Genomic DNA, 72,089 nt, shown 5'->3' with positions numbered 1-72,089 from the left:
ATTATGTATCCTCTGAGGGACTGGGGCTATTTATACGATGCTCTGCTCAGTTGGTTCTCAATTAAGAAACTGCAATCCTTTGCAAAAACAAGAGAACATGAGTTAAAATGTGTTGACTAATATTAGCATATTTATACATATTTAATATAAATATATAAACATTATAATAAAAAATGATGTTCTGTTGAATGGGGCATTTCTGAATGTATTTTATGTATTTTCCTGTTTAGTTATTCTGATTGTGTTTGAAGTAAATGGAATATTGTGAAAAAAATACATGAGAATTTTGACCCAAGCCCATAGCATAGCTTGTGTTCCACAAGATATACTGTATGTCAACGTAAACACTGCTCCATGGTGCCATCAGCAGTTTGATTAGGGTCATCTCTCTTGATAGAGTAGTAGGAGGGAGTACTATCAGCTGTACATTTTTCATATCTCTTTAACTTCTGTGCTTTTGTGCTAGCAATCTATTCATTATTATCTCTGTATGAAATATCAATTGTGATAATGTTTATAATGATGAGGAGGAGGACGAAGACAAAAACAATAGGATTCCTTTGGTGCTTGTAATCCTAGTTATTAAAGAAATATGAAATAAGACTATAATTTAAAGCAGATGATTTTAAGAGCTTCCAGGTGAAACCTTAAGCCTACTATACATACAGACCTAAAGTAACCACTACTATTTTGTCATATACATGGCATATTATTCTATTAACATTATTGTCCATGTTTCTAGCATAATAGAGCTATAGGAATGAGAAATGCAGCCACTGATCTTGATCATGTTCAGTCATCTTCTATTAGAGAAACTAATTGTTGAATGTTTTACCACAGCGACCTATGACAGACTCACTCTTCTGTTAAAGAAAACTTTTTTCTACAGAGGGTACAGTAACTTATATTTCCATGTAATTACTCAAGTTTGGAAGCTTTTACATTCTATGCCTTAAATAGAATAGATGACATTAGATGAAGGTATTTTAATCACCCTGTGCATGTGTGACTTTTTTTCTTCTCTTAGAAATATGCAACGGATGCATGTTTAAATGCAGAACAATATATAATTCATTTCTATTTTATTTTAACAGTTTCAAAATCTTTAGACTGTAAACATAGAGAACATTTTGTTCTTCCTGTCCCTTTTGTCCCTTTTATTAGATCATTTATTTTAGTGGATATTTAATTGAAAATGTGCTGGTTAGAGCAAAGGTTTGCACTCCCATTATTTGACAAATTCTATTTAAATTTTGTGATTGAGTTATTCCACTCAAACTTTTATATTAATATGTTTTTACAATATTTGCCTATTGTTTATTATTTGTTATAATGAAGTAACATCTGGGATGTCTTAAGGGTATAAATTAAATTCCTTTGTCTTTATTTTATAATGATTGAATGCAAACATCTGTACAAGACATTAAAAGCTAGCTTCACATCTGTTTAGTTTGTGGAGAATCTCTAGACTGGGTAATGACAACCTGTCGTTCTACAAATGTATCCTGATGCTTTACATTTACTCTACTATCATAAAGCTAACATTGTGAAACATTTTGGGTATACAGACGTGTTGAATTTTACATTTAAATCATTATAATGATTTTTCCCTTTGCGTATGAGAAGACTGCAGACTGTAAGTAAAATAGTTAATAGAAACAGTTAATAGAAGCAAATAGTAAAGAAATGAATGCAAAGGAGGTCACATTATTGTATTTGTTTAAAATGTGCAAATCGTCTGAACAATGATTTGTTGTTAAGACCATTAACAGCTTACTATTTTTTTTTTTGTGGGCCTAGAAGAGTAGTATGATCACTAGAAATATATCTTATCCTCTCAAGACATGCAGTACTGTTTTCTTTCTGTCTTGTTTTGTATATAACAGATAATGGAGTAGTGATTTATGATCCTGCTATCCAGTGTCACCCTGAAGAGCATGGGTTCCCTTTTGAGTCTGGTTCTTTTCAAGGTTTCATCTTTATATTGTTGCAGGGAGCGTTTGCTGTTTTCACTGTTGCCTGTGGCTTGCTCATTAGTGATCTAAATATAAAAACACATCCGAATTTCTCCAAAGCTGCTTTCTGATTGTGTCTATTGTTTAAAACACGATACAAAAGTTTTATAGAATTTACTGTCTGTAAAGAACCTAAAGTGGAAAACTAAATAAAGACTTACCCAGAAATTCGATGTAATAAAAAAGAAGGACTTTGTAATGACAACATGCAGCACTTTAAAGTTCATGGTGTAGTTACTTACATAGAATTTGTGGTGCATAAATAAATTCGGTGGCTACACATTGCTGGACATAATCACACACCGCAGTGACACCTTGACTTTCAGAAATATGATCCACCTCCATAATTATACACCATCAGATTCAGACGCCATAGATACACTACAGGTAACATAGCTCTCTGACCATTCATTAAAATCCCACAGTCTCTCTCGGCAGGAATCATGTTCTTGCTGTGAGCTTATCCATCATCCTCAGTCATATCCCATTATGCCAAAGGGGTTGTTGTGCTTGTGCATTGGCACAAGTGCAAAGCTACAAGTCATTACGATTTTCCCTCCTCTGGGTTCCAGCTCGCTGTTGCCTTGGCATGTTTCATTATCATGTAAAACAGTTTAGGGGCCAAGTGGCAGCAAATTCTGCAGTGCATGATAGCTGCAAAAAAAACCTGTTGAAACAAAAATCCACTTATCAGATTGGCATCAGCCTTTATCAGGCTTTATGGCATTTATAAAAGGTCCTCATGGCAACTGATGTAAATCTACAGTATTTAAAGATTTATCAAGGCTTACTCCAACAGTCATCAGTTGATGTAAGAACTGCTTTCATCTACGGTAATGTCAGTTTAAAAATGACATAGCAGTCACTTGTTACATAAATCAGTGTTCTGATACTTTCCAGGCTCTAAAAATCCAATGACAGTTGACTTTTAACTTCACTGTGTCAGACTTAGCAAAGATTTGATAGCTGTAGCGTTTCCTGTACTGATACGATTGGCATGAAAACTTGCTGTGTAACTTGATGTTATCATTGTTGTCATTTCTACTGTATTTCATTAAATGTTAATCACAATTAGTAATATTATTATACTTTTTAATTGTCACATCTAAATCTAGCAGTGATCCAGAAGCCACATCTGACTCGATTCTGGATACTGATTGCAACCTGTTACCTTGGCTGTTCACTTCACATCTTTTGCAAGGTTTTGACACTTTCTTATGCAACTCTGAGTATTCTTTCCAGGGAATTGTTTTTCCAGGTTGCGATTTCTGCTGCTGTTTCCAGTTTACAAGTTTGTCTGCTATACAGGTTCTTACTGTTTGAAAGATTGATCTCTTCCCTGCTTACTGTTTATGATTTTGCCAATGCCAACATTGGTTTTATAAAAATGGAATTCACATGTAATTAAAGCATTAGAGTGACATGGTTGCAAAGTCTTTGGATGATCCTATATAAAATCATCATCATTGTCATTTTGCTGTTGCTGCTGAAAGTTATACGCAGGCCACCATGGAACCATTATAGCAGAATTACCATCCTTACCATCTAAATTGTCTAAATTTTAAATACAATTAATTTCATATTTCTAATTTACTGAGGGTGTCAATGAATACACAGTGTGCTGTGAACCAGTAAAATCACCATAATGAGTTGTGTACAGTTTTACAGTAATAGTGTATAATTGTACTATTAAAAATATTTTTTCTATCATAATATCATAATACCATATATTCTCAGGCCCTTGTTTGAATGTTAGACATATCACATTCCATCCCAAATCACTTGGTTAAAATCATAGGGAATTCATATTTCTGTGTATTTCTGCAAACTGAGTAATTATGCAGTTCACTGATATATGAAATTGGAGTAGTATGTAATTACCTCTTGCATATTACTTATTCTTATTCTTCTTTTGGCTGTTCCCATTAGGGGTCGCCACAGCAGATGATCCACCTCCATACTACTCTGCCTCTTTCAAATCAACTTGTAGTTGGATGTCTTCCCTCGCCACATCCATAAAACTCTTCCTTGGCCTTTGTCTTTCCTCCTTCCTGGCGGCTCCATCCTCAGCATTCTTCTATCAATATACCCAATGTGCCTCCTCTGCACATGTCCAAACCATCTCAATTGAGCCTCTCTCACTTTGTCCCCAAAATGTCCTACATGCATAGTCCATCTTATAAACTAGTTTCTAATCCTGTCCATCCTCATTAATCCCAATGAAAATCTTAACATCTTCAGCTCTGCTACCTCCAGCTCCACCTCCTGTCTATTTGTCAATGCCACTGTCTCTAAACATATATACAACATAGCAGGTTTCACCACAGTCCTATAAACTTTCCCTTTCACCCTTGCAGATTTCCTTCTATCACAAAACACTCCTGCCACTCTTCTCCACCCACTCCACCCTGCACTGCACTGTTGACCCCAGGTACCTAAACTACTGCACCTTCTCCACCTCTTCTCCCTGCATTCGCACCACTGCCCTCCCCTTTTATTCACACACATTTACTCTGTCTTACTCCTACTGACTTTTATTCCCCTCCTCTCCAGTGTGTACCTTCACCTCTACAGGCTCTTCTCAACCTGCTCCCTACTCTCACCACAAATCAAAATATCATCCGCATACATCATAGTCCGTGGAGTCTTCTGTCTGACCTCGTCCGTCAACCAGTCCATCACCACTGCAAACAGGAAAGGGCTCAGACCCGATCCTTGATGCAGTCCAACCTCCACCTTGAACCAGTCTCACGTACTTTTCTGCCACACCTGACGTCCTCATACAATACCACAACCCCTTTCTCGGTCGTATGCTTTCTCTAAATTTACAAACACACAATGCAACTCGTTCTGTCCTTCACTATACTTCTCCATCAACATTCTCAGAGCAAATAATGCATCTGTGGTGCTCTTCCTCGGTATGAAACCATACTGTTGCTCACAGATGGTCACCTCTTCTCTCAGCCTGGCTTCCACTACTCTTTCTTATAAATTTATGGTGTGACTGATCAACTTTATACCTCAGTAGTTACTGCAGGTCTGCACATCCCCCTTATTCTAAAAAGTCAGTACCAGCACATTCCTCCATTCCTCACACAAGTCACAACAAGTAACTTCCTAGATGTCTTCCTTATCACTTCTGCAGTAGTTGCCCAATCCTCCAGCACCTCTTCACCACCACCGAGCCCTTGTCTGACCTCTTCCATGAATCTCATACTACAGCCTTCCTCCTTAAGTTTCCACCATTTTATTCTTCTTTCAGTCCTCACTCTCCTCCTTTTATTCTTGACCTCCAAAACCATCCTACAGACCACCATTCAATGCTATCTAGCTACACTGTTCCCTGCCAACACCTTACAGTCTCCAATCTCTTTCAGGTTACATCTCCTACATAGAACATAGTCCATCTGTGTGCACCTTCCTCCACTCTTATACGTCACCCTATGCTCGCTTCTCTTTCTTCTTAAAAGAAGTATTCACCACTGCCATTTCATCCTTTTAGCAAAATCTACCACAATCTGCCCTTCCAACATCTGCCACATTCCTCTCCTTAAAGTCATACCTACCCATCACCTCCTCATTACCTCTGTCCCTTCACCAAAATGGCCATTAAAGTCTGCTCCAGTCACCAATCTCTCTTTCCTAGGTACACCTTCTACCACTTCATCTAACTCACTCCAGAATTTTTTCTTCTCTTCCATTTCACAACTACTTTTGGAGCATAAGCACTGATGACATTTATCATCACCCCTTCAACTTCCAGCTTCACGTTTCTCATCCTATCAGAAACTCTCTTCACCTCCACTACACTCTTACTGTACTTTTTCTTCAGGATCACCCCTACACCATTTCTCTTTCTATCCACACCATAAAAGAACAGTTTAAACCCACCTCAAGTGTTCCTGGCCTTTCTCCCTATCCACTTGGTCTCCTGAACACACAACATGTCTAAGTTTCTCCACTCTATAATATCAGCTAACTCTTTTCCTTTACCAGTCATAGTACCAACATTTAAAGTACCAACCCTAACCTCCACTTTCCTACACTTCTCCTTTCCCTGTTGTCTCTGTAGGTGTCATCTCCCTCTCCTCCTCCTCCTCCTCCTTTGGCCAACAGTAGCGCAATTTCCACTGTTACCCTGTTGGCTAACAATACCTGTGGCGGTCGTTGCTTACCCGGGCTTCGACCAATCCAGTATAAAATTCTTATTCGCGATCTGCATATTTGATTTAGCACATGTTTTTACGCTAAATGCCCTTCCTAACACAACCCTCCCCATTTATGTGCAACCCTAATGGTTGGGTTACTTCTTGCATATTTCTAAAAACCTCAAATGAACAGTTGCCTGAGTGTATAGGTGTGGATGTCATGCAAGAAAAGGTTAACCATTATTATATTAATACTTTTATTCGCATTGTAGTGTATACACTGCATTTAATTAAAGTTGACAGACCTTTACTGATTATGGGCAGATTTTCAGAGACATCATCAAAGATTTAACACATCCTTGTTATAGGCAAGACCAACAGCAGCCTCTTAAGTTAAACTTTTGAAAACCCTGACACTTTTTTTCAAAGCAATCATCTGTCAGCAGGAATATAGAACTCAAAACCTAATAACACCCGAATTTTACCCAAGAGTGATATAGAGGCTTAAAGGATAAAAAAAAAATCTATTTTTTAAACTGAAATTAAGATGTGAAAGGTTTTTTTGCACAGAATATCCTTTTTTTATGTCTCTCACATTAATTCCACTGGCTCAGATCTGCCTTACTGAGCTCTGTTCTCTCTACTGAACTCTGGGGCATCGTAATGATAGTTTTGTTCCTGTATGGGCAACAAGCCAGGACTGAGCAAACACACACACACACACACACACACACACACACACACACACACACACACACACACAGTATATACACAGTTACCTGCTGGACACTTTGGCAGTGTCAAAAGTCTAGTGCAAGACAGTTAGTGGTTCAGTGCTTAAATAGGACACACTTTCAAAGGCTGAATCCTTATGCATGCTAGTATACTGTATGTGAATCATTGCTTTGGTTTAAACCCTATTTCACACATGAGTGAGTAGGACAAAATGTATGAGGGAAGATTGAGCATTTTCAAACCAAATAAAATTTTTTGATGTTCTTGAAGTTTGGAAGCAATTTTCAGCATCTAGAATTGATGAATATAATTATATAATTATATACTTCTAGTCAAGTCAAGACCTTTGGATTCTATAGGGTCGAAAGCTAACCTAAAATAGTTTCAAATACACCTTATAATATAATTTTTTTTTTTTCTGGCTTGATATATATCACAAATGTCCAATTGTTAGTAGTGTGCAATAATTGATTGTCATGGGTTGGTGTGATGCAGCTTGATGCAACAATTACAATTTGTACTACTTAAAAATGACATTAATTACTTTTTCAATTACAAGTTACTTTTAACCTTTTGGAACATCCACAAAATAAATTTGTTCTTGTTATCTTGTTATACCAGCGATGTACAGTTGTTCTCCCAACAGCCACTTGTTTTTTTTACTCTTAAAGTTATTATCATGCTACTAACATTGTCATGGTACCACAACAGGTCCTCTCTCCCGAGGATGTTCCCTATATCTAAAAATTCAAAGTTGCATTTTAGTTGCTGGCTGTTTACATTTTTCTTTACGCAACATGGAGACTTTTCAAAATGCTAAACCTCATCAAAACAATGATTTAAAGAACATGTTTTAATCCATGTATGTAGAGTGTCTAATTTACAAATGTATTCCTAAGTTCTATATAAAAACTATTTGCTTGTGGAAACAATTTAATTGTAATGAATAAATCATACTTAATACTTACATTTACACTTACACCATTTGACGGAAGCCCTTATCCAAAGTGACTTACAATTATTTAATTTATGCAACTGCACAGTTGAGGGTAAAAGCATTGCTAAAGGGCCCATTAATAGCAGATTTGATGGGGTGATTTGAACTCAAACTTAAGATCAGAAGTACAATGTCTTAGTCAGTGAGCTCCCATTCCACTCATCAATATTTAATACTTTATATTTATGACATTTAAATATAAAATTAGTTTGTAAAGGATAAATAGGCATTTTGGATGAATAAGCTTTCTGTATAATAACATGCTTGAGGATACTTGTCATCTTAATGGAGATTTTCCCAGGAAATTACATATTAGACAATGTTTTAATAGTTCAACTTCCTTTTTATTACAGTTATTTTAAATCTATATAAAATGCTTATAGGGTGCACTTGGGACTTTTCCCAGCCATATTTGGTTCTTCCCCAAAGTGTATCCAAAAACTTGGAGTCACACAAATGTTTTTGTTAGAATAAAATATTCCCTTCACTTGAACTAGGAGACCTAAAGAAAGAAAAAAAGGAGACTAATCTGTTCTAGCATGACAATACCCCTGTGTGCAAAGCTAACTCTATATGAGGATAAGGCGTGGAAGATCTTGACTAGTCTGAGGTCAAAATCCTTTTGAAAACCTTTGGGATGAATTGGAATGCTGACTGCACCTCAGGCCTCCTCACTCCACATCTGAAGCGGACTTTACTAACACCCTTGGGGCTGAATGAGCACAAATCTTCACAAGCACCCTCTAAAATAAAGTGAAGAAGAGTGGAGCTTTTACAAGAGCAAATTGGGATTAAATGTGGAATGGGATTTTCAGAAAGCCCATACAAATCTTATGGTCAGGTGTCCACAAACCTTTGTCTTTGGATGGTAGGACATAGACAGAAACTGTTGTATGCTGATATCAAGTGGTATATACTATATAATATTAAATGTGGACAAAAACTATGAAAGTTTTTTTTAAACCATGATTTTTAGACCATGATTTATGAAGTTCTTGGTCATAAACAATAAAGAGAATTAAATTCTAAATAATAGGCATTGAATACCTGAGTAAACTGACAGGTCAAGTTTTACAAAAGTATCAGAACACAAAGCCATTCTGATGGCTTTCCAGTTATCATCTAAACTATGTGATGCTTGGGAAACGCCGGCATACTTAACCCTGCTTTGTTTAATCGAAGTCATCAAGACAACGCTTTCTCTCTCAGTTACGATCATCTTAACTATGTAATGCTTGGGAAACTCAGCTGTTCTTTATTTCTTCACAGTCAGCAGGACTGAAATCTATTTGGGCGTAATACCATTAAAACTTTGGTAAACAAATAAAAGAACTTTAATACTAATTGGGAGCCAATAGTGTGACTTAAGGATAGCAGTAATTATAGTCATTTTCTTTTAGTAAACATGTTTTCGGATGAGCTGAATGTTTTATGTATGTATCTAAATGCATTTTATTAAGTGAATGCAGCAAAGAAGATGTTGCAATCTAATATCTTGGATCAATACATTGGTTTTCAATATCAGTTTGGTGTATGGAATTGTATACTGCAGTCATTTTATTTGAGATAAATTTATAATATTTTTTTCTGTCTGTCTTTAAATAATTATATAGATGCAGTTCATACTGGTCAGTGGGCTTAACAGAAGGAAATGAATGACTATCAGGAATGCTTCTGGATCAAACTATTGTATGAAGGAGAACAAGAAAGCTTAAGTTTGGCAATTTATTTCATCATAACACTCAAGCAGTCGCATCATAATACAAAAACTCCACTTCTGCAGACTCAGTGCACTATTGATGCTATCGCTAAACTGGCATGCTCCCTGCACTTCTGTCCACTATTGACTGAACATTTGACTTTTCACATACATGTAAATTTACAAAACAGTTATAAATATAAAACCAAAATAATCCAAATTGTAATGTTGTGACATTAATGTTCAGTATTTCAGGCACATTATCTACTGTGTCTTATTGGTTTTGTGTCATATAATTGCCCTCACAAACAATAACATTCACACTGAAATTATCTAATTGAATCGAATTTAATGTAATATAAATGAGTCCAAAGCTTTAATGGGTGCAGAATAGGTGCTGTTCTTTTGTATAGCTTTCCTTTTGCTGTCCTCTTCTGGTCATTACGTTGTATTGCAGCTTTACAGGGATGCGCTGGATTTTTTTTTTTTTGTGACAAAATATTTATCTACAGCATCTGTGGCCCATATGCATTTGTAACAAACCCATTTGTCTAACTTATGATCAGTAAGCCTAATGGTGTTGGCTCAGTCAATAAACATTTATAATACACCAACCAGGCATTACATTATGACATTATAACATTACGACGGGTGAAGTGAATAACACTGATTATCTCTTTATCATAGCACCTGTTAGTGAGTGGATATATTACGCAGCAAGTGAACATTTTACTCTCAAAGTTGATGTGTTAGAAGCAAGGAAAATGGACAAGCGTAAGGATTTGAGCGAGTTTGACCAGGGTCAAATTGTGACCACTGGGTCAGAGCATCTCCAAAACTGTAGTTCTTGTGGGCTGTTCCCAGGCTGCAGTGGTCAGTATCTATCAAAAGTGATCCAAGGAAGGAACAGTGGTGGACCAGAGACAGGGTCATGGGTGGCCAAGGCTCATTGATGTACATGGGGAGTGAAGGCTGGCCTGTGTGGTCTGATCCAACATACGAGCTCCTGTAGCTCAAATTGCTGAAGAATTTAATGCTGTTAATGCATAATGGATCAGGACTGTTTTAGCAGCATAAAATTTTAGGCAGGTGATTATAATCTTATGAAAGTTTGGTGGTCAAAAAGTCATGCCTGGTCGGTGTATATGAATTGCAATGTCATAATTTTGTTACTAGTCTTTGTTTTTTTGTTACGTTTCCTTTTATTGTATCAATAAGGTAATAATATTATAATAATTGTAATGATTGTGTTAATAAGGTATAATAATTATGCAAAAAGACAGCTGCTTAAATATGGCATTTTCTATTACTATAACTGAGTTGTCACCTTTTTCCCTCTCATGAAAACACATACACACGGACTCTCACTCACCACTGGGAGAAACAAATGAACAAAGGACACCACAAAAAGGTGACATTCATCAGCTTTTCATTTGGCACTGGAGTCCCACATTTTGTACACACACACACACACAAGGTTTGCGAACAAGGGCAGAATTAATTTTGTGGGAGGAATTTTCAAAGGGAAAGCTATTACACTGCATTTGGTCATCTCCAGGTGTTTCTTTCTCACTTACTTACACACCTGCTTCCACATGCGGGCTGCCTCACAGTCTGGGTCATTACACATCATGCGGTTTATCTGTGTGTTCATGCGTTTGCTTTTACTTATCAACCCTGAGAAGGTTGTTTTCCATAATGGCCCTCTGGGTGAGCGGGAAGGTTGGTGTAATCATCTGTAAACTAATCATGTGCAGGTTTGATGAACTGAGCCAGTGGTTATGTCCTGATTCTGGACACACAACAATACATTGGCAATATTTTTCCAAAATGATTTTGAGTACTAATTTTGAAACAACCCTGAATTATTGGACCACATGCTCGTTTTGCTGGCTGAACTTGCAAACCAAATTGAAGCAGCCACTATCATTATCATGATTGCTGGGCAAGGTGAATACTAGGTGTTTACCATATTATAATTAATATAATCACAGTATAGGATGTCAATACACACCAACAGGAAAGTCTTTCTCAACTTTTACAAACCATTTTAAGAATTTGATGTTGAAGTTTTGTTGATAAAGTGATGAGTCTGTTCTATAGTGAACTATGTTTCCCTGGTGGTCTAGTGGCTGGGGTCCAGTGCTCTCCATGCTGTGGCCCAAGTCTAATTAAGGGAAATATTAGGTTTGGGCAGTGGTGGATCAGTGGTTAAGACTCTGGGTTATTGATCATAGATTCAAGCAGTCATTGTTGTGCTTTTGTGCAAGAACTTTATGCTTTTTTTTGCTTCAGGGGTGCTGTATCATGGCTGACCCTGTGCTCCTACTCCAACTCCCTAAGAAGCTCTGTTATGTGAAGAAATGATTTTCACTGTACTGTGTATGACAAATAGAGCCTTCTGATTTTTTAAATAAATAAATTAATAATGTCAGTACTACAGGCATGTGGTATAGGGCAGTGTTTGGAGTATTGAGAGAATCCAAAGCAGTTGTTCAAAATCCCAAGGTGTGGCATAAAGATTGACAACCTGTGAAAATATATATTTTTTTCTTCTTAGCAGCATTGCCAGGTCCATCACATAGATATTTGGCCCAAGCTTCCTACATTGCTAGGATATGTAAAGAAAAAACAAGTTCTCCGTGGGATCAATAAAGTATTCTAAAATAAATACAAATAATTGTAAGATTAAAAATAGTCCAATGTCTCAAATCGTCAAAATATACCACTATTAATCAAAACTGTGATAATAAAGCTATAGTCAACAAGCACCTTTTGTTAAAAAATAGGAAGGATATGGTAACTTTCAATTTATCCTGCAGATTATTAATTAAAATCATAGGGAACAAATCATTTGGGTTCATGACACTCTCTCTCTCTCTCTCTCTCTCTCTCTCTCTCTCTCTCTCTCTCTCAAAACTCTTTATCTCTGTCTCCTTCAGGCTGCCTTTACTTATTTGACCCTGTAGGCTCTCTTTGTTCTCTCTGTCTCTATAATACTGTCCTCTCTGTCTCTGGCAAATATGTCTAGATTTTATTCATGCAGCACAGGGGCACAAGTTTCTCTTTGAAGAACTTTGCTTTGAGGCAGAGATACTTTGTCATTCTGTGCAAAACTTATAATGATGGTACAGAGTAGTTGTGAGCATTTCTGCAATTAAAAAAGCGGGTTCAGTGATTCTGGAGTAAATTGCTTTTTTGTTGAATATTGTACACTAAAAAAAATGTACTCATCTTTAGACAGGCCAGGTTTAAAATGAAGGGTCCCGCTGACAATTTCTCTTTTGTTCATGAAGGACATTTCACAGATCACGCTTATGGCCACTTCACAGTTATAATTAAATACACAAACACAAACCAATCATTACTGTTGTGGACTGTTTTGTAAATGTTACTATTACATTATTTTTAATATTATTATCTACATTTGTGTCAATTTGTATTCTCCATTTTTATGGGTTTGTAATTTCTATGTAGTATGTGACATAGTCTTTAACATAATTAACATTTATCTGTTATGAATTAATGATGATCCAGTATTCCATCTAGTATGCCTTTTTGACAAACCATAAATGTCCATACAGGGCATGGGTCTCTTAAAACTAACAGGAGAAAAGCATATCAATCCAATTCATTAGCTTTAGGAATTTCTTGCAGACAGGTGACTTTATTACGATTAGCCTTAAAGTCAGTGCTGTCAGAATTTACCAGCATTGGTTTGTGGTAGGGCAAAAATATTCTTAAAAATTGAAGGTTGGTCCCACCATGCCACTCAAACAAAATGAGCATTTCACAGCTTACAAGTATAAATTATCATATTGTGCTTTGGTCAAAGAAAAAATATTGTGATGACAATAGAAGTATAAAAAGTTCAAAGGTTGTGTACAGTACTGGAGTATTTCTTAGCATTAAGTAAGATTTATGACAAAATTGAAGGCTTGTTTAAATACAGGCTTTCCTCAAATAGGCATGTGTGCCAACGGTTTGAATGCTGACTTTCTCTTTGAACAGCTGTAGAGCAGACAGGAAAGGTAAATTGTTGCTGAAGAGAGTTCTCTGCATTTAAAATCTTTTCACAAATATTTATCATATTATTTACACTAATAAGATGGCTGATGAGAATGTGCTGTTCATGGGGAAGGTGGTTACTGTCATAACAATGGCACATTAGTTTTCCTGGCATGGAGGAGATTAAAGATATATCATAAGCAGTGTTGTTCATTCTTAGTAATAGGTGTCCCTACAATTTGACCAACTAGAGATCATATTTTTTTAAAAGGAGATTTCAAACTAAAAGTTTAGCTGCATGAACCCAGATTTCAGCCAGGGGACATACCCATACACTTCAGTTTATTCCCTTATAGCCGAAATCCCAAATAGTATACTGGTAGAATGTGTGAGCATCAAACAATAAAAATAATCATACACAATGCGCACAAATGAACACAGCATAATCTCCAGATACAAAGTGTGTATGTTTGTCTATTGGATGCTGCAGAAAAAAAAAAAAAACCTTCATGTGAGGATAAGAGTCCACAAAATAGTGTCTGGCAAAATGCATGATATCATTTTAGCAAACATTACATATACAAATTCTGGACAAATACAGCCATTGTTGTGTTTGTTTATACCAAGAGTGTCTCCTATTCTAATTTCTGATTTTCTCAGCTCATCTTGTGCTGGATCAGCAAAAAACAAGAACATGCACCAGTGATCATCTTGCTCTTGCTCTGGCATTGAGTGATGTCAGTCATTACTATGTTCTGTAAGAGAAATGTACAACTTTTGTGTCATTCTGAGAACTGTTGAGTCGCTGAAACTGAGCATTTGCATTTTGAGGCTTTTATTCAAGTGAATAAAGTATTTAACCAGACATTTCTGAAAAACAGACGAGTGAACTGCTGATACTATGCATATGTAAGGACTAAAGGAAGGAGGGAAATGTAAAATTTCTTCCTATTTATTATTCAATATGTTGCGTTCTATACTCACATACAAACATTCTTCTTTAACATTATGACTTCAATTCATCAAATTGAAATATATTCTACAGAAAACAGGGTGCTCATAACTTTTGCATATACATATGTGAGAGGAGAAATGACCTGTACGTAAGACCTTTTAGACATACTGTATATTTTCCCATCGATTGAGAAATTAATTTTTGATGGGTCACTTGACTCAAATGGTCAATTCCGCTTTATTTCAGAAGGGGGCGCAAAAATACAAAAGAAACAACAGTACACCTTGGTTGAAAAATCAGGTATTAATTCTTCCCACTATCTCCATCTCTTGTAAATCTAGCGACTACGTTATGTATTTACATCTATTCACGAAGTTATAAATGTATTTATATTTTCATTTTTAATGTACACTTCCTGAATAAAAGAGGCATACTATGTAAGTCATAGTCTAATGCACATATATTCATGCGCATAGTCAAATGATGTATAACGATTCAAAATGTTATGTGTTAGAATGATATTTATAAAAAAGATAGAATGTGAAATATACGTGGATGTGAAATAAATCACGTTTTCCGTAAAGACACTGCAGACAAAGAGGCGGCTACATCGGTCGGGTCTTTAGCCCCTCCCACTACACCTCTAACTCTTCTCCCATTGGCTAAAGCCTGCAAGTTCCCGCTCTCTATTGGTTGGCTACTTTGTCACCGACCCCAAGTCCATTTTTCCCCGCAGGGAATGCTGTACCATACAGTTCATAACAGGACATTTGATGCGTTAATAGCAGAAATAATCTGGGAATTGATGAACCACTACTGGATCGTATGAAGGTGAGTGGAATTGAGCTTTTACACGTTTTTCTGAGTGTGTGAGTTGCGATGTGCGGACACAAAGAGGTTATAAGGAGAGGCGAATGTGCCATTCCTGAGTATAGTTCATAATGATGTTACCTACAGATTTAAAATCCACAGCACAGTCTGTGTGTAACGTTTATCGTGGTGTACATGCATGTGGAAATAACACTGGCTTTCTATGGAAAGCTTGCAAAGTTATCATTCAACGTAGATTCTTATTGATCATTGACTAGTATAGGATTTATTATTATTTCCTTTGCCATAATGTTTAACAGGGTGGCACGCGCTTTTGAACGCACCCTGTGTTCACTACTCTCATGTTATATTGCTTTGATTTGAGATATTATTTTAGTGTCTTGAGTATATTTTGTCGTTACTAGGTGTGTACAAGAGATATACACTGACTCTATGAACAGCACACAATGTAAAGGGGCATAATAACTTCTAATAAAGCATAATTGTCATTCCCATGACCATCTTCAATACACTAAGGAGTAGGTAAACCCTCACTTCCTGGGTTTCTTTAATGTGGTGTGATTAGGTGTGCTGATGGCACCCTGTCATGTTCTCTCAAGTGCAAAAAAAATGTAGTCAGGCTTGTTCTTGAACTTTCAGACGCATTTTGTTATGACATCCATGTCATACACAGCCATCGTCAACTTTCCTTCTTTTTATTTGGACAGTTTTTCCAACTGAAAAAGCTCTGTGATTAAGGGGATGAGCTTATAGCTACACTTGTTACGACCCTCCGCCTGGTGCTATGATAGAAGGTTGTAAGGTTAACGTTTGACTATTAAAGGTTACTTTGTTTTAAGGTGACATTTTGTGCATTGCAGTTGCAGAGAATGAAACATTTAGTGAAAGTTTCATTTATTCTTCACTCTTCATTCATCTTCAGTGACTGCTTTATCTTGATCATGGTCGTTTTGGATCCTGAGCCGATCCTGGGAACACTGGGTGCAGTCCATCACAGAGCATTAAAGCACTCACACATTCAGACTCTGGATGAGATGGCAGTCCGTTACAGAGCACTAAAGCTCCCACATATTCAGAGACTCATTCACTCTAAGGGGGAATACAGAATAGAGAATCCATTAACATGCATGTTTCTGTGAGTTCTTGAGGAATCTGAAGGAAACTCATATAGATACAGGGAGAGCATGCACAAGTGCAAACAGACATTTCAAGTCATTTTTCACTGACATTGTATTTCTTATTTTGAGACCACTTTGCATTGCAAATGTCAGTATTAGGAAGGATGCTTGCTTTAAATAAGGATGATATGCACACACTTCATGGCTGTTTAATTCGATTTTAGACTGTAGAAGGTTTTGTTAATATTCGATGTACATTCCAAAGATTCCTGTAACCCATGCACTTTTCTTTTACAAACATACCCACACGCACACCCTGTGTACTAGATCTCAGTGATCCTGAGCATATAATATGTCTGGTATGGTTTGGGTTCTTTTTCAACAGATTCAAAGCTAATCACATTGTTTAGGAATAAGCAAAACATGCCATATACCGATATCTTTTTTTTATTAAGTGTAATCTGGGTTATGTGTGTCATCTATGGAAAGGGATTTGGGTTGTGAGAGATGTGTATTTAATCCTGTATAACATGAGGTTAAAAACACCAGACATCCAGAAGTAGGTTAAATGAATATATTTAAATCTGGTTTTCATATGCTCGGTTCTTGTGCTGAAGCATGTGAAAAACAATATATGTATCAGGAAAATGTTTCATGTTCTCACTGCTTGCTTTACAAGAATTTCTCCTTAACATGTGTAAGTGTAGAAGAAGTGAAAAGGAGCTTGTGGTTTGGTGTAATGCTTGTCTTTACAGAGGTCATTTATAGCACTTTGGTTTCAGTTGATCATTTTCCAGCTTTGGGGGAGTTGATTAGTTGATGTTATACTTCAATAGACAGTTTACAGCATCACTGAATAGCTGTCACATGACTGAGCACCAAAAAGGAAAACCGGAACCCCTCTGTGAAGAGCACGTTGTTAAGAGGTTCATTTAATAATAATTATGCTCTGCAGCAGGTGGGTGACAATACCAGTGTACATAGAGTATGGCATTAATTAAAATCATATTTGCTGTGATTGTATGGCCTTAAATCACAGCACCACTGAACAAGCAAATAATCCCTGCTGGCTGTGGAAATAATTTCAAAGATCTTACAACAGGTACTGTATAAATCAAAACTGGACATTCTGAAATGAATGCCTGGTTAGATAAGTGGATGAATGGGTTATTGTAAAGATAAAGCTTGTATTACTATATACATATAAACATATAACAATATTAAGCTCACATCTAGGGGTGGAAACATTTCTTGAATAAAAATCGAAGTGATGGTTGACTATTTATTCCAATAGCAGCACATCCCAAACTGTTTAACAGTTTTACTTGAAATATTGTGGAAAGTCCACACAAATGCAGCAGATACTTCCTGTTATCACATTTATTACAGCAACTATAAACAGTAGTTCGGAGTTGTTCCCTTTCCAGCTTCCTTTTTTTTCTCTTTTTCTGGTTAACATAAAATAAAAGTCAGCTTGTCTTGTCTAAGGGCACAGCTTTACATCTGACTATAACACAGTGCTGACACTGGAGACTCTTTTGTTCACACAAATGCTGAATAAAGCAGAATATTTGGTTTCTGCTCACTGATCCTTCAAGCATATCAAAAATTATACAGTTTTTTTAGAGCATATTAATATATACTCATCAAGCATATAGTTTAAAGTTTATTAGTAGGACCTCCCTTTGCACTTAAAATAGTGCTTTTCTTGTTACAGCTTTACCTCTGATTGGTACAAAGACACTACGGAAATGTTTTTGGGAGGTAAGGGGAAACCGGAGAGCCCCTGTGCATGGAGAGAACATGTAAAGGAAATCAGGATCAAACCTGGGACCTTAGAACTGTGACAATTCAATGCTACCCACATGATGGTGATTTTTTATGTTGTGTAAATTTTTGTTATTTTTTTATGTACTAAGCAAGAAGAGCATTTGTATTGGTCTGTTTGTTACGAAATGGCACAGCGGTGGAGCTCAGTTTTGATTGATTACCTGGCTGTGCAGATCTTTTCAGCACCTCAACGGTTTTGCCTTCAGGGACAGAATGCTTTTTTTATGTAAAGTATTATTTATTTCTCAGGCTTTTGCTTACATATTTACTGCATCTAAAAAAGAACTTTTGGCAGTCTTTATACAGTGATTGAATATGATGTTTTAAAAAAGAAGTGGGAACGTTTTAAATTATGTGTATGTGTGTTTATTTGAGCAGAGAAAGAGAAAGTAAGAGAGAAAAAAGAGAGAGAAACTGTAGCGGTAATGTGGAAGTAATGAGCTGTTGTGGTCAGTGGTTTGCTCATGAAATAGAAAGCACTTTTTGGTCTGAGTGCTGCAGAAAATCTCTGCTACGTCTTTTTATCCATATACATATACGTCCTGCCTGTAAAGCATTATTCTCTGCATTTTTCCAATGATTGTGTCCCACAAATTGCCACTATGGCGATCAGAGTTGTGAGGCAGTCATGTACTCTTAGTAAACATAATATTCATAAGCAAAGGAAAATGCAATAAAAGAAAGAAACAGCTGTGATTTACTTACTTCTTTTAGTAACTATGGCTTTATTGCAATAGACTGACTAATCCTCCGAGCTAGATTTTGTTTGCTTATAGATATGATCAGGGATGCCACATAATCACACCCCTTACTGTTTTCACACACAGGGTTTATTCTGAGGGTGCTTTCACACTTACCAATATATTCACCCCGGGCTAAGTCAGAGTGGAATTGATATTTCTGGCTTGTTTAGACCTTGAAATTGTCCTCATAAAATTGGAAAAAAGCTAAACAAACCTTTTGCCAGGTGTATGCATAAAACAGCAAAAATGCCTATGTACCAACAATATGGAGCAGGCACTAAATAAATATTGATATAATTATACTGAATGTGTTTTTAAAAGTTATGTGTATTGCATAAAGTATTTATTTATTTTTTGATAGGTCGGTTTAGCAGCTCACATTGACATCTCGCTTTAAAAAAACAGTGCTAGGGGGTGGAGCTGGACCTGATCTAACTTATCCTATAAACCTAACCCTAACCACTAACGCTACCAAAAGTGATGTTGTACAACATCGAACAATGTATTCAGTACCCTTATGCTGCATGAAACAAACTGAGAGTTTGATTTTTGGCCTTTCAAAGAAGAACCTTTGGGCAACTCTGGTCTACAGGGTAGAGTCAGACCTAAATCCATTTAGTTTCTTCATCCAGGTGCTATAGCTTCGGAACCTATCCTTGGAATACTGGGAATATACCTGCACCGGACACCAGTTCGTCACAGGGGACCCATGACTATTTACACAACAAGAAATTAACAGCCTTGATTGATGGCTTTAAGACAAAAGCATTTTTTATTTTATTTTACCAAACTGTATTATATTAAAATTAAAGTTACCATGTTTTCCCTCATTTATGATTTGTTAATATTAAATAAATAGAAAACATTTCTCTCTAATGAAGTTCCATTTTTTTACATTTTCTTATTCACACCTACAGTATATAGAATATAAGCTATACGGCCATATACTTTTAATTTCAGTGATCTCTAATGAGACACATGAAGCTGGTGCTTATTTTTGTAAAGATTTTTTAAATGTACATTTAAATTTACCGTAATTTCTGGACTATAAGATTTTTATTTTGAACATAAATAAGCCGCACCTGTCTATAAGCCGCAACTAATAAAACTAATGAACTTTACATAGACTTTAAAGAAAGACAGTGTCTGTTACACGGTTTAAATATGTTGTGGCTCCTTTAAGAGCAGAGTGGCATTTTGGGAACAGCCTGCCGCCACATTTTTCTGCTATTACTGCATGTGTGCAAGACCGAGGAATATGTCCTTATTATTTTCTGATGCTCAGTTCTAAGTTTCTTTGGCTAACCCGTAACGCTGTTGCCAAAAAAAAATAAAAAAGCACGAGTTTTGGAAACCTGTCTGTGCTTATATGATTTCTGTTGCAACTGGAGTTAGCGAGCTCTCCCTTCACCCAGACTCAACGTGTTACAACGGCTTGTATCTAAACAGTAGCCGACCAAGAAAGTCATTGTTCACTGTCTTCCTCCTTCCTTTCACAATGAACGATTGAATGATTGAAACCTGTAAAACCACGGTTACCTCAAAGTCAAAGTGTGTTTGCTGATCTCTACCATATTGTGAGAAAAAACACAATAGTGTGTGCGATTCAAAAGGGGATAAACACTTCACTTGTGAAAGCACCCCATAATGAAAACTTGTGGATTCACAAAAATCCAATGTAAATATTTGTATGAGTGCTCTGAACACACACAATGCAGCATGAACAACATTAAAGTTATGTATTTTGAGAGAGCAGTCTGACAGATTAATTAAACAAAACATGAAAAATATTTTTCGGAAACCCTTCTGACTTATTACTGAAGAGTTATGTCTTACTGTCTGTGGAATTTACCAGAACACCCAAAACGCCATTGGAAAAATGGTCTGTTTGAAAATAAAACAAACTCACACACATGGTGTGTGTGTGTGTGTGTGTGTGTGTGTGTGTGTGTGTGTGTGTGTGTGTGTGTGTGTGGGTGTGAATAGACTCTGGACATGATATCATCATACAGTGGAAACTCGGGAGAACGGTGTACTGTCCCAGCATATCTGAGTCAACATGACTCATTATTAGTGAGGAAAACCGCAAGGCGTACTGGAAAGAATCCAGATGTTATCATTACATCGAGTGTTTGTTTAGGCTGACCGGTGTAGCAGTGATGATGCAAGGCAGAGTCAGGAGTCTAACCTCATAAATGGTGCACATTCAGTTTCGAGGGAGTGAGTAAGTGCGAAGTACAGTGCAAACGGTTTATCTGAGGTTCAGATCCAGACCGATTTCAAATATTTTGATTTCTCATTGTAGTCCTGTGGATTTTTTTTTTTACTCTGATGCATCTCGGTCCTGATGTCATGAAAGGGCTGTGGGTGAGATCTATGTGTGTGTGTGAGCAGAGACCAGGCAGAGGCCATCATCGCTTATTCCACTCCTCTGTGTTTTCCTTATCCGCAGTAAGGTCACATGGTCACTTTTGAAGCTATTACAAATGCACAGCTGTAGAACTGTAAAAAGACAAGTACCATTTGGTGCCTGAACTCTCAAAGTCTTGTAAATAAGCATTCCAAAATGGTAAATGAGCAGCTTTCGAGTCAAGGAGGTTTTGGGGTCAATACATGGTCAAGCTTTAGGGTCAACATTATGTTTACAGTAGACAACTGATATTTTCCATCAACAACTGAGATGCATTTAATGTTGGTGTCCATCCACATCACATTTAAGGCATGTTTTTCGTGTGTGTGTGTGTGTGTGTGTGTGTGTGTGTGTGTGTGTGTGTGGTTGGGCTAGAGCAGACTCCCATAATTTAGATATGTTAATCGTTTTTCAAAACTACCCAAACCACAAAACAGAAATAGTGAACATCTGTGTGTGTGTAAGTGTGGGTGAGTGAAAAATATGAAGGTTTTGACCTTGTAAGATCATTTGGCTAGATAAGGAAATTTGCTAAATTTGAAAAACTGCAGCTTTAATAAAAATAAATAAATAAAAACAAACAAACAAACAAAAAAAAAAAACCAAGCCAGGGGTGTAGCTGTAGGCAGTGTATTTGTTGGTGATCAGCCCAGGTCTGAGATTGACCACTACAGAACTGAAAGAGTTGGAGTCGTATGTGTAGGATCATGGACTCATTTTAATCATTCATGACATAAAATGCTCATGTTGCCAAAATTTGACCGTACCTACCCAATTGTATGTTATCTTTTTGGATAATAGACAGTTAGAGAGACAGACAGATAGGTAATATAGATTGATAGACAGAAAAGATTTTTCTATTCTATTTAAATATGTTCAGTGGTTTTATTTAACTCATAGATTTTTTTGTTTTGAAATATTTTACCCACCAGTAATTTTAATATTGTTTATTATAAGAATCCATAAAATAGTACTAATATTTTGTGTGTGTTGCAGCGTAGCAGGATGGATGTTGAGAGTCTGAGTAAAGCAGAGCTGCTAATGCTACTGAGTATACTAGAGGGAGAGCTGGAGGCGCAGGACCTCGTCATTCAAACTCTCAGGGTAAGAACTGGCAACGCACACATGCACACACCCAGGAGATAAACAACACTATTCAGACCTCACCTGTGACAAACAAGCAGACACCCAGTTACTGACAGCAGCCGCAAGTCAGCTACTGATTATTAGAGCTTTCCAGTTTGATTCATTTTCTCTACAAGCCACAGACTCTAAGGTTTATATTTAATGCTCCCATTATTTCCCCATTTCTGTAAAAAAAATTTAAACACAACGATTTTCCAAATATCTGTATAATAGTTGTAAAGCTGAATTGATATATAGTTGATACAGTAATATTTACAAAATCTACATCTTGGATAATAATTGCGTTTTGGAAGTTTTGGAAAGTAGTTTTCAGTGTCAATGCTTTAAGGAGAATAGAAGGGTTTGCAGTTTTCTGTAGAACATGACTAGGAGTTAAAAAAAAAAAAGAGAGGCTGGTAAAAGAGCAAAGATTTATAGCTGTTATACAACAAGGGATAAAAGGCACTCATGGATGTTCCACAACTTTAAACATAACAATAAATGAATAAACAGTTTGATGTGTCATTGTTTAATATGTATTAATATGTAGCTTTGATACATTGTCTAGTATACCGTATTTTTCGGACTATAAGCCGCTACTTTTATCCCACGTTTTGAACCCCGCAGCTTAAACAACGAAGCGGCTTATTTATGAATTTTTCCTGGGTTTTTCCCAGTTTTACAAACTACAAGCCAAAAAACTGCACCCCATAACATTAGACCAATGAAATTTCCGAACGGAAACAAAAATACGCAACCTGTGTTCAGAGCTGCACGCCATCGGGAGAAAAAACGTTTTTTTAAACGCACGACGATGCCAAAAGAAAAACTACCAAGAGAAATAGTTGTGAAAGGAAGGAGGAAGACAGTGAACAATGACTTTCTTGGTAGGCTACTGTTTAGATACAAGCCGTTGTAACACGTTGAGTCTGGGTGAAGGGAGAGCTCACTAAAACTAAGGTTTCCAAAACTCGTGCTTTTTTATTTTTCTTGGCAACAGCGTTATGGGTTAGTAAAATAAACTTAGAAATAAGCATCAGAAAATAATAAGGACATATTCCTCGGTCTTGCACACATGCAGTAATACTGGAAAAATGCAGTGGCATGCTATTCCCAAAATACCGCTATGCTCCTAAAGGAAGTGCAACATATTTCACCCGTTACACCGTGTGTAACGTGTCTTTCGTTAAAGCCTGTGTAAAGTACATTAGTGTAGACACCTGAGGCTTATAGACAGGTGCAGCTTATTTATGTTAAAAATAAAAAATATTTGTAAATATATGGGTGTGCTTTATAGTCCGGAAATTACAGTAATATGTATTAATATGAAGCTTTGGTACATTGTCTAGTATAAATTAAATTATTTATATTATTCATGATTATTAACCATTTAGGGATGATTATTTTCCTTTAATTATCCCTATATGTTTGCCTCCTTTTTTTTCACATCCTTCTTGTACGGCAGATCTACGCTGTTTCAGCATTCAAACTTAAACTGAACTATCCAATTTTTAGTTGCATAGCGCAGTACACATTGCTGTGATCACCGAAGTATGCCTGGAAATAGAAGGAAACGTTTCATGTAGGTGTGTGTCACACAGGAAATCAGCAGAGTAGAGAACAATGGCGAGCAGTGCTATTCCTGTAAGTGACACACACTCGCTCAGTGTAGGAAATCTGCATCGGCATTGCTCAGAATGTGTTCAGAGCGCTGTAGCAGGCAGCCAGCAGCTTTTCAGCCAAGTGTGTTAGCTCATAGCTCTAACACATCCAGTGACACATTGTGTCAAATCAAAGGCTGATCTCTGAACGCTGGAGCCGTTGAACCGTAATTTGCACCAAATCGTTTTTTTACACTAGGTAGTTGCTTGCCCTTTTTATGTTATCATATGAGTAATTTATATGCTTATTGTAGTTATTTTTTCTTTTTGCAACTACTTGTGTATGAGCAGTTGAACAAGGTTTCATATATTATGCAAAATCTCAATGTTTCCATTTTATTTGATGTTTCGTCATGTACAGACTTAAAATCTGAGCTTTTTAATAGACTCAGACCAGGCTGATTGGTAGATTGTTAACTTGGTAGATTGTGCTGTAATACACAGAACAGAATTGTGTGCATGTAAAAGTGTGTTTAACACTTTTGTAAGTGGTACACTGGGAGGATGAAAGCCGTGATAATGACAGAGCAGGATACACAGAGATCAGAGCGGACCTCATTAGGGCTTTAACCCCAAAACACAACCCCCCTGCCTGTTTTACGGTCACTTGCTTATCAAAGCTTTGCGCATGCTGGGATTCCGGCAACCCCCACAGACATGCTCAGGAAAAGAAGACCCCAGTATTGCTTTTGTGAACAATGCAGGTCTCGGTCTAGTTTTTAGGATTTTGACTCAGGATGACTGGCAGGACAATATGACAGGAGCTGCATGCTGGACTGGATCATGTACAAGTGTGAAAGAAGGAGGTGGTTGGTTAGAACTGGTGGTTGGAAAAGAGTGTTGTAGACAATGAATTGCCTAAATAAAAACAACACATGCAGATGTGCAACCAAGTGAAACAGGTCCAACACATAACCAAGTGTAAACTATTGCAGCAGCTCTCATAATTTTTGTGTGAGGCATGTGCCATAATATAGGATATTATTCAGTTAAAAATAGGAATCAGTATTGCCCCAAAATGCTTTTATACATGAGGACTTGGAGAACATGCCTCCTGAACTAATAGGCAATGACTAATTTTTAGAGGCCACATCTTCACAGGAATCGGACGGAGACATCAGGCCGTCTTTCTCTTAGACCGACAGACCTGAAGGGTGACACTCTTATTATTGGAACTAACATGCATTAAAACCACATATTAATTATAGGAAAGGCACAGAGGCCAAGACCTCTTTCACCCCTATGACAGGCATCAAGGCCATATCACTATCTCTAGAACTAACAGGTAAAGAGACCATATTTCTGTCACTGGGACTGAAGCCATACAGTACCTTTATCTTTAGATCTAAAAGCCAAGGAGGCCATACTGCAGTTATTAAAACAAAGAGGCATTAAGGCCATACTGTACCTCTATCACTGGGATTAACAGACATAAAGGCCAGTCTATAACAGGTACTGAAAGGCATAGGCACCTGATAGAAATATTTTATATGATACACAGAATTTCATTTTCCATTTTAATTAGCGCATTAACCTTGTAATTGTGTGTTTACATTTTTTTTTTTTATTTCAATGAGGACTTATTGGCCACTTTATGAAATGAAGAATCCGTTCAATTAATGTGCAGAGTTACTAAAGTAACTAAAGTGCAGAGTTACTAAAGCAGCAGATGCATTACAGGTGGCCATAGTAACAAATTGTTTGTTGTAACTAATGGGCTGTAGCCCATAATTGTAATCATATTTGTGTGGTCTTCAGAGGTCTGCTGAATTCTGATGGGATTAGATGAAATTGGCATTTCCTTTCTTTAACATTTTTTTTTTTTTACATTACTTAAAGAACCCCCATAGATATATAATTCTTTAAATTTGTGGAAGTATTTTTGACTGATGTATAGTTTTCTGGAAGGCTTATGTTAAAGCTGCTAGTTTGATCAAAACCAGGAAAAAAACGTATGATGTCCAAAACTTGCTGTTTTATCATTAGGAATATGTATATGGTAATTTAACTCCTATTTCACTTTTGGGTTTAATCAGGTTTAAATTTATAAAAGAACCTTACTTGTGGTTGAGGTACATATAAAATGGTAACATAAAAAAAATTGTAGATGTGTGTATTTACAAGGTAGCTAGAAACTGAAGCAATTTTGCAGTGAAAATACATATGGATGTATTACGGCATAAATTATATATGATCCAACAGGCTAAAGGGGGAAAACCTGTTGCTGTTACATTGGTCATTAATTATTGTTAATTTCTTTTTGTGTTCTTGTATTAGAGGAAGAAAAAGTTTAACAGTATTAATAATACTGTGTTGCATTGTACTACCACTGTGCTTGCTTTTTTTAAAGGCCCATTTAGAGAGGAAATACTATCCCAGGAAGAGTTCACATTTCGTTTCAGGAAGCCTCACAGCATCTTATTGAACACATGATTCTGCCCAGAAATATAAGTTGAGGGAAACTGAACAAGCATGCAGCTCTTCTGTAATCTGAGTATGTGAGATGGCTAGTAATGACAAAATGATTAACTATGCTTGTTCCAACACTTGAATTTTCACACATTCACACACACTTCACTCACAGGGTGTGATAATTGCTCGGGTAACTGTGGTTAGTAGAGTTTTTTTTTTCATTACTTAGCCTGGCAGTGGCACTATTGAAACACTGGGCCTGTGTGTAGAGTTTATTATCAATCAGAGTAGAGGGAGTTGCCTTCAGACCCCCTGTCACAATGCACCACTGCTGTTTCCTTGACACACACACATAGATATGCTTACACAGACACACACACACACACACACACACACAAGCCTGCTCTCAAGCCTTTATTGGTGCAGGCTGTGTTATTCACTGGGGTTTTCTATCTGCCTGGAGGCTGTACTTTTCTTTTAAGCCCTGCTTTTACCACCCTGCCGGAGGAAACAGTGCATTTGTGTGCATGTGAGAGTTAGATTACTGTGTATTATTGTCTGAATCAGGACGAAAAGGCCACTACTCACAGTAGAGACATTCAGAAACCCCCGAATGCTCTGGAGACTTTCAGTCCCTGATTGGAACTTTGGATGTGTGTGTATTTGTGTGTTTGTGTGTGATACTGTCTGTGTCCACTGGTCTCACGCTGGATCTATACTCTTCTCTGTTTCCTGTTAGGCATGGTTTCCTGCCCTCCTAGTGTACCATGCTGGGAATTCTTCTGCTTGTTTTTAGCAACGGATGCAGATAATGTGTGTATGACCCGACCTTTGTGCCACAGATTCCTTCTCTAAAGGAATTCCTCCAAATTAGGGAAACATAGATAAATCAAATATATTCTGAAGATCTTATAAATCTACACAGGCTGATATCCATGTCTGTATCAACTAGTCAATAAAAGTGCAAAAGAAATAGGGACAAAATCTCACAGTGTGGTGCGACCTAAAGTTTTGGGCTTTTATACTACACCAAAATTGACAACTAATCATTTCTTTAATTAAAGAACGATACAAAATAAGTCTTACTTACATTCGTTCCCTTTATCATTTGTTATAGTGATATGCCAGCTCAAACGCTTTAGCTTTCAGCTTTGACAGTCAAAAATAACAGATACTGGCAAATCTTTCGAACTCTTTAACATTAAAATGCTTGCATTTTAAAATCGATGTTTTTTTCCCCATCTGACATATAAGGAAACTAGACACAATGTGCTTATTAATACTAAACCTATGCAGCCAGAACAGTTCCTGTAAATTACTAAACACCTTATGACCAAATCAGAATCGAGTAATCGAAAGTGTATACATATAATATATGTAATATAGGACGTGTGGACCTCTGAAAACAAAACAGTTTTTTTATTCTGTTATTATGTTCCCATAGTGTTGCCCTAAAAGGTCTGGAATCCTGATTGTTACATGAATCGAGCCAACAGTCTTTGTGCCTGCTGTGGTTAGAAACCTGAAATGGTACAAACCATATCCAAATAGATTGTTTACACCAGCATGACTCATTCCTTGTTTTTTTTTTTTTTTTCATGAAGTAAATAGTAGATCTGTTCATTAATATACTGCATTTAAAGGTATCCTTATAAGGAAAGCTGAGAGTCCAGTTGGGTGGAAGTACTGGTTTGTGCTTTGACTGGCATGAAAGTACAGTATTGTAGTGCTTTGGGACACTATTTGTGGCCGTAGACAGGAAGAAGGAGAGACAGAGAGAGAAAATGTGTGAGAGAAAGCGATCAAATTGAGATAAATACAGGAAGAGGGAAACATTTACTTAGCTCCATGTTTGGTCATGGTTATAATGTATCGTTCTGTGTGGCTTTTGGCATGACACACCCTGTAGGCAAAATGGGACATTTCTCAGCACTGAAAAGACCTGGAATGCAATTGTGTTTCTCTGGAAGTGTATGTTGAGTGTTGATTTCTTTTCATCCAGTTCCTCTTCTAATGGAACAACATGCCCAGCTCTCACATGTTATTATTGTTAATTGATGGGAATGTTGACAGTATTGTAGGTGTGTGTATGTGTTTGTGTGTGTGGTTCAGATTTGCTTTTAACAGTCAAATCCAGAAGTATTGCCACTCTTTGTAGACATGTTGTAATGCCACACATGTTATAGACATGTTTGCTCGGTTCTGTTCTTTTCCAAATAAATGCACACATTTTTAAGGCATTTATTGTCTAAAAGACAGTAGGTGGAGCTGGAGGTAGCAGAGCTGAAGATGATGAGATTTTCGTTGAGAGTGACGAGGATGGACAGGATTAGAAATGAGTTTATCAGAGGGACAGAGCATGTAAGACGTTTTGGAGACAAATCGAGAGAGGCCCGGTTGAGATGGTTTGGAATGTACAGAGGAGGGACATGGGGTATATCGGTAGGAGAATGCTGAGGATGGAGCCACCAGGAAGGAGGAAAAGAAGAAGACCAAGGAGGAGGTTTATGGATGTGGTGAAGGAAGAAATGAAGGTAGTTGGTTTAAAAGGGCAGATGTAGAGAACAGGGGGGTATGGAGACAGATGATCCGCTGTGGTGACCCCTAAAAGGAGCAGCCGAAAAAAGAAGAAGCTTTTTAAAGCATATTTATTTTGATCTTGATTGTTGTAATGGCATCAATTTGATACCCATTTTTTCAACCACTGGAATAATTGTGGTTCAAATAACTGAGATAACATAGCAGATATTGGCTCTAGTATCAAATGGGACAAATTGAACTGGATCTAGAAAATTAATCTTTTTTGAGACATGGTACTTTCACAATTTTCTCAAGGTTTCATTATTTGTATTGGTATTAGAAAGAAAAGTGGTGTCTAATATTTTTACTTCCTTATGTATATATCCACTTTGTGGTCAATGGTTTGTGTACACCTGACCATCACACCCAGCTTTGTGGTAACCAACAAACTATTTCATAAGCATTGTATGCACCCTCAAAGAAAAAAGGAAATAGAGAAAGTTCAAGTTTTAACTTTCCAGCATATTCTAAAGATTCTCAAAGGGGCTTAATGTCTTGATTCTGTGACAGCCAACCCATGTGTGAAAATGATGTCTCATGCTCCCTGAACCATTTTTTTCAAATTTGAGCCTGATGAATCCAGCCATTGTCATCTTGGAACATGCCCGTGCCATCAGGGAAGAAAAAAATCTGTTGATGGAAAAAACAGTCATTCAGTATATTTAGTTAGTCAGCTAACCTCATCTTTGGGCACATAATATTGTTGAATCTAGACATAACAAACTGAAGGATCCCCAGATCATGACACTGCCCCCACAGGCTTGTACTGTACATGGGTGATAGGTGTGTCACTTCATCCACTTCTCTTCTTACCCTGATGCACCCTGTACTCTGCAACAGGGTAAATCTGGACTCATCAGACCACATGACCTTTATTGTTGTTGCTCTAGAGTCTAATCCTAGCAAAATTTTCCCATCAGACTCACTAATAAGTGGTTTAGTCCCAACCTCTTAAGTTCTTTTCACATTATGCTTGTGGAAATGCTCAAACTCTTACTTTTACACATATCTGTGAATTCTACTGTTGTTTTATTAAGATTGAATTTCCGCAAACATGTAAGTGCGCTCAAATTTAAGATCAATCATGAATTTGTTTTTCAGATTTTCTTTTCAAGATGATGGTTTACCACTATCTTTTCAGCTTTTAATAATGGACTGGACAGTTCTTGTCCCAATTTTAGTAGTTTCAGCAATTTCCTTAGTTGTTTTCTTTGCTTGATGCAAAGCAATAATTTGACTTTTCTAAAACAGAGTAAATTTTTCTCATGACCACAGGATATGCTTTATAAATTCTTCATGCCATGCTTTTATAAACTCTAATAAATATTTTACATCATATTAGATATTAAACTTATGGCAAAGAAAGATGAGCTCAGTTGTGAAAGTACACTTATCTTGTTGAAGATGGTCTCAGACTGGACTATATCTAAAAGCACTATGCAGGCAGGTGGTGTTGAACTCAACCTCAACAACATAGCGCCGTCCAAATGTATATGCCTGAGGAAACTTTATTTGCAGTGTGGTAATCCTAATAGTATGTGGTATATTAAGGCTCTGAGGTGTGTTTTGCTGCATGAGATCATGCTGGAACGACTGAAGGCTATATTAAGCAGAGCTACGAGGTCTCTGGCCCTCATTTCCCTTTCATACACACACACACTACACACAAGACAGGCCAAGAGTTTATTTGAGTAATTCACTCAGGAAATTGTAGGTCTGGGTTAATCTGCTCTATATTTATTCACATAAAATGACTGTTCTTTGACAAAAAACTGATTTCGTATGCTGCTGTATTTGCATTATTAATAGCTATGTTGAGAAACTCCACGCCTAGAATTCCTTGCTTAGTTTGAAAACCTGATAGGTTTGATGAGTTCACTTGAGAACTAGACACATGCAGACAGAGTGGCTACTCGTTTCAAGCAGCATGCAATGAACTTTGTGTGTTTTTAAATCTGAGGACTGAGAAAGCCACTGCTTTCCCATGCTTCAGTTAAACATGAGCCATGAACACGTCTGTACTTGCCTCCTCGCGTTCTAATTCACTCATGAGAGCCCTCCTCCACCGCTTTCCTTTCCACCGCTGTTATTTTCTCATCCTTTTCCTAAATTTGAAACTCCAAAATTTCTTATCAATAATGAGCAAGCCATGGGTGAGGATATCAAAGAAAAGCTCCCTCCTAATGGAGCTCTATACATTCTCTTTCTTCTCTCCTATTTTCCTCTCTATTGCTTGTCTCCTTTTTGTTTCTTTGACCTCAGAATCAGGCCTCCAGCACCAGAAGTGGTTAGACATAGAAAAAAAAGAGAATAGCTTTATCCCCTGGAGTGGTGGTTCAGCAGTAATTTGCTGCAGTAATGTAGATTAATGCTTTACATTCAGTAAAAGAAAAATAAACAGTGATCTCCTGGTGGCCCGAGATTATAAATGACCATCATCCAGACAGCGGCACGCCCAGTTACTTCACCCTGTATTTACAAATCTAACACCAATATGCTTTATATGCAAATCCTGGAAGAATAAAAAAGTTTTGATTGAAAAGTGTGTCATTTGTATAGTAATTTGGCTGATGTATTTCTGCTGTATTATTCAGGAGAGAATTCAGTTGTGTGGATTGCTGACACCACAGGGTGACATTTTTATTGCACGCTCATTTATAATGGAGCTTAATAAGTGGAAAAAATATTGCAAATACTGCCTGACTGATAAAAGTCAGATTTAGAGTTATTCACTCCTAAAACAAAGGAATGACTTTTGCTCTTATTCACAGTTTCTCAGTAAAACTTGACCTTCAATAATGAGAAAGCCACTGTATATAAGTAGAAACAACAAGTTAGACTGAAGGTATCAGAATGCAGTCTAAAAAATGTAATTGCAGCTGCATCACTTGCTAGGTACAGATATCTTTAATTACTCCTGGTTTCACTTATCAGCAGGAAACCGTTAACTGGGCTTGTGAGGTCGGGTTGTAATACACCATCGTCCTCTCATGCCCCCTAATCATTGCCTATTAATGATAACATCGTCTGTGGCTTTGAAGGGAAAAAAGTTTGGCCAGACATATGTATCGTCTGGTTATATCATTACAGCAAAAAAAAATACCTGACACTAGTTATGAACTTTTGTGCTTTAGTTTTTAATGGTTGGTATGTTTTTCTTTTATCTTAATTATTCATTAACAAGCCAGGAAGGTCAAGTTTCAAGAAGTTTAATTCTATAGCGCTTTTCACAATGGACATTGTCCCTTTATCATTTGGGTGATATCAAGAGTGTGATTATAAATATTTAAAACAATACAAAACACCAGAGAGTGAGAGATACTATGAGCACCGGAATGTGTGATTATGGGTAATGTCCCTTCTACAGTCTTGTACAGTCAATTGACGTCAACTCATAAAATAGCTCAACATCTGAGATCCAACACCATCTCCTTCATGCCAGAGCCTTTAAATGTTTAAAGAGGTCTAATCTCCAAACTCTACATGAAGTGTAGAGTCCAAATGGAGCTGGTACATCTCTAGATTGGGCATGGGTCGACATCTACTCTTTGAAGGTCCAAAATCTTCACAAGATGGGACACAACTAGAGCTGGCTAGAGAATCAGTGGAGAGGAATTAGCATAGCTGCTGTTCATAATATTAACAAGCACAATAATAATGATAATGTGCATTTGATCAGATGTACTGGAACACAAAGTTATGATATGTGATGTGTGTTATGTGTAGGCCCTGCTAAAAAGATACAATTTTAATCTGCACTTAAACTGGTAGAATGTGTCTGAGCCCCGAACACTGTCAGGAAGACTTTTAAGTTTAGGAAGTTTAGAAGCTAAATGTGAGAATGCTCTACCACATTTAATGGACTTTGCTATTCTAGGAACTACTAGAAGTCCAGAGTTTTGGGACTTTTAGTCTTTTACTTTTGAACTAGTAGTTACATTACTTTACAACATAGTAGTTACAGTACATCGTTCTAAATGCAAGTTGAAATGCTGGAGCTTCTGTATACTGTTTTTTGCGCCGATGAACAATATCTCTGTATAATCAGAATTTAATAATAGAAAGTTATGCGTCATCCAATCTTTTAATTCTTTAACACACTCAGTTAACCTTTTCAATTGAGATGTTTCGTCTGGTTTTGATGAGATATATAGTGGGGTATCCTTAGCATAACAGTGAAAGCTAATCTAATGCCTTCTAATAATATTTCCCAAGGGACTTGAAAAACAGGGGTCCTAGAAGTGAACTTTGTGGCACCCCAAAATTTACTTGCATTAACCAGGATAGTTCTCCATTTAAATCTACAAAATGGTATTGATCAGACAGATAAGATTTAAACCAACGTAATGCCTGTTTATGAATGCCTATGTCATTTTGTACACGATCTAGGAGAAAGTCATTATCTATAGTTTTGAATGCAGCACTAAGATCTAGTAAAACTAACCGAGAGATGTAGCTTTTTGGTCTGAAGATAAAAACAGGTCATATGTGATTTTAAATAGCACAGTTTCAGTGCTATGATGGGGCCTGAATCCTGAATGAAACTCTTCACAATGATATTGTTTACTTGTGAGAAGGAGCATAACTGGGCAGACACAATCTTTTGTAAAATCTTAGACATAAACAGAAGGTTTGAAATTGGACTATAATTGATATGGGTCTAAATTAGGTGTCTTAACTTAATTAATAAGTTAATAAGGGGGCTTATTAACTGCCAACTCAAGGGGTTTAGAGCCGTGACCTGAAGATAGTGAGGAGTTAATAATATTGAGAGAGAGGCTCACCAGCTGTAAGTAACACTTATTTTACTAACTTAGTTGGAATGGATCTAACAGACATGTTGTTGATTTGGCTTTGGTGATAAGATCACATAGCTCTTCCTGTCCTATACTTGTAAAGCAATGTCATTGTAATTGTTGAGCTTTAGCTGAGACTGGATCACAAGATGCTGTCAGAGGTTGGACCTCCACAATAGTTTTTTTGATACTTTAAGTTTTTTCAGTGAAGAAATTCATAAAGTCCTTACTACCACTTATTGTGATGAAATACTCTTTTCAAAAACCTGATTTGTTGTTAATCTAACCACTGTACTAAAAAGGAACCTAGCATTGTTTTGGTTGTTTTCTATGAGTTTGTTCAGGTGCTTGGCCCTAGCAGCGTATAGCGCCTATCTGTAGTCTGTAGTCCTGTATTTGTGCAATTCTAAAAACCTCTAATTTAGTTTTTCGCCATTTTTTCTCCAGATTACAGGCTGCTCTCTTAAAGGGCATTAGTATGACTATTATACCATTGGTGCAGGTGTTTTTACTCTCAAACTTTTTGAATCGGATCGGGGCAACCGTGTCTAATATGCTAGTAAGGATAGTGCCTATGTTGTTAGCCATTTTGTGAATCATCCTTAGTGATCGGAACAATTGTGTGTACGGTATGAGGTATTGGTCTGTGATATCACTCTGAGGTAAAATATTTACATCAGTGACGTCTGCTCCGTGGAATATTATTAAGTCTAGCGTGTGATTAAAAGAATGAGTAGGACTAGTAATGTTTTGTTTAACCCCAAAGGAGTTTAGTAAGTCCACAAATAATAGTCCTAGGGCATCATTTGCATCATCTACGTGAACATTAAACTCTCCTACAAGCAGCACTTTATCAAAATTGACAAAGGGGTCTGAAAGAAAACAAGCAAACTCTTGAAGAAAGTCAACGTAGGGCCCTGGGGGTCTGTACAAAGTGGCAAGAGCGAGAGATAGTAGGGGTTTTCTATGCATGTCTGAAAGTACAACATTAAAAACATGCACTTTAAAAGATTTAAACCTAATGCCTAACATTAAGAAGGACGCTATAAATGGTTGTTACATTACCTACAAGACCAGTCTGACAGGGCTCATGCTTATACACATATCCTGACTTTGTAGACTCATCTAGACCAATGCAATCATTTGGTTCAATCCAGGAAGGTTTGCTTAATGTTCAGAAGCTTCCTTGAATTCACAAACTCACTGTACAAATCAGAATTCTATGTCTGAGGATTATATATGTTATAGATTCCCAGAAATTATGTGTATTCATTTGGAAGTAGTACTTAACTTAAAAACAGAATTAGAAAGCGAATCAGGAACTGACTCAGTTTGAATCAGTGTCAAATGTAGATTCATTTCTGAGCTGATTTAAGTGCAGTAGGGAAGAGCTTCAGCAGAAGTCATGTTTGATTGCTTATCTGGCCTGGTCAATGTGTCACCAATAGTTCAGTGTGTGTGTATAAGTGTGTGAAGGGTGTGGAGAAAAAAGAAAAAAGATAGAAAAAAAGAGAAACTATATATATTTAAAAAAAAGAAAAAATATTAGTTTTTATACAAAATTTGACTAATCCAGGAAGTACTGTAAATTGTGTACCTCAGTAATAGTAAATGGAGTAAAAATGAAGAGTAGGTGGTGGGAAGTGCTTGCTTCTAAAAGTGAACTTAAATAGGTCACAGTTATATGTGTGCATTTAGAGAAAAAAAGTGCAATACAATTTTGTCAGCTCTTTTTAGGACAAAAAGACTAAATTCCTTCATCAGTGCAAGCAAAGCAGTTCTGAGGCTGTTGTAGGTAAATCCTTTAAATCCCCCCTTCAAATTCAGCCTTTATTCTTGCACCTCTTCTGCCTCTATTTCAGATTTAGTCCCCTATTTATCTCATTTTCTTTTCCTCCAATGCACCTCACTCATCCTTTTTGTCCTACTCCCCAGTTTGGGATTTGGCCTCCATTAATCTCACTTTATAATCCTCCATGTAGCCCCTGCTTATTCTTTTCCTCTGTTTCCGCTTCTTCCATTTAGGCCTGAGGTGTACCATCTTATCTGCTTCCTCTCTGTCCATTCGGTTTACATTTAACCTTTTCCTCTCATTTTTTTTTCATCCTCCCTCCATTCGGAACCCACTCTTCCACTTCCTCGATTCAAAGGCTACTCGCTTGCTTTCTCTGTCGTTTTTGGGGCCCAGCTGCTCTCTCGCTTTTCATTTATCTGCAGTCCCTTGGGTGTCACACACTGCAGACATTTTTATGCAGGTTTATGGACAGGATTTGTACAGGTTCATCACAGTGCCCATAGAGTGCACACGTTCCACACACACACACACACACACACACACACACACACAGAGAGAGAGAGAGAGCAAGAGAGAGAGAGAGAGAGAGGGAGGAAGGGAATGGGGGGGGTTTATGCTGTTCTCTGCTGGTTGTGTTGGCTAGAGCTGCACTTTTCTTTATGCTGGCACCTTGTCTTGTACTTTACACAAATATATGGGTGTGCATGTGACATGCCAGTTAATTTATCAAAAAAGCAAAAAACTTACGTTTCAGCGTTGAGTTTTCATTGGAATTGGATTTGAATTTTCATTGGAATGCCTCATCTTCATCTGTTTATCAGTTTAAACACACTTAGAGTACAGCAGCAGAAGCTAATCCCTCCTCTGTGTGTGTTCGTGACTAAGCTTAGCTGTGGGTGTCTTGGACACAAGCTGAAATATGACACATTGGACTTATATCATAATAATACACACACACACACACACACACACACACACACACACACACACACACACACACACTGGCCATAGCGCTCCTTCTAAAAAAGCATTTCCACCCACAGGGTTGTATATTTTTGTATATGGGTTATTTGTTCTTGTGGACTTTGTTACTCAACCTGGCATGATTAGTCAAATGAAGAACAGTGACACAGGCTCGTAAAAGCAAGCTTAAATATTACCCCCACATACGCACCCTTTTGTTATTTCAGTTTGTCTTGTAATTTAGTAGCCTTTAGAAGGATAACATGTAGATGGACAGTGAGAAAATGTGAAGCGAGTGAGATGAAGGGAAGCAGATGAAAAGAGGAACAGGTGCAGTCAGCTACCTTGCGATGTAAACAAGCTTTTTAAACAGAGAAAAAATCCCATTAGGAGGAATTGTGTGTGTGTGTGTGGGATGGTTTTACATGTCTTTAAGTTCACACACACAGGATATACAGCCTCAGACTGTATACTGCACTAAAATGCCTGTGAAATATGACCTTTTTCATGTCCTCAATAAATTCCATTTATTCAAAGGCAGAATATGGAGCCGCTTCTTACAGAATTCCAGGAATCATGCGTTCATACAGTCCTTAGGCTAATTCCATTATTGGTATGCATTTTAGTATATTTGGTATGCCCTTGCACCTAAAAAAAGTTTATTTTAAATAACTTTTCCACATTAAATATATATATATATATATATATATATATATATATATATATATATATATATATATATATATATAAAATGTGCTGAACCCTATCAGGATGTGTTATTTGTTGGCTGACGGCACATTATGTGCACTGTAAATTCTTAAATATACACCTAGCATAGATGATCATGATGAACAAACCTCAATGATTATGAATGTAGGGACTGACCACAAGGACATGATCATCTCATTGGTACGATACCAAAATGACTAATCTATACAGTTTTAATCGATCAGAGGCATCACAGTACAATTTATTTGGCTCTGTTTCTCTATTTGTGTTCCTCCAGTTTTAATAGTAACCATGAAAAGTGTACATGGGCATGCTGTAGGCTGCTACGCTCGTTCTTTGTATTGTTCGTTCCTTTACTTTTGAATGCATCAGCTTTGTGCACTGGGAATTTGAGTGTGGTAGAAAAGTGCTTTTTGGTTTACAGTGCATGTTTTTAATGTCCCATATTGGCTTATCATCAAGAACAAAATAAAGGGAAAAAGCTGTGATTTTCACTCACCTCGTGAGTCTGTAGATTCTCCCAGCAAGCAATATCTGCAGTGTTGATTGCTGCTGTATCCCACAGCGAGCTCATTGTGCCAAGTTTTATATTTGAGATATTATAATATCAGTACTTGTGTTGGAGTTCTTCCTCTTGATTTTTGCAGAGAGCACAGTTTGCACCATTTTTTGTTTCGAATATTTTAGTCATTTTGTGTCGACCAGTCAGTAACAGGAGCGTACTCCGGCTTTCCGTCACATACAGTAAATTACGTGTTTTCAAATGTTGGTATAGGGTTTTATAAAAAATACAAGAAAATGAGCGTGGGATCAGAATGATACCTGATTCCTTTATCTGTATTAATGCTTGAGTATTTGAAAAAGTGTGTTCTGTGTATCGTATGTTGTAGGAACGTTTTGTTTTGGATTTGGTCTTGAAAGAAAGGCATCTTGTTACTTTGTGCAAAAATAGTTAATAGAGTATACCAGAGGTCATTACATGATTATATACTGTAATTGTTGCTTTATGATTATTAATGTATGATCACTAGATCATAAAGACTGTGTGCGCGTGTGTGCGTGTTGTCCCATCTGCCAATTCATTCATTAAGGATGGCCCATATTGACATCCCAAATGCACACACACACACACACACACACACACACACACGTTCCAGCCTCACCAGCTGCTCCTTTTGTGCTCCTTTCTGTGGTGGTGGTGACCCTCACTCCCCAAGGGAAGGTTTAACACCTGCCTATGGTGGCCTTGTGGGAAAGTATGTGTTCGGGGATTTGGGGGCAGGGCTGTATTGTGTGTGTGTGTGTGTGTGTGTGTGTGTGTGTGTGTGTGTGTGTGTGTGTGTGTGTGTGTGTGTTTGTTTGTGTGCGTGCGTGCGTGCGTGTGTGTGTAAAATTCAGGTGGTTATTACTTGTGAAACAAGACCTAATGAAGCCCAGGCTGCACCTGCTCATCTCTCTATGGGTCTGTTTGGATGTACAGGATGACCCTCATCACCTGGTTAATGTTAAATAAGAGCAGAGATCCCTGCTGATGTTGCCATGGACATCATGAGGAAGATCATCCTGCTGTCTTGTCTCACTGTGTCCTTATAGCACATGCCTCTTTTAGTTTCTCCTCTTCTAGTCTTTTTTTTGTCTCCCAGCAGGCCATGAGGAGTTGATAGGGAGTGAAGCTTTGAATGTAGCGCAAGGTCCAACTAAAGCAGCTCTCAGTTGGTCATACATTCCACACATTCTCCGGAGTGTGCAAAAACGCCACATTCTCTCATTACATTCGTCTTCGGCGACTGCAAAAACCATTTGAGGAAAGAGCTGTAATTGGATAAATGTCTGCATGGCAGGTTGATTTATTTCTGTGAGTCTTGAGAACAGTTTAAAAGTTCAAATCCCTGTACACTCTATATAATTTCTATGAAAGAGTAGAAGCTGATTGAAAAAAATTGACTTTAGCTATAATGTGTCAGGCAGATGTGTAAAAAACTGAGATCAAGGCCTTTATGAACAGACACCTCAATAATATAGTGTATACACACTATATAAACAAAAGTTTTGGGGGACCCGATGTGGTTCTTCCCCAAATTGTTACAACAAAGTTGGACGTGCACAATTGTACTTTGGTTGCAGCAGAATTTAATTTTCCCTTCACGTGAACTAGGAGAGACAAACCTGATCCAGCATAGCAATGCCCCTATGCACAATGTGAACTTTATGAAGATATGGTTTAGTGGTCCGCTATAGAACTTCGACCTCTACCCTACTGAACACCTGAATTGGGATGAATTGGAATGCTGAATGCACCCCAGGCCTCCTCACATCACTTACATCAGTACCTGATTTTTCTAACACTCTTGTGGCTGAATAATCTCCACTAATTTCCTAAATCCCACTCCAAAATTTTCCCAGTATGGAGATTATTATAACAGCAAACAGAGATTAAATGGGATGGACATATGAATATCTCTCTCTCTCTCTCTCTCTCTCTCTCTCTCTCTCTCTCTCTCTAGATAGATGGATGGATGGATGGATGGATGGATGGATGGATGGATGGATGGATGGATGGATGGATGGATAGATAGATAGATAGATAGATAGATAGATAGATAGATAGATAGATAGATAGATAGATAGATAGATATGCTCAGATGACATTTTGTTAGGAAAATATTGTGTTAGATATTAGAAAGACTCTCTGTAACCCCAATGAAGTATATGACATGAATAAACTCACATTATGACACATTAAACTCATATTTGTAAGCTTCTTTTGATATTTATTTCATAAATAACTCCATTTCCTCTGCTGTTTTTACATTACACCACCCAACAATTAACTTTTAATGAGACCCCCCTCTGGAGAGTCAAGGACCAGACGGCGTTTAACCAAATCATCTCATCACAAATGCATTACAAACATCTTCCCATATATCACTGAAAGAAAGCATGCCAATAGCATACCTTACCTGTGCTCTAACCTTTGACCTTCTGATATCCACCCCAGGGACAGCAGCGAGACGCATTTGTGCAGGAGCGGTACGGGCGCTATGACCTCAGCGATCCCTTCATGGCTCTACAGAGAGACAGCGAGGCAATGCAGGGTCACGACCAGGGTCAGCCCCAGGCTCGTGGTCATGGTGGGAGAGGCCAAATCAACCCAAGCCCGCTGGCTGTCCTGAAGCTGGTGATGAGCCACTGCAAGCGCATGCAGGAGAAGATGATGGCACAGTTAGCGGCGGCCGAGAGCAGACACAGACGGGTGAGAGAGCGTTAGATGCATGAGCTGTAGTTCTGAAAATGAGAAAAATCTAAAATATGGATGTTTTTTTTTATAATGTATGAATTCTAATGAATGAATTATTTGATTAATTCAAATTCAAATTTGTATTCTATTCAATTATTATATTGGTGAATTATTAATTAATTATAATTAAACCAATAATGCATGTAGCGAGCAGAAATGTAAAATGCGAACAAAAAATCGACTTCATTTTAGGAGACTGAAGAACTTCATACAGTAGGAAATGTCAAAATAAAAACCATGAGAAAGATCCGGTTCTAAGCGGTTTACCCTGTGTTTATGCCTATTTAGTGTGAAGGAAAATATATCTGCCACAGAGGCACCAGAGAACTCTTCCTGCTTTCACAGCTCACATTGTGTGAAAGTGAAAAGAGATACACATATTTACTCAGGGTACAAATAGTCCTGGATCTGGATTTGTAACCAAACCCTGAACAGCCATGTTTTATTAGCTGACGTAGTCTAGCATCAGTAGTATGAAAGAGGATTGAGTACAGTGTGTCTGTATTGGTGTGTGGAGATGTGTACAAAGCCTTCATTCGTGTTTACTTGCACACGCCCTCACGGTTTCATCCGTGTTTACCTCCTGTCTGGAGTCCTGGAGACCAAAAGCAAGCAGCGTCATGAAGCAATGAGATAAGATTGGAGAAAAAGAGAAAAATATGATTTATACAAATTCAGGTTTCTGAATTTACACTTTGTTTTTTAACAAACAATTTTGGTCATTTCATTTTTGGGAGTGTGTGTGCGTGTGATTAAGCCTTAACTCTCTCGTCTTAGATGAGTCTTGCGACCTCAAAAGGAACAATAAGCCGCCTGGGGTGAGGAGAATGAGTTTGAGTCAGAGACAAGGAATATGTGTGTGTGTGTGTGTGTGTGTGTGTGTGTGTGTGTGTGTGTGTGTGTGTGTCGTGAGAAAGCAAGATAGAGCAAATCCACGTGTGTCGTTCTTGTCTGTTCTAAATTTCAGTTCCATACAATGACACTGTTATCAAGCCACAGGTTCCATGTGTGCGTGAGTGAGTGCGTGTGTGTGTGTGTGCGTGTGTGTGCGTGTGTGTGAGAGGGAGAGTATTCTCTCTCACACAGAGCGTCTTGAAAAGACCAGGACATGGTCTCGAAAACACAGAGACCAAGACCTTTTTCTAGTCTTTTCTTTTCTAGTCTAATCATTTCTTTCTCTCAATGTCTTTCTCTTTCTCTTTCTCGCAGGTAAAATTTTTTTTTTTTTTTAAACAGCACTGATTTAGAAACTTTAGTCACCCTGTGCTGATCATCAAAGAGAACAGCAGGCCTTCCGTATGATCTCAGTCTAGGAGAAACAGGAATGTGTGTGTGTGTGTGTGTGTGTGTGTGTGTGTGTGTGTGTGTGAAAGAGAGAGAGAGAGAGAGAGAGAGAGAGAGAGAGAGAGAGAGAGAGAGAGAGCGAGAGAAAGTGAGTAAGTAAACAGTGAAGGCAGTGGTGATGGACAAGTATGATCACTATTAACATGTACTTACATGCATTTGTGTGCGCACACAAACACACTCCAACTCTATACACACACACATGCTTCAGTTATTAATTTTAAGATAAAAAGCACTTATTATTTATTATTTGACCATATTACAAAGTGATCTATCTATCTGCCTTTCTGTCTGTCTGTCTAGTCTGTTTAATCATTTTTATTTTAGCAGCCAAAGATGAAGTTTTTTATGTATTTTCTGGATTCACCATTCTTTTTAATCTATGCTGGTGTGTTTGTGTGTGTGTGTGTGTGTGTGTGTGTGTGTGTGTGTGTGTGTGTGTGTGTGTAGGTTATCGCTGACCTGGAAGAAGAGAAGCGGCGCCATGCCCAAGACATGGCTGAAGGCGATGATGTCACATACATGCTGGAGAAGGAAAGAGAGCGACTACTGCAGCAGGTAACCTAGCAGCGCTGCCAAAACATGAACAAACACACACACACACACACACACACACACACACACAACACACACACACACACCTCTGTAAACAGGTATATACTCAGTGTTGTGCCAGTGTTAGCAGAATGCTGCATGTTCAGAACATTGCTGGATCTGCTGTGGTGCAGAACTGCGCTTTGTACTAGGATGAAATACGGACGTAAAAAAAAAAAATCTTTAACACAATGGCCCTTCTGCCCTTGTAAGTGTGTGTGTGTGTGTGTGTGTGTGTGTGTGTGTGTGTGTGTGAGAGAGAGAGAGAGAGAGACCAGCAGGGCTTCTGAGTCCAGAATTGCTTTATAGGAAACCAACAGAGGAAAAGAATCCATTGTTCAGTGTGCTGCTGCTGCAGTGTGTAGTATGGGTAGAGGAAAGGGTGATAAGGTCAGAGGACAGACTAGACCATATTACGTAAAAGCGCTTTCCTGCCTTCGGGCCCTGCCCAGAATAAAGCCTGCACACACACACACACACACACAACACACATCATATATATTCATTACAAGACACACAAGTAGTGATATATTCTATACGTAGCTTATATTGATCTCTTTTTTTTCCCAAGTGCTCTTACAATACTGCCTTGGATTTTCAAAAGCAGCATCAGAGATCATCAGTGTTATCTGAGCATGTTGTGTTCAAAAACAAATCCTAGAGTAATACACATATTAAAAGCACATGTATGTAGTTTGTGTGTGCATCAGTTCAAGCACAGGTGTTATTCAGATTCAGAAACAGTCAGCGCTTTGTTTCCCCCTTGTGGTTGTAAAACGGTACAGCAGAGAGAAAGCTTGCTGTAATAACGAATATAAAATAGATAATAAATGTAACTGTCATCGTAAACGTGAGGTACATGGACATACTGTATAATAATAATATAATATGATATATTTGATATAATAATAATTATTATTATAATAATTTACTTCTTCTACTTTTGCCAGCTCTATATCACTCTGTCTACATCTGTTACCAAACCATGTCAATCGCACCTCTCTCAGCTTGTCTCGAAAACATCTTACCTGCACTGCCCCTCTAAAAAACTCATTCCTGTCCATTCTTGTCACACCTGAAATTGTAGCATCTTCAACTCTTCCATCTCAATCTCCGCCTCCTGTCTTTTGGTATTTAATGAACATGGATATTATAGAATTATTCTGCTATTTTAAATGGTAGTTTATAGCTTTTTAAAATAGACAACAATCATTTATTACTGGCAAGCTAAATTTGTGAGGGAAAAACAAAAAAAAACCTTTCCAAAGTTCATGATTATGTGGATTTCTCACTCCTGCTGTTCCTCCAGCTAATCTATGTTTTTCTACAGCTCATCTCGCATACTTTTAAACACTTTGTTAAAAACTATGGCAGCAGTTCAACGTCCAGACTCGTTTCAGCAGGCAGGAGCTCTATAGTATCTCAGCAAACTACTCATTACACTCGTAGAAGGGCAGAAGAGCAATTCATGAGAAATTAGAGGTAGAAAAGCTACAACAGCAGAATGGAACATGTTCCAGTACACCAAGAAGAGGAATCTGTTTTTTTTTATTTTTATTTATTGATAGAAAACTACTGTCTTCCTATTAAAATGTAAAAAAAAAAGACCTTTTTAAAAGTCTGGTCATAGTGCAGCCTAGGAGAATTTCTCACACTTCAGCAAGTTGCTGTCACATGACCCAGGTGTTCTAGATAATATCACTCGCTAAGTCAGCGACAAAAGCGTTGAAAAAAAAAGCAGGAAATTAGGAGAGACGTTTGCGGCTGACTCATTAATGAATTCCTGTTGATCACTCTTGTCTGTGTGCAGTTGGAGCTAGAGAGAGCACGGGCTGAGCGTCTGGAGCGCGAATGTCACTCGCTTTCTGCCCAGGTGGAGGAGAACCAGGCACAGCAGCAGCAGCTCTCTTCTAACCTGGCTAAAGAATGTCAGCGTGCCAGTGCCCAAGCTCAGGAAGAGAGTGAACGTGTTGCTCAGATGTGCAGGCAGCTGGAGCAGGAACGCAGTGCCACGCAGGGTCTGCAAGAAGACCTGGAGCGGGAGAAGGCACGTGCCATGCAAACAGAGGCCAGAGTCGAGCGCCAGATGGCCGAGTTTGACACGGAGCGCGAGCAGATGAAAGCGAAGCTGCTCAAGGAAGAAAGCCACAGCCAAGAGCTCCGGGAGCTGATCGAGCACCTAAGGAAAGAGCTGGAGGATATGAATGAGAAGGAGAAGGGATGGAGGGAAAAAGTGGAGGAGGATAGGAAAGCAGCTGAAAAGCAGACAAAAGCAGTGTCAGCTTCTGCAGCCTGCCAGACTGAACCAGATGGGAAAGTGGTTGTCACTGAAAAAACCCAACGTCTGAGACTCAACGGGCATCAACTGCGTAAAGAGAGTGAGTCTTCAGAAGAGAAAAGTACTGAAAATGGCGGAGCAGAGAACGGAGGAGCTTTGAGCTCACCCGTGCATGCACTCCAGTCGCCTTCTCCAAGCAGCACGGCCTGCTCATCACTCTCCTCCTCCCCATGCTCCTCACCTGTATTGGCCAAGCGCTTGGTGTCGCTGGGCACCAGCAGCCCCACGTACCCATCATCGTACCAAGCAAGCGTGAACCAGCGCTTCCATGCTGCCAGGCACAAGTTCCAGCAACAGGCGGAGCAGAGCGGAGCGACGCCCCTGTCGCCTCGTGAGCTTTCACCCACCTCTACACCAGTGCCCCCACTGTCCGAGAACTCCGCTGCAAAGCAGATGGCTCGCAACACTGTCACACAGGTTCTGTCACGCTTCACCAGCCAACAAACAGCAGGCAAGGCACCCGCTCCAAACAGCTCACCATTTGGCACTGATTACCGTACACTTGCGACCGCCTCCTCACCCACCAGCAAAGCGGCGTGCCCTCTGTCTCCTGGTATCCGCTCGCCCATAATCCCACGGGGTGAGAGAAGCTTTGCATCTCCTGTAACCCAGAAGAAGCCTGGCACCAACCAGAATCCAGGCTCACCCATATCAGCATCGTCGCCTCGCTCTTCTAACTTCCCGAGCTCTCAAATAGCTGCGGGATAAGCAGCACACAAGAGGGCGCTAAAGAGCTCGACCTGCTTGTGTCCAAATCCAGCTAACCACTAACAAGGCTTCACCACTAAAACTTTTTTAAATTTAGCACTAGGCTTACTAGAAGACTGGTATTCTGGAAACTGGTGAAATCCAAAATGGCATGAAGCCCTAAACATAATGGACAAAACTTATAGAAAAAAAAAAACACTTGCACATACTAAGGCTGCAGATTAACTAATGAGTCAAATCAAACACTGATAATTTTTTTCTTTCTTTTTTTTTTGCATGGTGAACAGTGAAGCTCAACAAAATATACAAATCCGACGAACTACAGGCCAAAGCCACAAATAGCTCAGATTAAAGGGACTTATTCATACGCAGACCCTCTCGACTCCACCGGTATCCCTTCTCTAACAGATAACCGAGCACTCGAAACACTCAAAGCACTCACACTTTCACTCCTCTGTTCCTTCACTCTCCAAATCCACACATAAAAACAGATTGGAGAAGCAGAGCAGGGGACTGTAGACACTACATGATCAAGACAACATTTATTTAAATGTCCTTTTTTTTTTTTTTTTAGTAAATACATTATAATATTAGCATCTTGTATATGAAGATATATTATTTATCCCTTTCAAGCTCCTCTCATGCATATTCTAAATTATAAAAAGCAAAAAAAAAAACATCAATTCTGATTTTAACCAGCAATAATTAATGACTCAGGTGACCAATCAAGGGTTAGAATAAACATGAACCGATCGCATTTGATATTATGTAGTGAAATGAAAGATATACGCTCTAAAAACTATTTGCAAGCAAAACAAATTGCACTTTGGATCTATGAAACCCTCCTGCTTTCACTGTATATTAAAGTGGCACCTCTTCTCATGGATGGGAGGACGAAAAAAAGCTTTTTCGAGCTACATGAGGAAGAATATTTCATAACATTAATACACATTTAGAGAATTTAATATAGTAGAAAACTTTTTACAGCTTTGAGACTCCGTTGTTCAGGACTCTGAGGATGTAGGTAGTAGTAATAAAAAAATGAGAAGAAACGATTCAGTGTGCGCTGAATTGCTGCTATCAGAGTTCTGTGAAAGCAGCATTATGCTCGTCAATTTGCTGTGGCCTCATTGTGTGTCTTTTGCAAACTGTTAACAGCATATTAGCAGAACAAACTAATAACCTGAAGTTAGCGAGCTTGATGAAATCCTTACTTAAAGAGAAGAGTCACACCGGTATAATCTCAGAGCAAAGGCTGTGTGCATCTCCTGGATTTAGGGAGTGAGCAAGCTTGTTAGTTAGAATAAAATATGTAGAACAGATACTGAACTGATTTACTTGCTTAAAGTATCAAACTACTCAGAAACTTACCCAAAAACTGCTAGTTACATTATAGCTAGTTATCTATTGACTTTTTTATCTACTCAATGAAATACAAATTCCCCAACTCCAAATCAGATTACATCAACACTGCCAACACACCAATCACAGGACAAATAAATGCCTTACCTGTTCAAATGGAGACAAAAAAAGGTCAGTCCTGAATTTATTTTCCTTTTTGACTAAATGATTTCTCTTCTCTGATTGGCTGCCTGTTACTGTGTAGACTGCTTTCGTGCCTAAAATTAGGCCCTCCGTCTCTAACCAGACACAACACCGACATTCAATTGAGTTTTTTTAAAGATTATAAAATCCTACTCTGTTATTTAAAACTGTCAAAGAAACAACAAAAAGCATTTGCATTATTGTCGAGATCAGAGGTGCTCAAACTTGTTCCTATGAGGAGGCGAAATCAAACTCGAATGAGGCCATTGGGCAAAAAATCAATTTTGAGTTATAGCAAACGCAATGTTAAAACTGTGGTTTTTCTTAAGATTTAATTTTTTTTCAAAAAGAGTCAAAAGAAATAGATCGCATGACTCTGTAAACTGCTTGACTAATGCAGTTTTATTTTTAAAGTTCGAGTTCAGTGAAACTTATAATACAATGAGAAACAATCCAATTGATTAAACACTACAGTTCAAGGCCTGATACAGCGATTCAGTGACCTCTAATAATAGACATAAAAATGGTCATTATTTTTCTAAAGTTTTTTCAATTGGCATTTTTTTCCCCATTTTCTTCTCTTGGCATGGTGGTCCAAACCAAAGGTCACAATGTTTGGGCGTCTCTGGTCTGAAACCCAGTCTTATGTGTTTTCATGTTACATTTTCATGTTATTTTGTGATGCATCACCTGATTGTTCACTTTGATGGATTTGTTAGTGAAGCTAAACTTTTACTTATTAGTCATAAAGTGTTTATTGTGACATTTTTGTACTTTTTTAAAATTGGAAATGATCTTAAAATCCCTTTAAGGAATATTATTTTCTTTTACAAATCTTTGTACTGTATACTATGCTGCTACTTTGAATTTGAAACATCTCAGATGCAGGGTTGAAAATAACTGAATTTTTTAAATAAGTTTCATGCAACAGGATAAAAGTTAAAAAAGGTTCTTTTGAACCGGATTATTTGATCGTTTAATGCGATTTAATTCAGTCTAAAGTTTAATCTTTGACTAAATGTAAATTTGTGTAATGCAAACCATCATCCTGAGCATAAAGAGCATGTTCTTTTTAAGCAGTAAAATACAGAAGAGCAGATTTTATTTGGTCTAAGCATGTAAAGAAAGACAGCATAATTACTAAAAATATTTAACTCGAATTGACTGAGAGAACTTGGCAAACATCGCCCTCTAGTGTCAGTAATGAGGAAAAACTCTCACTCCCATTTAACCATAGAATTCTTTTTACTCATTTGGAGCAATATGTAAAGTGATAGTTTTCTTTTTACTTTTTTTTTCTGGAATAAGGGGTAAAAAAAACAATTCCCTCTAAATCTGCAGCCAGGTGGTAGTGCAGGTCAACTCTAGCACGTACTTTGAAACAATATATAATCTGAAAAATCATTAGGAAATAAATTAACCAGGACTTCCTGCATGCTTTCTTTTTCTGTGAGATCATGTAACATCTAAAACATTTTGCCTCATGTATACACAATTCGATCCACTTTATACACCGTCCACTTCATAAAGATTTGTATGTAACTGTAGTCGTTCATTCAAGATACTAGAAATAGCATACTAGGAATGAAGGTTACTCATTAGATTAAGCACAAATGGGTTCAAAAGGAAGGTTTTGTGATGATTTGAATCTTTTTCTAGGGCTGTGGAATAGATGTGAAGAGGCTTTAAAAAATATATACTATCACTTAATGAATTGTTGTATATTTCATGTTTTGAGTCTTACCGGCCGTTAAAATATTTCCTTAATCCTGTCACTCTGGTCGAAATGATTTAGATGCATATTGAAGTTTGAAACACTTCAGTCTGAAGTTTAACCTGTAGGTTCTAAAGATGATGTTTAACTCCTTCTTGTCTGATACCTCACACAGCTTTTACTGTACATTTGTTTTGCCCAGCACAATCCTGGGCTTGTACTACTGTACTTTTTGTGACTTTTTATTTTTTATAATAAGCCTGTTCATCTTGAAGATGGTGGATATGCATTTTAGCTGGTGTTCTTTAATAGAATTGCTCCACCTTGCAGTTTTTTTTTAAATACTTGGGAAAATAAAACCTTTTGGAGCTCAACTTATTTAGATGCAAACTTAATTTTTTTTAATACTATTTAATCTTTATTCTCTTTTGTAACCTGTGTTCTGGTAAAGGCCTCAGTGGGTCCATAACCAATCCCAATCAGTGGAAGACAGGAATGGCAGTATTTTTATTTTTTTCTTCAAAATTGGCCTAAAAACCTAAAAGGCCTAGGAGTCGTCTTGTGTTCTGACCATCTTGCATATGCTGCTATTTATTGAATTTAAAGCACCTCAGATACAAGATTGAAATAAACTGAATTTCAAATGTGTTTCAGGGTGTAAAGTACCAGGATTAAAGTTGAAATCTATTGAAAAACTAGGAATTCGGAGTAATCTTTGCTGGCAGAAGCCGATGTTGGACTACATATCCATAAAATAGTGCAGACCACATTTAAAAGGTTTTGAATCCAGAACTTGGTTCTTTCTTTAGACTGGTGCTGGGATAAAATCAATGCTATGTGCTGTACCCCTGTGCCAGTCTGCATTTTATTTTTTAAATCAAATAATGTTAATCTTGGACTAAAGCATTTGTTAAGTTTTGATTTACATGAGGGAGACATCATTGCTTTCTAGGTGCGTTCTGGAAATGTGTTATGTAACTTTAGAGACTTCACTTTGAGGACTTTGAGTTTACTACAATATAAAATCACTTGAGCGTGTCAAAGCGGTCCAATCGCGTCAAGGTAAAGTCCACTAAAGCCAATAATGAATTACATTGAGAGTCAAAAAGCTATAAAAGAGCCCTGAAAGAGGAAAAACATTCCAGACTGTTCCAGTCATCAGCTTTGATGCCAATTCTTTATTACCTGTGAGTAGCATAGACTTTGCTAAAATCAGCATAAGAGCTTTGTTACAGGACAGAGAGAGACAGAGAGGTGATGTGAGTGATATTATACAGTGTGACAATGCTTCTGTGTTCAGGGTGAATTTTACAGTGGTGAAGCACCGAACAGTACCATGACGTGAACATGCGACAGCAACACTGATGACGCCCCCTTCCTCTCCAGGACAGCAGAGTGCATAGAACAACTCCGATTTGCTGTTTGCATTGTAAGACTCGTTAGATTCCTGACACCCCAAAGCGCACAGGATGCCTAAAACAAAAGAGTGCTAGCGTGGGTTTTAAGGACTGCTTAGTAAAATATAACATCTGTATGTATAAATATGAAACTCAGAATTAAACAGGGATTTCTCTGCCATGAGAAAGAGGACTATTTATTTTTCCTTTATTGATCCTGGAAAGCATACATATTTTAAACGTATTCCTTTTAGGGGGGAGGGTTTAAGTTACAGGTGGAAGGAGGTACTTAGAGTGAGGCATTAAGACAAAGACCAATTCCAACACTCGGACACAAGCCTCCTGTCCTTACACACTCTGTAAATGAAAGGACAGGAGGTTTGTTCTGAGTATTGTACTGCAGTCAGTAGTTGCTGAGCGAGACAGACAACAGTTCTCTGCTTCTCTTAAGGACAATTAAACCGTACTCACAAACATTCCAAACCATCGCAGCTCACAACACCAAAAAACAAACAAAACAAAAAACAAAGAAAAACCACTACACTGTACACACCCTTGCAAAAGAATTTGGATAGACAGGGTCAGATGAATTCACATAAATGCAATAATGGCATCATTTTGCCAGAAATTTTGATCCAGACTCCCTCTAAGCTTATGTCCGACCCTCCTCCAATAACTGAGTCCTTTTACAAACCCAAAATTGAATGGAATCACATCCTCTTAGTAACATTGATAGAGCAAGTTCCATGACTTATTTGTTTTTTTTTTTTTTTTTCTGTTTTCTGTTTTCAGAGTTTGGGGGTCTCCCTCTGGTTAGCGAACAGCATGTGGTTTTCTTTTTGACCGGTTCTGCATTGAGAGAGGAAGAGAGCTGGAACCAGGCACGTTCTAGGCATTCTGCATCTCTTTGCCAATCTTGTAGCTGAGAATCTTGTTCCAGTCGATCTTGGTGCGGGTGACAGGGAGCTGCCTGCGCAGAGCTTTGAAGGTCGTGTCCGACATCGTCTGGTAGTTCTCACTGATGGCAGTCTATTGTGAAAAGTTAAAATGTCACTTATCTGAGATTATATATATATATATATATATAGTTACTAACACCTGAATGCCAGATCTGCGGCTTATATTTACAAACGGTACCAATGAAAGCCTTTATCAGAATCAGGTTTATTGGCCAAGTGTGTTGACACACACAAGGAATTTGGTTCCATCTGTTAGTGACTCTCAAAAGTGCAGACAAATAAAAACAAAAATTTACCTGGTAATCATTCTCTGCATTTTCAATTATTTTTACAAATTCCTTCGCGGTCGATTCTTCATCCTGTAGATAAGGAAAAATAACAAAATATTGTCCCATACCAGCATTAAAGGATCTGAGAGCAGAAATACTAGTATAAACAAGATTTGAAATGTTAACTTACAGAAACTATGATGGACTCCTCCACCTCTTTATGACTGACCAGCTGCACATTACCATCCTCATAATAATGCACCTGTCACAGCACAGTCAGCAATAAAGAATTGCACACAGTCAAATACAATCCAAATTTTATATATATATATATATATATATATATATATATATATATATATATATATATATATATATATATATATATATATATATATACACACACACACACACACCCACACACACACACCCCAAATGAGTCAGGAGCACTGCTTTAAATCATACTCCTAACAAGTACATTTACAAAATTCATAGGAAAATTTAAAAAGTGCTCTTTATCTTGCTGGAAGGGCACTTGTGGAAGCTGAATTCTCACCTGGATTTTCAGCACCCCCACCACTTGAGAGGAAGACTGGTTGATGGTGAACTTCCATTCTGACCTGCAGCGCCCATTCCTATGCACGTGCACACAATAAATATCCCATTGCACAAATGTTTATGTTGTCCATGACTGAAACCATAATAGAAGCACAACTATATGCTATTCTGACAGTAAACTGAATTCAGGCTTGTAAATGCTCGCAAACAGCCAATAAAATGTATATAAGCATGGAATTTTGGGAAAAATTCTTTACCAGAAGTTTTTAGGCTGAAACTGATGTCCTTCAATACAGGCAATAATGGTCTTCTGTCCATCCACTGTTTTTCCATATACCTGTTCAAAAACATTACATTGAACACCAATCATGATCACTAAATTGTACTCAAATTCTTTATACCCATATACATGCGTGTTCCTGCATGTGTACCGTGCACACTCCGGTTGGGTAATGCTCCTTGACGTATGCACTAAGTGCAGTATCACAGGCGTCTCTCCAGGAGTGCAGCGCAGTCTCACCCTGGTAGGGCTGCGGATCACAGGCCTCCTTACGCAGGTGATCAAAACGGAATGACCTGCGGCTCTGTGGGTCAAAGAAGCGCCCCTGACCCAAATCCCCATGCTCCGTAATCAGAACCTAAGAGAGGAAAAGTAATTACTCACCTAGAGATTTTTTTTTTTTTTTTTTTTTTAAAGGTCCCACATAGAGCAAAAGAGGAAGTTAGTCTATAAAACAGTTCTGCCATAAATGCATAACCTGCAGTGCAGGTTTTAACAGCCCATAAAAGCACAGGACAATTTCCCACATAATAGACTAACTGATTAATCTTTCATGTACTGGTATTAGCAGCCGTTAGACCAGACAAACAATGAGATGGTAATGAACCGATAATAATACAAAATATAAAAGTTAGTTTAAAAAAAAAAGAAAATCCTGACAGGCAGACTAAAGGTTAAAGTAAATAATGAATAAAATTATCTATAAGGAGGTTTTAATAAATAATTGCTTGAGCAAATGAATTCACACTGCTCCATCTCATGGTGTCATATGATCTGAGCTGACTGAAGATAGAATGTTCCTAAATGACAGAACTGTGACTCCGTACTGAGACATACACTATAAGTATAAGTAAAATAAACACATTTAAATATTAATAATTTTTCTACACAGACATTATGCAAGAGCAAGGCAAGTAAATCATCCTTAATCATTTCAGTTCAGCCAGAATAGGTCACTCATAAATCAATGGAAAGTGACCACCACATGACCACCATTGGACAGATATTTAGGAGGATGACTATTTTTAGCACAGCAGTGATACTGACATGCTAATGTGTGTGGTATTGGTATACGTGTTTTTGAAACAACATTACCATTTAGAAATTAATGTAATTACAAACAATGCTTGTAACTCCACTTTATACATATGCAGTGATCTAATCCTAGTCATTGCTATCCATTTCTGAACAAGTGACTGCTATTGGCAGGTTATTTTGGTTGGCAGACTATCCTCAACCCTTTACTGTGAGAGTAGAGTGCTCCTAACCTTGCTACGGTGATTGATTAGAGGGGGCGACAAATTATGGTTGGCAACAGATTGGCTACTGTCAGTAATTGTGCAGTTATAGACATTTAGTCACACTCAAATAAACCGGAAATGTACATCTTGGCTATAATGTGTAAAAAAAGGACTCTCCAGTAATCGGGAAAATTATACACCAATAAAGTAACGCCTGTAAGAATTTTCTTTACCAAAGGGGACATGGTAAAACTAATCAGTACAGTGTCTAAAAGTTGTGAATCTGACACATAGGACAGACATTTAAAGTACATTGTCTGTAGTACGTTAGGAACTACTCTTACCGACTCCTCCGAATTTTCCAGTTTAACAGGGGTGAACTGATCCATATTATACTGGGCAAAGGCACTGTGAGAAAAGGTGAAAAAGTGAAAATGAGATGACAAATTCCTATACACAAAGAATAAAACTAAGAGTGAACCAAGACACTTACTGTGCTGCCCCCTCCCTGAGGAGGTTGTCATTGTTGAGTAGAAGCCGCACATCTATAATAAAGGCAAAATAATTTTGCAATCAAAGCTTGCATATTGTTAGACTTCTACAAAACAGGCACACCCATGCAAATATATTAAACTACGATCAATCCTAGAGAAAAATATTAGCAGAAATTTCAGTATTGTTGAGAATGTGTGTGTCAGGACATCTTCAGGTTGAGTAGGTGTTTCTATAGAATACTCATGACCAGTGGATCCTAAAATTGTTTGTTAAATACAGCATTATCCATTTGAATAACTCCCTCTGAGACGACATTGAAGCTTACCATTGAAGACTTCGTTGAACTCGCCAGGTGGAGCATGGGTAACAAAGTTAGCTGCTATGCGGACCTGCGCAGAATGCAGAGAAAGCGTTTGGTGCATGGAAACAATTTAGTTAAAACTCTTATAGCAATGACCCCTACACTGTTCGTGTCCCAAAGGTGTGGCGAGTTAATAAACAGAATGTGCTGGAATGTCACTGAGAAAGGCAGGCATTATGCTCTTCCTTAACACAAACAACTGGAGCCACATCTACATGAACACTTGTAAATCTGAACCAGTCATCTCACCCCAAACGATGGGTTTGGTTTTTCATTCAGGAAATTGTGTTTAAAAAAAAAAAACAGCTTGAAAAAAACAGCCCAGGTTTTTTATGTCTAGACTTTCTAAATGGTGCAATCCACAGTGAAAATATTGTGGTAGACAAATACAAGTTTCCGCTTGACTTTTCTGTTTTATGCTTATATTTTCGACACAGAATGACAAAAATAAAAATTGTTGTAGGTCCAGACACTTAAAATTTTCTATATACTGTTGGCCAAACAGTTCATAAATAAATGTATGATTTCATGAGAGAGGAAGTGGGTGTAACAGTCCACAGCCTTACAAACCCATAAGATGAACAAAGAGGAAATTACTAAACTGGGAGCACAGTGAATTTAAAATAATCTGACTGGAAGTCTGGTCCGCTTGATCGTTTTTTTTTTTACTTATTTACTTATTTTTTTTACAACAAAAAAAAAGTTTATTTATTTTGAGATGTTTTGCTTAACATTATAGTGGTCCTTGTTTCATTTAACATGCCTTGTTAAAATTTGCTATATTTTAAAAAGCACACGAGTAAAAGGGAGCTGTATATTGCGGGTTAGTATCCAGACAGCCACATCCAAAATCAGTGATCTGTCCACAGACTAACAAGCCCAAAGAAATTTAACTTTTAAGACTCGTATTACTGCTCTTTCTCAGTACTAACCAATGAGCTAAACAGCTTTCTATCCCGATCATGAAGTGAGAACTACAAAGGTGCAGTAGCACTTCCTCCATTTGAGCTACAGATCAGCATAAAAGGACTGAGACTAGCCTAAATGAAACACACAACAAACCACAGCCAAGCAGCTGATTAACCTTACATGGATCTTATGCTGAGATGAAGGAAAAAAGTGAACTACTAAAAGAGCTGGTGTTAAAACAGGTTTCTCTAGGTAACAATATCTGCCGGCTCAAGAGGTAAGCTTACGTTTCATGCCTCAGTGGAGATAAAGAGTGGCTGGACAAAATATTCTAAAAATGTCAAGGCCTTAATACATAAGCCTGTTTAATCCATACAATAGTTAAATATTTTAAGATAAAAAAAATCATAAATAAACTTTCTACCATGGGCATGTTTTGATACCACTATCTGAAAGTTCAGATATAAACACAAACAAATATCCATTCATTAATAAGAAAGACAAGTATACAGACTGCTAATTTATGACCAAATCTACTTCTCTGGCAGGTCTTGGTTGGGGAAGTTAGGGAAATCAAAACATTCTGATCACACTGACACATAAGCCAGTACTGCCACATAATAATACACAGACAACAATAGTGTTGCATTACATTATTGTTACAGTTGTTTCCATATGCGCATGAGCCAGACATTTATGAAAAGTGAATTAATATTTTAAAAGAATACATTTTAGTAGTTACACGTGAATTGTTTAACAATCCTATGGATCTAAAAAGTTGGATCTCAATAAAAGTATGAGCAGACAACTAAATTAAAACATTTGTCAACATATATTTATTCATTTCTACACAAAGCCCTGTGTTTGTAATTTTCTGGAATTGCACACCCAGTTCACCTGTAAACTTATACAGCCTCATTATAAATATTATAATAAACTATTATTTCAACTATTTTATTTTAATCTATATATTTGTCTCTTTTTATTTCATTTATTATTATTATTTTATTTATTGATTTTCGAAAAGCTCTGCTCAGGGACTTTTGATAGACCCCAAGACAAATCCAAAAGCTTCAGGTTAATATTATGGTTATAATAAAAGGTTTATTATTATGTTGATGATTTGGATTATCATCAATCATTAATTAATTATTAAGGAAGTCTTTGATCAGGAAGTCTAACTCTGTGCGCTTAAGCATTGTGTTACTTACTTCCTAGAAACACATCCTGCTAATGTCTGCATGCAAGGTTTCAGACGCCATGACAAAACCAAACAAGCTGTACTATTATTTGCACAAGCACGCAGATAAGTCCCAAGTTGGCCGACTCAAAGTCAATGTATTTGCTAAGTAAAGACGTTAGTAACTTTAATAATCCTCCGTCTCTGGGCGAGCTGCATATTAAAGTTACACCCCACCCCGTGTCTGTAACTAGTTTCTCAGCGAAATCAAACCCTACAGTAGAGTGCGAATAGAGAGGACTATTTATGGCAGCTAGCTAGCTAGCGACTCGGCGCTACTTCCTGTACAGTTAGTCATTTTGACAAGTTAAGCGAGCTAACGCCCGGCTAACTCCTTCAACCCAGACGCGTTCAATCAAAGCAGCGATTCCGGAACCCTCGGTGCATAACCAAAAAGATGTTCAACCATATCGCCTACTGGATGAACCAGCTGAAAGAAGTGTCAAATGAAATTAAATTCTAAATAAAGCCAAATATTCGCTTCGTTAGCAAAACAAGGACTGTTTACTACTAGGCTGGGCATTCCCTAAACGGGCAGCTATCGTGTAGCTTCCTGTGTAAGCTAAGTAAGCTAACCAAGCTAACGAAAGCGCTAGCCGGCTAAACGCGGTCAGATTTCTGCCCGAAATAGGCACCGAATTAACGCGAGTCGCTAGATATGAATTTAAAAGCTGCAGAATACTTCACATAGGACTTTTTATTGCTTTCGACCGCCGTTAAATGAAGTATAACCCGTTTACCTTCTCGTCGTCGGAGAGCGGTTCCTCAAAGTCGGTCATCTTAGCTCTAGCAGACCTGCCTCAAAACGCAATGCATCTTGGGTACCAGCCTGTCACGTCCATTACCATAATAGGTCAGGAGAATCTGATTGGTCCAGCGAGGAGCGCGAGCTACAGGAGCTCATTACAGCCCTAGAGAAGCGTTGATCAAAATGAAACTAAAATTATTTACAACATAATTATAAACTCTTCAGGCGCGTCCCGCTCTAAAGGGATAAAAGCTAATCAAAAAGGTCAGGGTTTATTAAAATACTACACATCTCTTTCTCAACACTTAAAATATGCAGCTAAACGCATCCGGACTAGCGCGGTGCAATGCTGCAATCTGATTGGTAAATAGATGAGCCTTAATGTACAGTAGAGAGCAGCTCGAACAACAGATCCGGCATCCTCGTGTGCTTATCGTTTCTTTCGCAATAAAAGGGCGTGTCATGATGATCAGTAAAAACAAAAATAAGCAAAAAAAAAGATGCTGTTGAAGGAACAATTGTCTATAATTAATGTCTCATGAATGTTAAATGTAACTGAATAAATTAAATGAAATGCATATGCATTATATTTGAGAGTAGTCAACGTGCAGCTTGTATAGAAGTCTACATTTACTGTCCTCTAAAAACAACTCAACATACATCCATTATTGTCAAAATAGCTGAAAACAAAAGTGAGTACACCCTAAGTGATAACAAGTGTACATCACATAGCTATGCAAAGCTACATGTCCTGTTTATCATGTTCATGTTTTTGTCTGCTTGACACGACCATACAAATTTCGTATCTTGTATTAGAGCAGTTAAATGTGATGCTTAAAGTACAATTCTCTCATACTGACCACTGGATGTTCAGCAAAGACTCTCTGATGATTTGAGTATTAGAATTGTTGCTCTCCACAAAGATGGCCAAGGCCATAAGAAGATCGGCAACACCCAGTTGAGTTCAGTGGTCAGGGTCATACAGAGGTTTTCCAAGACGGGTTCAACTAGGAACAGGCCTCGCAAGGATCAATCAAAGAAATTTAGACCTTGTGCTGTGCGTCAGGTGCAGAAACTGGCTTTAAAAACAGATGCATGAGTGCTACAGCAATGCTTTAGAGGTTGCAGAAGTGGAAAGTCCGCTCGTCAGTGGTCAGACACTGCAACAAGTCGGTTTGCATGGCCGTCGTCCCAAAAGGAAGCCTCTTCTGAATCTGGCTCACAAGAAAGCCCACAAACAGTTTGCTGAGATAAATTTTGGCTCAAATTGTGTCCAGCATGTGTGGCGACACCCTGGTGAGGAGTACAAAAAAAATTGTGTCTTGACTACAGTTACGCTGAATGAGGCTGCATGAGTGCTGCTAGTATGGGGGAGCTGTTGTTCATTGGCGAACATGGATCCCAACATGTACTGTGACAATCTGAAGCAGAACATGATGCCCTCTCTTCAGAAACTGCAGTTTTCCAACACAATAACGACCCCAAACACACCATCAGGATGACAACTGCCTTGCTGAGGGAGCTAAAGGTGATGGAGTGGACAAGTATGTATCCAGACCATACCCCTATTGAGCACCTGTGATTTTTTAGACATAAAATCATACTTTTGGATTAGCAAGTCTACTTTCAAAAGGAAAACAACAGACAAACTGGATACTCAAGATTGGGATTTCAAGCTGTTTTGAAGAATCAGGAGAGACCAGAGATGAAGAAACAAATAGAAGAAAGAAACTTTCAAAATCTGATGAGATTAGGGTTTCTTCCTTGAAAGACATCCAGAATTCCGGCAAGGACCTGGTTTAGCATTTGGCAGCTTCAGAATGGCAAATTTATCCTTCTACTGTCCAAATAAGCTTAATCAGGAATGGTCTATGTGGAAGGTTAGCAGTCAAGAAGCCACTTTGTATAAAGCAGAACAGGGTAAAAAGACTAAGATAATCTAAAGTTCACAAAGACTGAAATGAAGATCAGTGGGAAAAGTATTTTGGATCAACAAAACCAAATTTGAGATTTTTGGGTCTAATCGTTGACAATATGTGAGAAGAATAGCTATGAGTGTTTGTGGCCTTTAATAAAACATGATTGAGCGTCTGCCCTGGTTTGGGGCTGCAGTTTGTCAGTGGTGTTGGCGATATTGTCCCAACTGATGGGATCATGAATGCTGAGAGGTTACAGACAGGTTTTAATTCATTATTCCATTCCTTCTGGAAAGCATTGTAATAACAGTCCCAAGCACAATGCTAATGCAGTGAAATCATATTTAGAGAGAAAAACTGCTAAACACTGACAGTCCTCGACTGGCCTCCAAAGAATCCAGAAGAAATAATAATAAAAATAATAAATAATAAAAATAAAAGAAATAAAAGACAACCTAACTCTAAAAAAGGAAAGTGATTATATATATTCTTGTTATCTGGTTACAAAAGTTCTAATGTTATGCATTTCACATGCCTAATAATTCAGACAGTATAAATTTTTCTTGCCAAGCTGTTAATTAATTTTCTTAGATATACAAAATGTATGTATTTTATTGTAATGCAGAATTTTAGCTCCAGTATATTTTCATTTAAAGAGAGACTAACCAGGAGGTGGCGCTGTAGATTTGTAGAATGTAAAAATGTTGGTTTCACTCGCAGGAGAATGTCATTTAACGGAAGGCGCCTCTCAAAGCTAGGCACCTTTCTTCTTTTTTTCTTTTTTTTACTAAAGCAATGGGAAGGAAAAAAAATCATGGACATTTTGCGATAATATAATTGAAATATAATTAATGTATGTGCTTTTTGAATACAATTTAAAAACAGAATAGGAATGTAAATCACATTTATTTATAGAGCTTTTTAAATGATATATAAATGTATTGATGAGTTGGTAGTAGTTGTAGAAAATCCCTCCTAGATAGATAAATTAAAACATATTTGCCAATATAATTGATCAAACATGCATGTTACTGATAAATATGCTGTATTTGGAGGACAAGAGACTAATATTTTTAAGATGGGGAGAAGAAAAGCTGAAAATCTTGATTTTAAGAAAGGTGGTAAGGGATTAGACCTCAACTTTAGGCCCTGGAACTAATCTTCTTGGAGAAAAGAAAGACAGTGAAAGACATGCACTGGGAGAAGAGTGAAAAAACTCTCCCTGTTGTTCACGATTGTGTAATATGCTGTGAAAACTCATCTGTGTCCATTCATTCGCCGCTGACTGCCAGCAGCAACTCAAAAAGCCGAAGTGTTCCTCCAAAACTGACCTGGTGAAGACTGTATTTTCTGTGTGTGTGTGTATTGGAACATAAAATAAATTTCAGATATTTCATAAAACAGCATGATATGATTTGGGGGCCCAGTGGACGTCAGCTTGTGACATCAGAGGGAAAGGGTGATATCTCCTGGGTTTGGTCTGAGTTGAAGAAAGAGGGTGATTTCTAAGAAAAACGAATCAAAAGAAGACTAAGCTGAATCAGTGTGATACACCATCAGTCAAGAGCAAATGGACAGAATCCAGACTGAAACAAGACTCTGAAGTGACATCAGCCTGACCAGATTGGACACACCATATATTGAAATCAGACAGAATCTATACCGAAAGGAACACCAGTCTTTGCTGAAATAATATTGTTTCCAGATTGTTCATAGTCATCCGCTGTACCACACATCACTAAAACTACATGGCATTATACAATAATAATGGACTCACTATTAAGGTCTGTCCTTCCAGATGTCATGTGTCATCTATGTATGCATACTGTATATGTAGAAAACACATGTTATCTGGATATAGTCTTGACTGGTGAGTCCATTTTATATTCCATACTGTATGTTATTATATGTTGCTATTTATGATCGTTTACAGTAGGATCTGATTCAGCTTTTTTGTTTAGTTAATCCAGATGCTGTGGCTCATGTGCTGTATGCTGCATTTGTATTGTACATATTGTATTGTTTTGCACTACTGGAACTGCAGACCCACCAGCCTTCATGCATTTTGTACTGGGGTTCCATATTTTAACATAACTCTTACATTATCTTTTATTTATTTATTTATTTTACAGTTGTTGTTTGTTTGTTTGTATGTTTGGAATAAAAAAAAACCTGATTTAGTTTTTAGCTGAAATAAAGACATATAGAAGTCAGTGGCGGGCGGTTTTCTTCAAAATGGATTTTTAATTATGTCCAAGACCAAATCAATTTATCTTCCTCCGTAGGCGTTAAAAAGTCTAACTCAGATGTATTAATGTGTGCAAAACGCTACAGATGTGTTTTGCCAGTCGAACTTGGCTGTAACAGTTTCCCTCTGACCAACCAATCAGAAGACGGAAAAATGCTGACGATATTCTGGGCCAGCTAGCTGCCCTGTGAGGCAAATATGAAATCTGATTGGTTAAAGAAACAGATTTATTTCTTATAGGGACTAGGGTAAAAAGGCCTACAGGACAGACTTTGAAGGCCCTGGGCAGATTAGATTGACATGGCAGCACATAGAGGCTGAAATCTGAATGGACAAAAAATCTAACATCCACATGCACTAACTGGAAGCAATGCAGCTGAGAGAAACGCTACGAAATGAAGAGAATAAACTGTTGGAAATAAATTAATAAAATTTCATGGAACAAATATAAAAATTTAGGTTGCAAATGTCACCACTGCTAGAAATATAGACATGTATTGTAATGGTGACATAAAAGTGGCTTCATGTGTGTTTTCAGTTTGAATAGCAGATTAACAGTGAAAATGTCAGCCATGTGAAACACTTCAGTGTTTCTACATGAGACAATAGACAAGCAATTTGTAGAAGTTCTGTACCAAACTGTGCTTTTATTTTGATTGTGTATCTTCTATTCTCAGATTTATGAGGGTGTAGTTGAACCGTATAGTAGTTGAACTGACCCAGATCATGTCTTACACTTGTCACAGAATTTACATTATGCTGTCTTGTCTTGTATTTTGCAAAATGGTCCTTGAAGCACAGTAATGAGGTGACAATAAAATGCTTGACATGTTTTGCCACATTTACTGGCAGACCAGAGGTAAGCGTGCACAACTGTGACTCGACCCGGCTAACGAACAATAACAATCATTTAGTGAGAACCATTTCTGGTTCTGTGAATGCTTTAGTCATGGTCTTTGACTGATAGATAGAGAGAGAGAGAGAGAGAGAGAGAGAGAGAGAGAGAGAGAGAGAAAATGGAAGAGACAGAGATTCGGGATGATGTGCAGCCTTTTGTCGCTTGTCAAGCTGTTGGTATCTGAAGCTGCAGCTGCTCCCACGGAGATTACCTCTGGACACACAGAGCCACAAGACAGAAGCAAACTGGAACCAATGTGTGTGTGAACACCCTGCATCATCCCACTACTTTGCTTTACACTGCAACATGGGGAGAAACGGGTCTATTAGATTAATATTTTATGCATTTTTCTATCTATCTATTTATCTATCTATCTATAAATCTTTCTCTTTTATGGCAGAATAGCAAGTGAACCAAGCTAGCATGGTAGTAAAATAAGCTAAACCTCATACAGGCATAATAAAAGGGAGACACGCTCATGGCAGTCATTTAGCTGTTGATGCTTGTCTGTCCACCATTAATCTCAATGTCAGTAGCACAAGTCCATGTCTAAAGGTTTTCTTTTTCGGGCCTAAAAGAGTGTCGGATGTTTTTTTATTGCATTTGCATTAGTAAAAAGCAAAGAATGAGGAGGAGTTCGGGGAAAAACTCTCAGTTTAATGCCCCACTAAAAGCTAGGCTTTTAACTAAGCTTTATAAGGTCATGAATGATGTTAAGAGCTTCAGGCAGCAGAGGGAATGTCAGATTGAGGCAGTATTTAAGTGATTTTGACCTTCTTCTGCATGTTTCAGGCAGCGCAAACCTCTATTACGGTTAGAAAATTTGTCATTAAAATAACCCTATAAAGTTGAAATTAACTTCTGAAAGTTTGGTTGACTTGCATGAACTATAAATGCGGGTGAGCAAGCGGGGTATGTTTGAGCACGAAGATGGCATGCATGCTGTATGAGTGTGTGCGAGTGTGTAAAGGAATGGTCTATTCCCACGACCTGAGCACTGGTAACATTAGCCGTCTTTGATCTGCAGCAGGACGACGAGCCTGTCCCCCCCCTCATGTGGACGAGGCTGCTGATGGGATGTGACAATTGCGAGGCCTCTCTCTTTGATGTGGTCTAAAATATAAGGGTATTATCCTCTCCAAAGGCCTACCACATACACAAAAACACCCACACGCACACACAGATGTACACCCATATAAAAGTGATGCTTATCTGTCTGGCTGAGAATTTATTTTTTGGAAAATAGCAACCATATGAAATGTTACTACATGAAAGCAATTTTAAGATACTTATGCCATTACATATTTTACATTTTCATTTTTTGGGGTATCTGCAGTAGTAAACACAAGGCACTACAGTTTACTTCAAATACAATAATGCAGGATCCATTCATCTCAAAATTTACCATTTATTATATAAATATAAATCTGTCATTTTAATGTGACTGAAATGACAAAACAGTAATCTCTAACAGTAATTGTCCCACACGTACTCATGTTTATTCATATGACCTTCATGTCATACTCACATAATCATTCACAGAAAAAAAACAACCAAACAAGAAACAAAACAGAAATCCACATATTGCTTGAAAAGTCAGGGGTTCTAATATTTTTGTCAATATAGTATATTTGTTTGTGTGCATGTTTTCTCTTATGTACATGTTTTACTTGGGCTTAATCTGCATTCTCCAGTTTCCTCTCAATAGGTGGAATGGCAACTCAAAATTGCCCCTAGGTGTAAATAAATGTGTGGTAGCTCATCTAGGATCCTATGTTTAGTGATTTTCGCCAAAACCAGTGCTGGACTGACCAGAACCAAACTCTTAATGTAGATAATTGATTAAATGAACAAAGATGACTTCATAAAAATGTTCTACAAAAATACTATTTATTATCTATTATCAAAAATATTTTATATGTGATCAGTGAGTGATGATGTTCTACTTCAAACTGTTACAACAAAGTTGGAGGCATGTAACTCTGTAGGATGTCTTTAGGTGAGGGTGCATTACATTTTTCCCTTTACTTGATGGAGAAGACTTAAACCTGTTCCAGCATGACAATGCTTAATGCACAAGGCAAGTTCCATGAAGATATGTTTTACATTGATTGGAGTGGAAGATCTTGACTGGCCTGCTATACAGCTCTGACCTCAACCCTACTGAACACTTTTGGGAGTAATTGGAATGCTGACCAAATCCCAGTACTTCCTACATTAGTATCTGACTTTTATAATAGCAAATGGGTACTAAATGTGGAATGGGGCATTCAAAAAGCACATCTTATGTGATCATATTTTCAGGTGTTTATAAAGTGTATCTGTAAATAGGACCACTTTACCAGAGGAAAGAATTTGTCATTATACCAAACGCTTTGTTAAGCCTTTCTCTTCTGTTTGTCTATCGTTAGTGTAGTGTGATTCATATCCCATGCTGACATATTAAACATTTATGACTGTCCCTAACAACTGCCCTATAAGTAATCGGTTTTCCCTCAGTACTAAGACCTTATTATGTTAAAACAATTGTCTGGCAAGGGGTTAGGTAGGGCAGGCAGGGTTCCTCTTTAATCATGAGACCAGTTCAAGCTGCATCAGTAGACATTATAGTAAAGTACCTGGCAAAGCCTCTAAAGATACACTATCTTCAGATCATTACATGCAGGTGGGGAGAGATGAGAGGGTTTGGGGGAGTTGCGATGAGGCTGGTTGGGGGGGGGGTGGCGTGAGGACAGAAGGTCAGCTTTGTTTGACGGTAAAAACATCACAACACCCTCTGGCGTTTGTTTTTGCTGATAGTGTTTAGGGAAGCAGGACAGGGGAAGCAAGTACTATCTGTCTTTTCACAAGCATGTGCATGTGTGAGCGTGTGTGTGCACTAAAGCCTGAAAGAGTTATTTTAAGTCGACTCCTGGGGGAAAAATCTCTAGATAGTTTAAGGTAACATGTCAGTGACATCCACTCCACATGAAGGTAGTGGCAAGATAAAGTCAATCTCTCATTTCTCTCTCTCTCTCTCTCTCTCTCTCTCTCTCTCTCTCTCTGTTTCAAGGATTGAGCCACTTGAATGGCCCAAACTCTTAATGGCAGGGTCAAGGTTAAATTCCACATGAGACTTATACTTACTTACTTACTTACTTACTTACTCTTAAGAGCTCTAATCGTGCACAGCAATCAATATCTTTTACATGTTTCTTAGGTGAAAATGGGATGATCAACAAAATTATTAACCTGATCACAAAGTGTAAAGGAAATGATTAACCTTTGATTAATTCTTGGCTCAAATCTGGACATGGTGATGGAGAAGAGAATGGTGCCCAATTTGATGTCCACATACATCATAAAGAGTGCATCTTATCATCACCATGGTCATAATGTATTGTAATTAGTAACAGGTTAATTCCGCCATGATGTAGCAGAGACTATTACATGAAGTCACAATGTACAATTTGTCTTATGATCATATGCAGCAGACACCACACAGTGTTTTTTTCAAACATTTTGGTATGAAGTACTGTACAAAAGTTTAGGCAGGTGTAAATACATACTGTAAAGCAAGAATGTTTAAAAAAAACTGTTAATAGATTTTTATCAATTTATAAAATGTAAAGTAAATGAACAGTAGAGAATTCAAATCAAATCAAGATTTGACGTGAGCACCCTTTGCCTGCAAAACAGCATCAATTGTTCTAGGTATATTTGCATGCAGTTTTCAAAGGGAATCAGCAGGTAGATTGTTACAAACATCTTAAAAAACTAACCACAGATCTGTATGGATGTAGGCTGCCTCAAATCCTTATGTCTTTCCATGTTATCCCAAACACACAGGATGATGTTGAGATCAGAGCTCTATGGGGGCCAATATATCACTTCCAGTAAAAAAAGTATTAATGACATTGCCTGTATTTTTGGGGCTGTTGTCCTGCTGCACAATACATTTGAGGCCAAATAGAAGTCTTCTTAAGGGGAACTGCATGATGGATAAGTATCTGCCAGTATTTCTCAGAATTGATCCTGACCAAATCTCTAGCTCCATATGCAAAAATGCAGCCCTAAACTTGCAAGAAACCTCCTTCATGTTTCACTGTTGCCTACAGACACTCATTATTGTATCTCTCTCTATGGCCCTTTAGCAATTAACCTGCCTCCTGCTCCAAACAAATATTTCACACTTTGACTCATCACTCCAAAGTGGTGCCATTTTTTTCATTAATGCAGAGTTTGGTTGTTCCTCACACAGTTATAAGATTCCTACATATCTGTTTCTGTTTCATGACTGTGTTGAAGATCATTAGCACCTGCATGGTATAATTGTTTAATCATTTATCTGAATCTAATCCTACAAAATTATTGGCTTAGTTTAACACACTAATTTTATTAAAGCGTAATTAATGCAGTGCACATTTTTGTTTGACCATTTTTATTAAAGCTATAAATAAATAAATATAAAATATATATTATAATATATATATATATATATATATATATATATATATATATATATATATATATATATATATATATATATAAATGGCGAAATTAAAACCTTTAACGCAATATTAATTTATTCAATACGTTCTTTCGTTACTCAGATATTAAAAAATAATAATAATAAACTCCACCGAAAATGTATTTTTAATTACTAAACATTGTCTTGCCTTGCATTGGAACCGTAATTTATTATTAAAATATTTTTTTAAGGCATTTTAACTTCACAGCTTTTCTTCACACCTGCCTAAAATGTTTGCACAGTCAAACAATTTCTCATAAAGTCATGATTATTGGATTCTTTTCCTCTCCTTTCTAAACAAATAGATGGGTAATGGAACTGCACTGAGTTGTGTATAGCTGTTGTGTAACAAAGCAATTGACTTTATGAAATCAATGCCGTATTTATTTATCTTAAGATATTTTTCTGAAACTAAAAACTGAAGCTTTGCCTACCTGGGACCACTGCTTTCAAAGTTAATCTGATACAAGTTTGGCTTCTTTATTGTTTTTAATGCCTGAAGTGGCCTATAATATTGTCAGGTTTTGGGATGGTGTCCAATCCAGGAACCAAAATTTACTATAGAGACTTTTGGGAACCTGGTCTGAGGCTTGCTGGTAGGGCCTGCTGTGGATACATACAGCCTGTTCTCAAACTTCCAGAAGTACAACACTAAAGCTTTCAAAATGTCCATGTTAGTGGTACACAGGGAGAATGGAGGAGTAATAGTGTTTATAAAGCAATGATCCATTGGCCATTATCAGCCCTCTTGGAGCTACTTACCCACCATAATTCACCATAACTTTTCTTTTTGAGTTTAATAAGCATACAGAACATTTTGGGTGATGAATTCTAAAGTGCAAATGAGAGCTTGTGTGAGACAACACATTCTGTAGGACATAATGAGGAGTGTGGGAAAGGTAGAACTGCTGTATAACTTACCATAGACTGGATTAGAGATATAAGTGTGTGTGTGTGTGTGTGTGTGTGTGTGTGTGTGTGTGTGTGTGTGTGTGTGTGTGTGTGTATGGGTGTGTGCATGTGTGTGTAGGAAAGTGTGACTAAGAGGTGTATATAATGTGCTATATCTCATGTGCAACGATATTCTCCACACCACCAATATGACTGAACTTTCCTTATGAGAAATCTTTCTTTGCCTTCACAGAATTTACAGAAACAGTACAACTGTGTTCCCTGGAATAACAAGAAAAAATGGAAAGTACTCAAAACAGTCAGAAATGAAACCATCAATTGTTGATCAACTCGAGAATTCACTACTTGTCTTATTCTATTTTATATATTTTTTTATATCTATTATCTATTTGTGTCTGTTAAGCTGCTTTAAAAATATCCTTTATTTAAAGCGTAATACAATAAAATGTATTCAATAATTCAGTGTATGTGTTTTTACTTTTGACTTTGTCCTATTTTTTAAGCTGGTTATGTTGTACTAGAACATGTAGTCACCTGTTGTGATAGCTTGTTCAATCGGGTGGTAATGCAGTATGCAGTAATTGATAATGATATAGTGTATACTACTGTAATATGACTGAAATATATTTGGAAATCATTTTCACTCTGACTGTAAATCATTAAATAAAAGTGTATTTACATAAAGCATTTATTTGGCAGACAAATAATATAAGACTTTAACTTTTTTATCAGAAATCTTTTTTTTGCTCTAATGAATAATCTGGGGTGACAATGGCATGAAAAAACTATCTATATTATTGTGGATAAGAGTGTTTGGATATGCACCGGACAGTCTTTGTAGCTAGGGGAGCAGATTATTTATAATTTTTTAACATTATTCAGATATCCAGATATATTTTGTTTTGAAAGAGGCAGATGTAGAGGACAGAGTAGTATAGAGATCCGCTGTGGCGACCCCTAATGGGAGCAGCTGAAAGAAGAAGAAGAAGAAAAAGAAGATATATCAAGATATATTACTGATATACAACACAGTCTTGTGCATGAATGAAGTCTTTAATGCGTACATTTTCTTTAATAGAATATGCCCTTATTTAGAGATAGTTACAATTGTATGAACAGTTGAGCGTTAAGGTGTTAGGCCCAAAGGCCCAACAATGGTATCTTGGTGGTGTTAGGATTCAAACTCACAAACTTCCGATCATCATAGCAGTGCAGAGGCTCATCCAGGAAGAAGAAGACAAATTGTACTATTAGTACTATATCAGTTCCTCATGTTTCTGTCTTAAATATTTTAAACAAGTCTCAGGAAGATGGAGTGATGAAGATTTTTTTCAAAAGATATTTCCCACATACAACGCTCCATAGTGTATAAAGAGACTACTGCAAGGATAGAAATGTTTTCCCATACTAAGAACTTTGTATTGATTTCTAATGACACTTTAGCTCTAGTTTGTCTTTTAATGTGGGAATATTCACATAAGTTCATATCATAAGCTTATAAGATTAAAAGTTGACAATGATAATGTTATATGTCAATAGCGCTAACAGAAATGGTCTAAGGAGGCATAAATATGGCAGCATATGTGTATAGAGCATCTGTTCCAGCAGGAGCATCAGCTGTTTGGATTACAGCAGTCAGCTGATGCAACCCAGATTCTGAGGGTGACTAATTCTAGTTTCTCAGTCTCCCACTCTGAGTAGGGGAATGGATTTCATCTGCTGCTCATGGGTTTAAAAAGTTCATGGCTTTTAGTCACCAGCTTAAGTCATTATTTCATTTTTCTTTTTTATTTTATGCATAATGTCCCTAATCTCAAATATTATGAGAAAAATCTCACAAATAATTTTTGCCCAATGAAGCTGATTTTACTGTGGACCTATAATTTACGAGGATATATGTTTTAAAGTGCAGGAGGTGTAAATGTGGTGGAAAAAAGTCTGAAACAAGCTGTAATCGCATTAGTTTACTAAAATGGGATGAATGCCCCCAGGAGCACACAATCAGATCAGAGCATGTACAAGATGCGTATCAAAGGGAGGTTATGCACCATTTTAGCAAATGAACCAGTGTTTGTGTGTGACTTGATTGTTTCCTGGTCACTCCGGGGTTACAGAACTGTTGCACGCTAATGTTAGCGAGGTCTACATCTGGATGCTCTTTTCCACCTGATCTTGGCACTAAGTTTGTACATACTGTATCTGTTCTGAGCACTGGGGGAGGGGAAATAGGGTGAGTGCTGTATTTAGTTTGGGAGGCGTATTTTATCGATTGTATGTCAAGAGAAAAGAAAGGAGTTAACATTGTTCTGGCAAAAAGGTTATCCTTTTTAAAATCGATCCATTTACAGTAAACACAACCAGTGTTGAGTTTTTTCAGTGGGAGTGCTTAGCAAGATAGATCCCTAGCTTTTTGCTAGATGTTCTGGAATTTTCCTTTAGTTACTGTTTAATAGAAATAAACTCTAATAAGAGAGGTGAAATATTATTGCAACAACATTTAGTTTTCCAGCCAGACTCTAATAAACAAAGGTATGAGAAGCAATCAGACTGTAAACTCCAAGATCCTGAAGGTTTCAGCCAGAAAAGTGTACACACAGAGATAATTCATCTATGATGATACAAAATGTATGAAGTAGAAGAGAAGGGATATTTGGAATTAAGGTTAAGAATAACACTCTGTTCACAAACACTTGACAAGATTTTCCACACACACAACATATGAACACAATTAATGAGCGAATGACGTAGACAGGCTCTAGAGAAATCTGTAATCTGTAAGTAATGCTGAATTTCTTTGCTTCATTAGAAGCAGTTTAGCTCAGTTATCACAGATTAAATTGCCCTTTTGCCATCCTCTTCTCTCTCTCTCGCTCACTCTGTCTCTCTATCTATTTATCTGTCTGTCTGTCTCTCTCTCTCTCTCTCTCTCTCTCTCTCATACACATACACACACATGTGCACACAAACACCATGACTAGCATGAACCCACCCACTGAGAGAAGTAAGAGAGTTGGCAGGTGAAAAGAAACAAATGTCAAGATGCGAGACATGATTTATACAGGTTTGTGAGTGTGTATGAGCGAGAAAGAGAGAGAGAGAGAGAGAGAGAGAGAGAGAGAGAGAGAGAGAGAGAGAGTAAGAGGAGGGGGATTGAGGCACTGGACCATTGTAGATTCATAGAGGTTATGGAAAGGATATAAAGTGGAACTTGCCCTAGTAGAGCCCCTCGACTCCTTAATAGTTGTTTAGCTGAAGCCATGTCATACTGTTAGTAGACACTGAGTTATATAGCTACTGTGCTTATGGTGTTACCCTGATTGTATATTAGGGCTACTGAGATTCACTGGCTGAGGGACATGCTGTGCTCTGTCACTGGAGTAGGGGTTGACAAGTGAAGGGATGAAGAGAGAAGAGAAGTGTTGAGAAGAGAAAAGGCAAGGCAAGGAAAGGAAAGGAAAGGAAAGGAAAGGAAAGAAAGGAAAGGGGAAAAAGAGAGTTGAGGAATGGAATGAGTGAATAATTGAAAGAGAAGCAAAGACGAGAAACTGAGAGGAGAGTAGCAATCCAGCAATCAACTTTGGTTAGCAAAATGTACTCTGAATCATGGAACGTTTGTTCTGCGAAATACGAGAATCTGTCAAGTTGTCTTGACATGTTTTTAAAGACATTATAAAACATACAGAATTTTCCACAACACTGCACCAGCACTTTACATAAGACGGTGATCATAAAGATACAATCGTTACTACATTCATTCTGTCCCCGATGATTGCTGTTTTTTTTTTTACGTTTAAATTAAAATGTCTTTAAAAATGTCTACTGCCACATCCAAATGTGGCTTTATCTACTTAAATATGCATGCATAATTGAATAAAAAAAAGATTTTCTTTTAATAGTTATTTCACTGTGCAAAATAATAATAAACAAAACATAGTTACATCATTTCCAATATTTAAAAATTATTTATTCAATAAATTGTAGAATCTAACAGAAAGCCTACAATAAGCAACATTATGTAAAAATCTTTTTTTTTTTTTTTTTTTTACATTTTCATTAT

General features: G+C 37.5%; 2 protein-coding genes across 2 annotated transcripts; one reads left to right on the top strand and one right to left on the bottom strand.

Moving 5' to 3' along the window:
* Window positions 1-15,289: 15,289 nt before the first annotated feature.
* Window positions 15,290-49,465, top strand: cttnbp2nlb (CTTNBP2 N-terminal like b). Its single transcript, XM_046870718.1, is given in 6 exon segments — window positions 15,290-15,388; window positions 22,486-22,593; window positions 40,549-40,803; window positions 42,643-42,750; window positions 44,597-45,797; window positions 45,800-49,465. Coding segments are annotated over 6 exon segments (1,767 nt in total). The 5' UTR covers window positions 15,290-15,382; the 3' UTR covers window positions 45,889-49,465.
* A 1,214-nt stretch (window positions 49,466-50,679) lies between these two features.
* On the bottom strand, window positions 50,680-57,693 carry capza1b (capping actin protein of muscle Z-line subunit alpha 1b). The gene is made up of 10 exons (XM_046870719.1): window positions 57,541-57,693; window positions 54,616-54,679; window positions 54,289-54,340; window positions 54,140-54,203; window positions 52,706-52,912; window positions 52,532-52,611; window positions 52,273-52,351; window positions 51,907-51,978; window positions 51,744-51,806; window positions 50,680-51,517 (listed from the first exon to the last, which is right to left on the bottom strand). Exons 1-10 carry the CDS (start codon window positions 57,577-57,579, stop codon window positions 51,377-51,379), a joined length of 861 nt encoding a protein of 286 aa, XP_046726675.1. The 5' UTR covers window positions 57,580-57,693; the 3' UTR covers window positions 50,680-51,376.
* Window positions 57,694-72,089: the final 14,396 nt, after the last annotated feature.

Source organism: Silurus meridionalis, chromosome 17, assembly GCF_014805685.1.
Source record: "Silurus meridionalis isolate SWU-2019-XX chromosome 17, ASM1480568v1, whole genome shotgun sequence".
Lineage (NCBI taxonomy): Eukaryota > Metazoa > Chordata > Actinopteri > Siluriformes > Siluridae > Silurus > Silurus meridionalis.
This window is presented reverse-complemented; position numbering and strand designations above follow the sequence as displayed.

Coding starts and splice junctions, on each gene's coding strand:
- capza1b (XM_046870719.1), bottom strand. CDS start 57,579: ATGACCGACTTTGAGGAACCGCTCTCCGACGACGAGAAG. Junction 54,680..57,540: donor CGCTCTCCGACGACGAGAAG/GTAAACGGGTTA, acceptor CATTCTGCGCAG/GTCCGCATAGCAGCTAACTT. Junction 51,807..51,906: donor AGGAGTCCATCATAGTTTCT/GTAAGTTAACAT, acceptor CCTTATCTACAG/GATGAAGAATCGACCGCGAA.